Source organism: Triticum urartu, chromosome 5 (assembly GCF_003073215.2).
Source record: "Triticum urartu cultivar G1812 chromosome 5, Tu2.1, whole genome shotgun sequence".
In the NCBI taxonomy this organism is placed as follows: domain Eukaryota; kingdom Viridiplantae; phylum Streptophyta; class Magnoliopsida; order Poales; family Poaceae; genus Triticum; species Triticum urartu.
In genome coordinates this window covers 619,294,672-619,366,336 of record NC_053026.1, presented here as the reverse complement: position 1 = coordinate 619,366,336, position 71,665 = coordinate 619,294,672, and the positions used below count along the sequence as shown (strand labels likewise).

Here is a 71,665-nt window from a genome sequence, read left to right as displayed (position 1 = left end):
GGAGGACGACGCCACCCGCTACGGCCAAAAGGGGCCAGATTCAGCTGCCGCTCTACTAAAGATCTTGTCCACTTTATATAAGGGAGAAGAGGAGGAATTTCTCTGCGTCAACCCTCAGGGAGGATTCTCCATGCACAATCCCCCAAGCTGGGTAAGTGGCCGTATTTACTTGTCCATCCGTTTTGTATTCCCATTGTTAAATATTCAGTCTGACGACTTCAACGCAGGAACTATGCCGGGCTGTTAAGGAAATAAGCAGCCCTCCTCCACAACCCGAGGACCCAGGACGGTCCCTCGACCCGGCCTCCCAAGAGGATCCGGACATATCTGTGGAGCTGATTGATGGAGTGTTCCATCAACTGAGCAAGGACAACGCCTTGGTGGCCATTACGGCCGATTACCCAGGGCTAATCCTGACCCCCCAGGTACCTGAGATCAAAGTCCCAGTACCCCGAATAGGTGTCCGCCCACTCGTGCTCAGTTTCCTTATTGCAACCGAACTTTGCAGGGAAGGTATTTAAGGCGGAAGGCCGAACCTACGGCGACAAGCCAACGAGGGGCCGTAGGGCCCCGCAGGCAGAAAAGAAGTGCAGTCCGGACCGAGGCGTCAGCGCAAAGGTATGGCGCGCCCCCTTATCCCAGGTGTTATACCTTAGAGGCATATTGACACTCGCACTCTTTTCAGGACAAAGAGACCTCGCCGGACTACATCCGGAGAGGCTGCCAATCGCGCCTCCACCAGCCAGTCTCCAAAGCCTGGTCAGGAGGCGTAGGCGAACGCAAGGCGCGCGCCAGACGCTCCTCTGATGGAGGATGTGGACGGGTTGTCTGCCACCAACTCTGAGGTGGAGAGTGCCATGAACCACAGGCATCGCCGGACAGTTCTTCGCGACGCTTGTTTCTCCCAAGGGGCGTTAGATGCCTTCAACTCGGGAGATGCGTATCTCCGTGCCACTCAAAATGGTCTAGCCAGAGCCACGGAGCAGTATGTAAAAGACATACGGGTAAGAAAATTCTGGTAATTATATGTATATATCAGTAGCCCCCGAGACTTGAAACAGTTAGAATAACTGATTTAAGGATCATTTGTGATGCAGGTTCTTATGGAAAAGAATTCCCTACTGTCCAAGGAGCTGGAAGAGTGCAAAGCCCAACTTGAGGCCGCACTAGCCGTGGCAGGGGAGCCTAAGGAGACCCCCTCTGGTAATATTCACTTCAAAAGATAAGTATTTTGCAAAGCACGGCTTTGGTGCGAATCTGACAAATGAAATTGCAGATGGCGCCGGATTGAATCCAGAAAGGCAACACCTCCTACGCCAGCTAAAGGCTGGTGAGAGGGTGCTGATAAAGGTGATGGGGGAGAAGAACGATCTCCAAGATGCCAACACCAAGCTGGGCATCGAGCTGAAAGATGTTTGTGCCCAGCTGTCAGACTCCGTGAAGGAGAATCAGCGGCTTCGGCACGGCATATTTAGTAAGTGCTTGAACAAACCTTTTGAAAGAAAGTTCGGCGGGGAAGTCGACTAACAGAGCAATGTCTGTAGGTGTGCTAACAGGTCATCCTACAGAGGAGATGCCCGGTTCTACGGGCGACCTTCTTCCCGAGCTCTCGCAACTGCTCGATCGAGTTCGGCAGGCGATGCGAGGCGTCGCCCAGGCCCTGTGCCCATCTGTCTCCATGTCCGAAGGTCTCGGAGAGCTTGCAGAGAAGCTAAAGGGAGCACGGCGGCGCTTCCAATTGTGGAAGATATCAGCCTGCCGTCAAGGCGCTAGGGAGGCCTGGGCCATGGTGAAGACGCGGTACACAAAGGCTGACCCCAACCACATGGCCGAGGACGGTCCTGTAGGGCCCGATGGGAAGGAGATCCCTGTAAGCTTAGTATATGGCCAAGTAGAGTTGGCCGCAAAGTATTCCCAGCAGGACCGTAAATTAGACAGCCTGTTAGATGGTATTGAAGAGGAATACAACCAGTCAAAATGACTATGTAATTTAATTGACATTTATAATGCCTTCTAGCCGAATTGTAGATCATTTGTCATGGCCGACCTTTTCGCTTCAGCCTCGGGACCTGACGGTCCGGAGTGTGTCCGAATTCCCATGCGGTTATATAGGAACCGGGGAATGCATGGAGACCAGGCATAGGGGTCATTAGGGCGTGAACAGACAAGTGCCCGACTAGGTATGTTATATTACATGGTTAGTAAGAAACATCTTCCATGGAGAATAGTTCCGTTAGGGGTTCCTTTCCCTGGGAGGCATGCCCTAAGGTGCATGTCCATGCTGCGAAAAGAAACACAAGAAAAACATCTGGGGGCATATAGATAAAAATAAAAAAAGATCATCTTTAGTTCACCAACCGAATATTCCCTTAAGAACGCTAGCTTTCGGCTTCACCCAGTCTGAGGTACACGTCCGGCTGACCCGGCAGTAACAATCACAGAGGTGCTCCCTTTACCACCTAGCCGAACAATCGGGAATGTAGGGGTAAGCACAGGAGCCAGGCAACCCAGCTTGGCCAAAACTTAAGTCATATCGATGCATATAATGGTGAATAAAAGGTACATGCGGAAGTGTGACACATGTGTTGGGCATGAAGCCCGCATGAATAAGCTTCTGTTTAAAGAAGCCCCCAGGTTTAATGAGCGCGGATAGCGCGTCACTTTATGAGCCTTTAGAGGCTATAAGAGAGAGAGAGAGAAGAAGAGAAATGTAAGACAGAAAATATAAAAAATGGACAGAGGAAGGAGACGAACATAGAGTCCGACGCTAGGCATAGAATCTTCGGAGACGGGCCGCGTTCCATGGGTTTGGCTCAAGTCGGTTATCCGATGCATCCCGCAGGCGGTACGCTCCACCAGTCAGGACTTGGTCAATTATGAAGGGACCTTCCCACTTGGGCTTGAGTTTGTCCTTTTTCTTGTCCAGTAGTCGTAGAACTAATTCGCCAACGTTGTAATTTTTGGCCCGTACTTCTCTGTTTTGGTATCTTCGAGCCTGCTGTCGATAGAATGTGGAACGAGCTTTTGCCACGTCACGCTCCTCCTCCAATGCGTCCAAGCTGTCCTGCCGATCGAGCTCGGCTTCTCTTTCTTCGTACATGCGCACTCGAGGTGATTCATGAATTATGTCGCAAGGCAAAACTGCCTCTGCGCCGTACACCATAAAGAATGGTGTGTATCCGGTGGTGCGATTCGGCGTGGTCCGCAGCCCCCAGAGTACGGAGTCGAGCTCCTCTACCCAGTGCGTGTTAGATTCCTTGAGGGACCGCACTAATCTGGGTTTGATGCCGCTCATGATAAGACCATTTGCACGTTCGACCTGGCCGTTAGTTTGTGGGTGATAAACTGAAGCATAATCGAGCTTGATGCCCATGTTTTTGCACCAGAGTTTTACCTCGTCGGCCATGAAGTTCGTGCTGTTGTCAGTGATGATGCTGTGGGGGACGCCGTAACGGTTACAACCCCGGATATAAAGTCTATCACCGGTCCGGATTCGGCCGTCTTAACAGGCTTGGCTTCTATCCATTTGGTGAACTTATCCACCATGACCAGTAAGTATTTTTGCTTGTGGGTTCCGCCTTTAAGGGGTCCAACCATATCAAGCCCCCAGACCGCGAAGGGCCAAGTAATGGGGATAGTTTGGAGGGCGGTGGGTGGCATATGGCTTTGGTTTGCAAAGAGCTGGCAACCGGTGCATCGTTGGACTAAGTCATGAGCGTCTGCCCGGGCCGTCGGCCAATAAAAGCCTATACGGAAGGCCTTTCTTACAAGGGACCGGGCTGCAGCGTGATGACCGCCAAGTCCGGCATGAATTTCAGCCAGGAGGTTCCGCCCCTCCTCTTCGGAGATGCACCTTTGAAGGACTCCGGTAGTGCTTTTCTTATAAAGCTCTCCCTCGTGGACTCTGTAGGCTTTGGATCGCCGCACTATGCAGCGTGCCTCATTTTGGTCCTCGGGGAGTTCCTGCCTAGTAAGGTAGGCGAGGAATGGTTCTGTCCACGGGGCGATAACGGCCATTATTATGTGGGCTGAAGGTATAATTTCATTGGCAGAGCCTCCGATTGTGTCAGAATGTTCGGTGTCGGGCAGTGCGGTTGAGTCTGGGCTGTTATTGTTCGGCTCCCCTTCCCATACTACGGATGGCTTGAACAGCCTTTCCAAGAAGATGTTGGGGGGACTACATCGCGTTTTGCGCCGATGCGTGCCAGGACATCTGCCGCGTGATTATTTTCCCGGGCTATATGGTGAAATTCAAGCCCCTCGAACCGAGCTGACATTTTTAGGACAGCATTGCGGTAAGCTGCCATTTTTGGATCCTTGGCATCAAAGTCTCCATTTATTTGGGATATTGCGAGGTTCGAGTCCCCGTGCACCTCTAGGCGTTGGATGCCCATGGATACTGCCATCCGGAGACCATGTAAGAGGGCCTCATATTCGGCTGCGTTGTTGGAGTCCGTGTACATAATCTGTAGTACGTATTGAACTGTATCTCCTGTGGGGGACGTCAAAACGATGCCAGCCCCCAGTCCGTCCAACATCTTGGAGCCGTCGAAATGCATGATCCAATTTGAATATGTGCCGTACTCTTTAGGGAGTTCGGCCTCCGTCCATTCTGCGACGAAGTCGGCCAAGACTTGCGACTTGATGGCTCGTCGTGGCTTATAAGTTATGTCGAACGGGAGGAGCTCAATGGCCCATTTTGCAATCCGGCCCGTTGCGTCACGGTTGTTTATAATATCATTAAGTGGTACTTCCGAGGCTACTGTTATTGAACACTCTTGAAAGTAGTGCCGTAGCTTTCGGGATGCCATAAATACCGCGTACGCAATCTTTTGATAATGCGGGTACCATGATTTGCAGGGAGTGAGGACAGTGGACACATAATAGACCAGCTTTTGAAGGGGGAATTTGTGTCTGTCCGCTTCTCGTTCGACGACGAGCACTGCGCTTACAACCTGATGTGTTGCCGCAATGTATAATAGCATTGGTTCGCCGATATTTGGCGCGGCCAAGACTGGGTTTGTTGCCAGTATGGCTTTTATTTTGTCGAGTCCGGCCGTGGCTGCATCCGTCCATTTGAAGTGTTCGGTGCGCCGAAGGAGGCGGTAAAGGGGTAGGGCCTTTTCTCCCAAGCGGGAGATAAAGCGTCTTAGAGCCGCCACACATCCGGTTAACTTTTGTATTTGTTTGAGGTCCTTTGGGATATCCAGTTGTGACAGAGCTCGGATCTTAGCTGGATTTGCTTCAATTCCTCTACCGGATACAATGAAGCCCAAGAGATTTCCAGCTGGAACGCCGAAAACGCATTTTTCCGGGTTGAGCTTGATGTCGTATGTTCCGAGGTTATCAAATGTGAGCCTCAAGTCGTCTACTAGAGATTCAACATGTCTTGTTTTGACGACCACATCATCTACATATGCCTCCACTATTTTGCCGATCTGGCTTGCCAGACATGTCTGAATCATGCGCTGATATGTTGCGCCGGCGTTTTTGAGCCCGAAGGGCATCGTGTTGAAGCAGAATGGCCCGTATGGTGTGATAAATGCCGTTGCGGCTTGGTCTGGTTCTGCCATCTTGATTTGATGGCAGCCAGAATACGCGTCAAGGAAACACAACAAATCGTGTCCTGCGGTAGCGTCGATAATTTGATCGATGCGGGGGAGGGGGAAGGGATCCTTTGGGCAAGCCTTGTTAAGGTCTTTAAAATCGACACACAGGCGCCAGGATTTGTCCTTCTTTGGTACCATCACCAGGTTTGCTAGCCAGTCCGGATGTTTTATATCTCTAATGAATCCGGCCTCCAATAGCTTTGCTAGCTCCTCTCCCATGGCCTGTCTCTCCCATGGTTTGAATCCTGTTTGGATATTTAAGCTGTGCTCGGCCAGCCTGCGTGGGATTCCTGGCATGTCTGAAGGGTGCCAGGCGAAAATGTCCCAGTTCTCTCGTAGGAACTCTCGCAATGCAGCGTCGACATCAGGGTTTAACTGTGCCCCGATGGAAGCTGTTTTATTGGGGTCCGTTGGATGGACTTGGAATTTGACTATTTCGTCCGCCGGTTTAAAGGAGGTGGACTTGGATCTTTTGTTGAGTACCACATCGTCCCTATTCACCATAGAGCGCAGCGCAATCAGCTCCTCAGCCGCTAGGGCTTCGGGTAGTGCCTCGAGGGCCAGTGCGGCTGTCTTGTTTTCGGTGTGGAGTGCTATGTCCGGATCACTAGCAAGAGTGATGATCCCGTTAGGCCCGAGCATCTTGAGCTTCATGTACCCGTAATGGGGTATTGCTTGGAAGATTGTGAACGCTTCCCTCCCTAGCAGAGCGTGATAACCACTGCTGAACGGAGCCACCTGGAACGTGACCTCTTCGGACCTGTAATTATCCGGCGTGCCGAACACCACATCTAGTGTGATTTTTCCTGTACAGCGCGCTTCCTAACTGGGGATTATTCCTCTAAAGGTTGTGCTGCTTCGCTCAATGCGGTTCCAGTCTATTTCCATTTTTTGAAGGGTCTCCTCATAAATGAGGTTCAATCCGCTGCCGCCGTCCATGAGTACCTTGGTAAGACGAAAGCCATCCACTATTGGACTGAGGACCAATGCGGCTGGTGCTCGGGCTGTTCGGAATTTAGGTTCATCACTGGCGTTAAAGGTAATAGCCGTGTCACTCCATGGGTTTATTGTTGCTACTTGGTAGACTTCGGCAAGGCTGCGGAGTGTCCTTTTTCGCATATTATTTGATGCGAAAGTCTCGAAGACTGTTAATACCGTATTGGTGTCTCTAGGGTGGCTTTCTGTGGCCTCCGGAATTAGGAGATTTTCGCCAATTTTGGCCACCTGCCGGAGTATCCAACATGCTCTAAGGCTATGAGTTGGTGTGGCGTCCTCTGTACTATGAATTTTACAGGGTCCATTAAGCCATCCTTCCAGTACGGTTCCATGCCCTGTAGAGGGTTTTTGCTTTTTAGTGCTTGACCCGGGTGACTGGTGATGATGCACCCTTTCATTTCGGACTGGGTTTGTATTCAGGGCCGGATTGTCCCAAAATTTTATTTCGGTTTTCCAGGCGCTTTCCATCGCACAGTACTTTCGTACAATGGACGCCAAGTCAGCGAAGCATGTAATATCACGGCGACTTATGGCATTAAGTATTCCCTTGTCCGTGCAATTATCGCAGAAGATTGAGATTGCGTCTTCCTCACGGCAGTCCCTTAGCCTGTTCTTAACTAAGAGGAATCTGGCCCAGTAATGATGTACTGTTTCATCGAGTTCTTGCCTGATTTTGGATATATTGCTTATGTTGGGGTGGGTGGGTGGAATTAAATCCGAAGCCTCACCCCATCTAAGGCTCAGAGGTCGAGGAATTTCCGAACTCGAAAATTTGGATTCCTGGATGTTGTCTAATGAATCCAGCCCGTCGCCTGACTCTAAGTTCAGGTCTTGAGTGATATCCTCCCCTCCGCGGGTATCCGGCTTGGAGGGATCGGGAATCCGGACGTAGCGAGTCCTTAAGATAGATGACGGGTCGCCGCGCTGTCCCTCTACCACGGCAACGTGATGGGTGACTTGGGGAGAGTTAATCTCTCTCAGATCAGTTTTAGGCCCGATCTGGTCATAATCCGTAGAGACTCCCAGGGCGGCGAAGCGATCCAAGAGCTCGTTTATGGAGGAAAGCTCCATTGGATCTAACTGCTCGGCAAGTTCCGAGCTGACATGAAGATTGTTTTCGATGGCTCGAGAGGTCATCGTCGGCGCAGAAGCCGAACAGGCGGTCATAAGAAAACCACCTAGCCGGAGGGTTTGGCCGACAGCCAAAGCTCCCTTAGCAACGGTGCCGTCTTTAAAGACGGGGCGAGGCATCCTTCCTGATGGCGATGACATAGAGGAACTCTCAATGAAAGCACCAATGTCGGTGTCAAAACCGGCGGATCTTGGGTAGGGGGTCCCGAACTGTGCGTCTAGGCCGGATGGTAACAGGAGGCAAGGGACACGAAGTTTTACCCAGGTTCGGGCCCTCTCGATGGAGGTAAAACCCTACGTCCTGCTTGATTAATATTGATGATATGGGTAGTACAAGAGTAGATCTACCACGAGATCGAGGAGGCTAAACCCTAGAAGCTAGCCTGTGGTATGATTGTTGATGTGTACGTTGTCCTACGAACTAAAACCCTCCGGTTTATATAGACACCAGATAGGGTTAGGGTTACATAGAGTCGGTTACAATGGTAGGAGATCTTCATATCCGTATCGCCAAGCTTGCCTTCCACGCCAAGGAAAGTCCCTTCCGGACACGGGACGAAGTCTTCAATCTTGTATCTTCATAGTCCAGGAGTCCGGCTGAAGGTATAGTTCGGCTATCCGAACACCTCCTAATCTAGGACTCCCTCACTGATGTTCTCTGAGCTTTCCAAGAACCAAACACAAATGCTCCTTATGCTCCTCTTCATTCTTCGAGTAAACCAGGATATCATCAATGAACACTACGACAAACTTATCCAAGAACTCCATAAACACTTTGTTCATCATGTTCATAAAATATGCAGGTGCGTTAGTCAGACCAAATGACATAACGGTATACTCATACAGCCCATACCTGGTGGTAAAAGCCTTCTTGGGTATATCCTATTCCCGAATCTTCAACTGGTGGTATCCTGATCGCAGATCGATCTTGGAAAATACCTTAGCTCCTTGCAATCGATCAAACATATCATTGATCATCGGTAGTGGGTATTTGTTCTTGATGGTTACTTCATTCAATCCTCGATAATCGACAACCATCCTTAACGATCCATCCTTCTTTTCTACTAGAAGTACTGGCGATCCCCAAGGTGAAGAACTTGGGCGAATGTATCCTTTATCCAGTAACTCCTTAATTTGCTTCTTAATTTCCACCAAATCATTTGCGGGCATCCTATATGGTCTCTTTGATATTGGCCCTGTGCCTGGCAAAAGCTCAATCGGAAACTCAATATCTCTATCTGGTGGCATGCCTGGCAATTCTTCTGGAAATACATCAGGGAAATCCTTCACTACTGGTACTTCCTCCTGCACAACTCCTGTTAAACAATTTGCTTGAGTCCTCTTTGGCACATGTCGGGATACATACTTGATCCTTCTCCCTTCTGGGGTGGTAAGCAAAATTGACTTACTGGCACATTCAATATTCCCTTCATACTTTGACAACCAATCCATGCCTAATATCACATCCAGTCCTTGAGATTCCAACACTATTAGGTCTGATGGAAATACGTAGTTACCAATCCTTAATGGTAACCGATCACACCATAGACTATCCATATATTCTGCTCCAGGTGAGGTTACTAACATAGGTGGCCTAAGGGCTTGGGTTGGCAGTTTATACTTATCCACAAATCCCCTTGATATGTATGAATGCGATGCACCAGTATCAAAAGAACGAGTGCAGTAAATGACTTAACCAAAAACTTACCGATTACTGCATCCGGCTGCTCTTCAACCTCCTCCAGGTTAACGTGGTTCACCTGTCCCCTGTTGAAAGGGTTCGGCTTCTTCCCAGAGCTTCCATTGCCATTTCCATTCTGTGATTCAGGACATTCGTTGGCATTGAAAGTGCGTTATATCGACTAGAGGGGGGTGAATAGGCGATTTTTATGAAAGTCTTCAAAACGTGGAAGTTATGAAGACAAATGATAGAAATAAACCTATTACCCTGCAGCGGAAGGTAGACTACACTAGGCAAGCCATAGTCAAGTATTCAATAGAGTGAAAGCACAATGCAATGACTAATAGCAGCAATGTAGTAAGGATCGGGTAGGAAGATATTGTGAAGCCACACAGAACACGCAGTCACTCAGTGAAGACAAAAGATAGGAACATACAATGACTTCACAAGGAGTAACAGTAAGTAAAGGGAAGGGAAGATGAAACCAGTGACTCGCTGAAGACAATGATTTGTTGGACCAGTTCCAGTTGCTGTGACAACTGTACGTCTGGTTAGGGCGGCTAGGTATTTAAACCTTAGGACACACGTCCCGGACACCCAGTCCTGAACACGCAGCTCAGGACACCCAGTCCTCACCGTATTCCCTTGAGCTAAGGTCACACAGACCTCGCCCAATCACTCTGGTAAGTCTTCAAGGTAGACTCCCAAACCTTCACAGACTTCGTTCACCGGCATCCACAATGTCTCTTGGATGCTCAGAACGCGACGCCTAACCGGCTGGAGGATGCACAGTCCTCAAGTGTAATAAGTCTTCAGATCACACAGACAAGAAGACTTAAGTGATGCCTAATTCTCTTTGGCTCTGGGTGGTTAGGGCTTTATCCTCGCAAGGAATTATCTCTCAAAGGCTTCGAGGTGGGTTGCTCTCAAACGACAAAAGCCGTACTCTGAATCTGAGCAGCCAACCGTTTATGGTTGTAGGGGGTGGGCTATTTATAGCCACTTGGCAACCCGACCTGATTTGTCCGAAATGACCCTGGGTCACTAAGGAACTGACACGTGTTCCAACGGTCAGATTTCAAACTCACACGGCAACTTTACTTGGGCTTCAAAGCAAAGCTGACTTGCCCGACTCTGGACAAGATTCGCTCTCAAAGTCTTCACTCGAAGACATAGGTTTTGTTTAAGCATCACTTCAGTCATTCTGACTGGTTCTCTTGGACCCCACTTAACAGTACGGTGGTTCCTATGACTAACACAGAAGAAAGAGAACTACGAAAGATCTAAGTTTTCGAGCTCCATAGGCTTCATGTGGTGTCTTCTCTTGTCATAGTCTTCAATGTGAATATCTTCATATACCACCTTTGACTTCAATGTCTTCATACATTTTTAGGGGTCATCTCTGGTAGGAAAACCGAATCAATGAGGGACTTCTACCTGTGTTATCCTGCAATTCTCACAAACACATTAGTCCCTCAACTAGGTTTGTCGTCAATACTCCAAAACCAACTAGGGGTGGCACTAGATGCACTTACATTACAATCTCCCCCTTTTTGGTGATTGATGACAAACTAGTTGAAGTTTTCAACGGGGAATATAATCTGTGAAATTTGTAAAGGATAAGGAATTGTCTTCATAAGTTGCAAGGGCTCCCCCTGAAGATGTGCATATAAGTAATTTGCTTTTGGAATGCAAATGCACATGGTAGGTTGTACTTGTGGAGATCCACTTCAACTTATGATGACAATCCACTATGCATGTGAAAGTATATGAAGATAATGACATGCATAATGGAAAATGGACGTCTGCAGAATGATCTAAGTGTGGAATTTATCATCGCACATGCGGAATTTATCATCGCAACACAAGCTGGCAGATAAGTAGCAGACGACCATCGAGTTTAAGTGTTTTAACTCAAAGAACCAAATGTAGCAAAACGAGAGTTGTAAGCACGAAGCAAAATATAAAGCACCCGCCCATATGGACCCGCTTGAAGACTATCAACCTCATATGCTTCTCCCCCTTTTGTTAGTAAGGACAAAAAGGCTTGAAGACATAGAGCATCTACTCATTCCCATGAGGAGTAGGTGAAGCAGCAGGGTCGTTGGTGGTGTTTGGCGGTGCTGAAGAGCTTGGAGCAGAGTCGAAGCGTGCTGAAGGAGGTGGCGGTGAAGTAGCATCGTCTTCATCCTCGATCACTCTGGCATTCACAGTTGCAGCAGAGGAAGAGAACTCAGAGTCTTCAAGGGAGGGAGTTCGTCGCAGCACTGCCCTTCGAGGGGGTGTGGAGTCAAACTTGAAGCGCTCAGTGAAGCCATCCTCTTGAAGATCATCTTCAGAACACATCAGCGTTAGCCCTTTCCATGTGCGGCGAGAGGTTTCATGGGTAACAAAAGCATTCTTGGTGGCAAGATTGCGAATGCGATTAACATCCACCAAGAGGCTTTGCATCTGACGCTTCAGCCAGTCATGATGCCTATCCTGTTTCCGATGAAGAGCCACAAGAAGCTCTCGGTCATTGAGAACACGAGTGCGCTTCTTGGGTCGTGGAGCAGTTGTACTGTCAGTGGCTTCATTGAGAGCAAGATGCGGTGCACGTGTAGTGCCAGCCAAAGGATATACACGAGCGACTGCTTCAACTCCTTCAATGTTCTGAGAAAAACTCTGATGCTCTGCATTCTGAAGACTTAGGGGTTCCTTGGCAGGCTCAGGATAGATGGCTTCAATCGACATATCCACATCAGGCAGAAAAATCCGATGATTGCGAGCAGATGGCTGATATGAGATAGTGGAGTGAAGTTTGATCAGCCGCATGACCCAAGGGGCGTAGAACTTCAAACCAAACAGATCAGAGCCAGATGCAGCAAGTTGGCGAATGAAGAAATCCTGTGTATTGAAGCATTTTCCATGAAGAATGTAGAAGACCAAAGTCTTCATTGCACCTTCCAGCTTGGCATGGGGAGAATGTCCTTTGATTGGCCAGAGAGTTTGCCTTATGATGTGATAAATGGTTCTTGGCAGATACTCAAGGTCTTCAACGAAGAACTCCGTGGGATAAGCAGCATCTTGGGGCAATGGCTTCATCATACTGAGCATCTGACTCATATTAGGTTCAGTCTTCTGAAAGATGCTCTCAATAGCTTCACTATGAAGGTGACAGCCATGCTCGTAGAGATCGCCAGGAGTGGGCAAGCCAGTGAGCTCAATGATGTCAAAGACTTTGGCTTCGTGATGAATGTTTCCTGTCATCCACTCCAGGACCCAAGTCTTCGGATCTCTGCTATACCCGCGGATGTGAAGTGTGGCATAGAATTGGAGCAGCAACTCTTCATTCCAATGCTCTTGGTCAGTGACGAACGGCAACAGTCCAACTTCTTTGAAGCAATCCAGAGCTTCTTCCAGACAGGGCAGACCAGCTATAGCTTCAATGTCAAGGCGTTTGTGGGGGAAGATGCGACCTTGATTGTATAGAATGCAGGAGTAATAGCTTCGCTGCGGATAGCTCCAGAACCGATCAGATGATATCCTTTCCCTTGAGTAGGGGTTCCTAGAGCTATTGAAGAATGTGTTGTCTGCTCTGAAGCCATTGATATTGAAGGAGCCAGGTGCTGATGCAGGACCTGGGAACCTTGGCAATCTTGGGATTGGCTTCTGTACCTGAGGCCTGTGCTCAACATGATAGTCGAACTGGGGACCGGCAGCAGACTCAGGAATAGAAGTGGCGGGATCAGTGGCTTCGCTGACTTTTGGTGCTTTTGTTGGTGAGGGCTCCACATTAGCTTCAGCCATGACAGCGTCAGTGGCTTCACTGGTGTTGGTGGTGGCAGCCGGATTGTCTTCAGCAGAGACTTGAGGCCTTGGACCTTTGCGAAGCCTGCGCAATGCAGGTAACGCCTGTGGAGTTGCTGTTGGCTGGGCCTCAAAGTCTTCTTCCTCTTGTGGGCAATCCGCCCATGAAGCATCCTGTGCAATTGGCGTCAGTGGACGACCAATGCTGATGAGTTCGCTGTTCTCGAGCTGAGGAAGGACTGCACCATCTTCTACACGGTCATGGTCACCAATGTCTTCAGCAGTGATGGATCAGCTGCTGGAAAGTCTTCAGCTTCATGAGCCTCTGTGAAAGCAGGCTCATGGACAGTCAGTTGACGTTCTTGTGGATCGGCGTCGGGGTGAACCATGGAAATGGGTTCAACAATTAAGGGCTCTGTGTGAGCAGCCCGTTCCTTCTTGGTCTTTCTTTTCTTCTTGGCGGGGGCAGTAGCAGAGGCTTCAGGATGTTTTCTCTTCCTTGCTTCAGCCTCAGCAGTCCTGGTCTTCTTCAGTTCTGAAGCGGTTGACCTGGCATTTGGCTTCGAGCCAGTCATTCTAGTTGGGAAGACAATGGGATCTGCTTCCTGCCTTGGTGCGTCGGGTTCAGCCGTAGCGGGCTTCTTCTTCTTCTTTGCGGCCATCCTGGGGTCGATGCCAGGACGCCCAAGGGCCTTGCGCTTCTCAGCCTCATTGTAGGCATGCACACATTTGTCAGCCAGAACCTTCATGCGCTCACGCGAACCCTGAGCTTCTGCACGTTTCTTGAGAAAGGCTTCCTTGAGCTCGCAGCATAATCTTGAAGTTCTTCACTTCTTGCACGCTGAGCTTGGCCATATGCTTCTTGAACTGTGCCTTTTCAAAGTCAATCTTCTGCTTCAGTTCAACAATGCGCTGGGCGATAGCTAGTTCTGAAGCAATGGCGCCATGGAAGGCGACACTAAGGCCAATGGGTAGTTGCAGATCTTCGAAGCTGATGTTTGGCGTGTCAAACCACTCATCAATGAAGTTGTGGATGATTGTTATATCAAAGAGAGGCAGATCATTGAAGATTTCTGCTTCTTCTTTGCTCTTGATGAGTTGCTCAAGAGCGTCATCTGCAAGATCTTCATCACTTGACAGATCAATGGCATCATTGCGCAGAATGGCAGCAGCTGTTAGCTCTTGGCCGGTGTGTGGCAGAGGCATCTTGACCTTCTGGGGCTTGGAGATGCGTGATAAATCTTTGGATTTCACACTGTCTTCAGGAGGTGCAGTTGCCAGTGGCTTCGCCCGTGAGATTTTTGGTGAAGGGGCAGGCTTTGAAGCTTTAGGCTTCTTCAACTTCTTTGGCTTCAGCGCTGCAGGCGCTTCATCTGATTCAGCGTCAGCTGCAGGCTCATTCACTGCAGTCCCTTGAACCAAGATATGGGTGATGAGGCCTTCAAGGTTGTAGAAAGGATCGACGACATTGGGTTCTGCATCACGTGTGCCGTCAGCCCTTGGAGCTGAGGGACCAGGGTTGAAGTCTAGTCCCAATGTCTTCTTGTTTTGCTTCGCTGAGTTCTGGGCAAACTGGAAGTTGCGCTTGAACAGAATGTCGTCACGACACCATATTAGTGACGATGGGTGTGCATCAACAGGCTGTGGCCCACGGACCATGCAGGGATAGAAGCCTTGTTCCATGGCTTCATCTCTGGACCTGGGTTGAAGATTCTTGTATAGGATGTCTCCCCACGGTCTATTGATGGCATTTTTCTCAGCATATTCCTGGGTTACAAATCGGTATTTGAACCATTATTCTGCCCAATATCTTCGAATCCATTGGATTTGGGTCTTGCGCTGATTGTAATCCTCTTCAGGATCTGTCTTATACAGTTCTGAGAGGTCATCTAGCAGATCTCTAGATGTTTCTCCACGACGCTTTCTGCCACCCTTCCTTGCTGATTTCTCTGAAGCCATGAACTTTAAACTAAAAGGCTTCAACACGTTCAAAGGCTTCAAAGCTTTTCGCTTGCTGGACAAACAGGAACTTGCTTCAGGAGAATTTATATGATGCTGTAAGAATTCTGCAAATGAATGCAGACTATGAGAACCAAGGGATTCTCCCACGGACATGTACCTGTGACAGCAGTAAGGTGCGAGGGAAGGGGAAGAGGTCATATGCATTCTCAGAAGATTTTGAATATAAATCAGTTTAGAAGACATTGACCTCATTGTGCGAAGACATTCAGTCATAGATAAGGAGTTGGTTCCAGATTTGTATGAATCCAGAGATCAGTACAAGTGAGGAATCTAACTACTTTGTGAAGCATAAGTGAATATACTAGGCATGTTATGAGATGCAGTATGAGAGAGATCTAACTTGTGTGAATAGAAGTTGCTTGTGGTAGAAAGTGACAAAGCCATAGGATCAACAATGCCGTAAAAAGGAAGCTTTATTTACCATAATAAGAACTGCTAGACGGAGTGGAAGATGAGGCCGAGCAGTTCGATCTTCCGTGCCCTAACTTGGCGACGGAGGACACCTACGGCGACGGCGGAGAGGACGATGTCCGCGGTCGGCGTGAAGACGGCGCCGGAGAGGTTGCGGCAGCGAAGCGCTTCGTCACCGGCGTCGTCGAGGGCTAGCGGTGGCGCTAGGGTTCGTGCGAGAGTGGAAGAAGAGATAATGACTGCCGTGAAGTGTGTATTTATAGGTACAGGGGCGGCACTGCGTTATTACACAGATGCCCCTGGCGATTCGCATCTGAGGAACACGTGGCCATTATGCGGAATTTTGGGGTTTGTTCCACGTCCCACGCATGCCTGGATTGTCGGGTGGTCGTTCCCACTTCTCCGGGTTTCATGTGGAGGAATGAGCATTTAAAAACGGACTTAATGGTTGTCTCTGTATCTTCTGCTAACAAGGACGCAGAGAAGACATTCGACAGTTTCAATAGAATGCATATGATTTGGAGAGATAGACTTTGAGATAGAAAGCATAGAGAGGTTAGGGTCCGATCACATTCACTTAGTTCAAAAGATTCAACAAGAAGACATAGCTATAAGTGAATGCTGTAGAGGACAGAACACTAGTATATATATAATCAACATAGTGAAGATAATCATGAAGACATGTTGAGATTGAAGCCAAACCAAATGGGAAGACATAGCAAGGTAACGCCATGAGTGAAACACTTCAAAATAGAACATTTGGTGGTGGCGTTACCCACCGTATAGGAAGTATTAGACCCAGACACGGTGCACAATTATCGTGGCGCTCCGAAGTCAAATTCCACATTAATGTATTCACACTTAGAATGTATGTCTTCATTGATTGAAGATATACTTTACTTCGTGTGTTGCACATCTAAGTCATCAATATGCATAAGGGTTAGGATGTGTGCCTGATCACATGACATTTGAGGATTCCAGGATATTTAGCTCACGCCATAACTTGCAAAATCTCTTCTCATCCAAGGGCTTGGTGAAGATATCTGCCAATTGCTCTTCAGTGTTGACGTGTATGATATCAATATCTTCCTTCACAACATGATCTCTGAGAAAGTGATGACGAATTTCAATGTGCTTTGTCTTCGAGTGCTGAACTGGGTTGTTGGCAATCTTGATGGCGCTTTCGTTGTCGCAGTAGAGTGGCACTTGCTTCAGATGAATGCCATAGTCTTTGAGCGTTTGCTTCATCCACAGAAGCTGAACGCAACAAGATCCAGCAGCAATGTATTCAGATTCAGCAGTGGAGAGAGATACACAGTTCTGCTTCTTTGAAGACCAACATACAAGTGATCGTCCCAGAAAGTGACATGTGCCTGATGTAGACTTGCGATCAACTTTGTCACCAGCATAATCAGCATCCGAGAATCCAACCAGATCAAACTCTGAGCCCTTTGGATACCATAATCCTAGAGTTGGGGTGTGAGCCAAATATCGAAGAATTCGCTTCACAGCTAAGTGATGCGACTCCTTTGGTGCCGCTTGAAATCGAGCATACATGCAAACACTAAGCATAATATCTGGCCTAGATGCACATAGATAGAGTAAAGAACCAATCATGGAGCGGTATACCTTTTGATCAAACTCTTTACCATTGTCGTCAGGACCCAGATGATGCTTGGCTCGCATTGGCGTCGTGAAGCCTTTGCAGTCTTGCATACCGAACTTCTTCAGGCAATCTTTGAGATACTTCTCTTGAGATATGAAGATGCCGTTGCGTTGCTGTCGTATTTGAAGACCGAGAAAGAACTTCAGCTCTCCCATCATAGACATTTGATATTGCTCTTGCATCATATATCCAAACTCTTCACTGTACTTCTGATTGGTGCAGCCGAAGATAATGTCATCCACATATATTTGGCACACAAACAGTTCACCATCATATGTCTTCGTGAAGAGAGTGGGGTCGAAAGAACCAGGTATGAAGCCTTTGCTCTTCAGGAAGTATTTGAGTGTGTCATACCAGGCCCGAGGGGCTTGTTTGAGGCCATACAGTGCCTTGTTGAGCTTGTATACCATGTCAGGATGTTTTGGATCTTCAAAGCCAGGAGGTTGTGCAACATACACTTCTTCTTCAATCTTGCCATTGAGGAAGGCGCTCTTCACATCCATTTGATAAAGAAGTATGTTGTGATGATTTGCATAGGCCAGCAGTATGCGTATGGCTTCAAGTCTAGCCATAGGAGCAAATGTTTCATCGAAGTCAATGCCTTCCACTTGAGTATATCCTTGAGCAACGAGACGAGCTTTGTTTCTGACAACTTGACCATGCTCATCTTACTTGTTGCGGTATATCCATTTGGTGCCTATTATGTTGTGCTTCCGAGGATCGGGACGCTTGACCAGTTCCCATACATTATTCAGCTCAAACTGTTGAAGCTCGTCTTGCATAGCTTGAATCCATTTAGGTTCCATGAAGGCTTCTTCAACTTTCTTGGGCTCAGTTATTGAGATGAATGCGAAGTGCCCGCAGAAATTTGCCAGCTGAGTCGCCCTTGAACGAATGAGTGGACCGGGTGCATTGATGCTATCAATTATTCTTTCAATCTGCACTTCATTGGCAACGCGAGGATGTATAGGGCGAAGATTTTGCTCTTGCTGATCATTGTCGTTGTTAGAAGGAATGTCTTCAGGCTGAGCATTGTCTTCATGTTGATCAGGTGCTGAGATGATAAGTTCTTCTTCAGGATGAGCTTCAGAAGGTATAATTTCTCCAGTTCCCATTAGCTTGATTGATTCACTGGATGGAACTTCATCTAGCACATTTGGCAGTTGCTCTCTTTGTGAACCGTTGGTCTCATCGAACCGCACATCCACTGTTTCAACCACTTTGTAATGAAAGATATTGAAGACTCTGTAGGAGTGCGAATCCTTTCCATATCCAAGCATAAAACCCTCATGTGCTTTTGGTGCAAACTTTGAGGTGTGATGTGGGTCCTTGATCCAGCACCTGGCGCCAAATACTCTGAAGTAACTGACATTTGGCTTCTTGCCAGTAAGGAGCTCATAAGATGTCTTGTTCAGAAGCTTGTGAAGATAAACACGATTGATTGTATGGCATGCAGTATCAATGGCTTCAGGCCAGAATTTTCTTGGAGTCTTGTATTCATCTAGCATCGTTCTGGCCATCTCAATGAGTGTTCTGTTCTTGCGTTCGACGACCCCATTCTGCTGTGGCGTGTACGGGGCTGAGAATTCATGTGTGATGCCCAAGGTATCAAGATATGTATCAAGGCCAGTGTTCTTGAATTCAGTGCCATTGTCACTTCTGATGTGCTTTATCTTGGCGCCATAGTTGTTCATTGCTCGATTGGCGAAGCGTCTGAAGACATCCTGCACTTCAGTCTTGTAAAGGATTATGTGCACCCAAGTATATCTAGAATAATCATCAACAATGACAAAGCCATAGAGACAAGCAGTAGTAGTAAGAGTTGAGTAATGAGTGGGACCAAAAAGATCCATCTGAAGCAGTTCGAAGGGTCGAGTAGTGGTCATGATTGTCTTCGAGGGATGTTTGGCCCTCGTCATCTTTCCTGCCTCATAGGCACCGCATAAGTGATCTTTCTTGAACTTGACGCCCTCGATGCCTATGACATGCTTCTTCTTTGCCAGGGTGTGGAGGTTCCTCATGCCAGCATGCCTAAGCCTCTGATGCCAGAGCCAGCATTCTGAAGCTTTTGCTAGAAGACATACGGCAAGCTGTGGTCCTGCTGAGAAATCTACCACGTACAAATCATCTTTTCGATACCCTTCAAATACTAGAGACTTGTCAGATTCCATCAGAACAAGGCAACGATATTTTCCAAATATTACGATCATGTTTAAATCGCAAAGCATTGAGACAGACATTAAGTTGAAGCCAAGGGATTCAACAAGCATGACTTTATCCATGTGTTGATCCCTTGAGATTGCAACTCTACCTAGACCCAATACCTTACTTTTACCAGTGTCAGCAAATGTGATGTGGCTCTTGTCAGATGGACGTAAGGTTGAGTCCATAAGAAGGCTTCTTTTGCCAGTCATGTGATTTGTACACCCACTATCAATAATCCATTCTGAAGTTGCTGGTGTCGTACCCTACAGTGCAGTTAGGGGGATAGGCTTCACGAAGAGCATTGTGAAGCAAAAACATTTGACGAACCAGTGGATTATGAAAGCTTAGATCCAGATTAGGACTAATGGGGAGAGTGGCAAGCGATTCAGGAACGAAGTACATAGTAAGACCATTCGGGCATTTGATCTTGCGCCCTACAAGATGTTTAAGGTCCCCAGCAATAGCGTTAGACGATTTTGGTTTTCTGCTGGAGACCTTTCCCTGCAAAGGAGAGTTAAGCTTTCTTAGCCACCCACATCTTCAAGGGTGGCTTAGAAGCAATAAGTCTAAGTGCAGCATCTGAGAACTTTGGCTTTGGAGCCCTAGCAAACAGTCTTGCAGGCGGACAATAGTACTCATAAGAATAAGCAGGATAGTTCTTGGTCTTATGAACATGGCGGGTTGATGAACCGCTCTCATATTCATATGCCTGAGTATGGTTTCCCTGCAAAACATTTGCGTTAGTGCGACTCAGGTGAGTCCTCTGTCTGTATGAAGCCTTTGGACCGTATGAAGCCTTTGGTCTGAGGTTTGTCTTCTTCACGTGAGGTGTCATGATGACATTCACAGGAAGATTCTCCGGACACCTTTTCGGAACCCAGATCTTCTTCATAGGCGGTCCATTCCTGCAGTTAGTACCAATGTACCTGGCAAACACTTCACCATTCTGATTCTTAAACAGTTTATAGTTTGCATCAAGGGATTCATCAATGATAATGGGGTTAGCACAAGTGAAGCCAGATAGTTTGGATGGATCTGCTGAAGGTTCCTTTGCAGCAACCCACGTGGTTTTGGGGTACTGCTCAGGTTTCCAGTAAGAGCCATCAGCGTTCATTTTCCTTACGAACCCAACACCCTCTATCCTCGGGTTTCGATTCAGAATCTGCTTTTTGAGGACATCACATAGTGTCTGATGCCCTTTAAGACTTTTGTACATCCCTGTTTCAAGCAATGTCTTCAACCTAGCATTCTCATCAGCAATAGCAGTGGTATCCTCAGCAGAGGGGTTAGTTACCACATCAACAGTTGAAGATATTGCAACATTAGTAGCAGTAGAACATTCAGCAACAGAAGTAGCATTATCACGCTCAATGCATTTAATACATGGTGGTTCAAATCCTTCCTGAGCGGAACTGATTTGTTTGGCGCGAAGTGACTCGTTTTCCTTTTGAAGATCTTCATGAGCCGCTCTCAATTTCTCAAGATCTTGCTTCCTTTGAAGATAATCATAGGAAAGCTTTTCATGAGTTGTTGAGAGAGTTTCATGACGACTTTCAAGTCCTCATACTTAACGTGAAGATTTTTTATGTCTTCAATTAAGGATTCAGATCGAGTCATTTCAGCACCTAACAGATCATCGCTTCTGTCTAACAGTTTTTGAATATGTTCCATAGCTTTCTGTTGTTCAGTTGCAATTTTAGCAAGTGTTTTGTAGCTGGGTTTTGAACCACAATCAGAGTCATCGTCACTAGATGTTTGATAGTGAGTAGTGTGTGTGTTTACCTTGGCACCGCGTGCCATGAAGCAGTAGGTAGAAGCGGAGTTGTCCTTGTCATTTGCATCAGTGTCGGTGATGAAGTCATTGTCTTCAGTGTTGAAGATGGACTTGGCAACGTATGCTATAGCTAGACTTGCGACGCCTGAATCGGACTCCTCCTCAGACTCCACCTCCGCCTCCTCAGAAGCAGACTCCTCCTCTGAATCCATTTCCTTGCCAACAAACGCACGTGCCTTGCCAGATGAGCTATTCTTGTGTGATGAAGACTTTGAGGAAGACTTGGAAGAAGACTTTGAGTATTTCTTCTTCTTCTTGTCGTCAGAGTCATATTCCTTGCTCTTCTTCTTCTTTTTGTTCTCATTGTCCCACTATGGACACTCAGAGATGAAGTGGCCAGGTTTCTTGCAATTGTGACATGTTTTCTTCTTGTAGTCGTGAGCAGAAACTTCATCATTCCTTGAGCTTGATCGGGAAGACTTTCTGAAACCTTTCTTTTTGGTGAATTTTTGGAACTTCTTCACAAGCATAGCAAGTTCCCTTCCAATGTCTTCAGGATCATCCAAACTGCTGTCAGATTCTTCTTCAGATGAGGAGACAGCTTTTGCCTTCAAGGCACGAGTTCGCCCATAGTTTGGACCGTAGATATCTCTTTTCTCAGAAAGCTGAAACTCATGTGTGTTGAGCCTCTCAAGTATGTCAGACGGCTCGAGTGTCTTGAAATCAGGACGTTCTGGAATCATCAGGGCTAGGGTGTCAAACGAACTATCAAGTGATCTCAGTAGTGTCTTGACGACTTCATGTTTGGTGATCTCAGTAGCGCCGAGGGCTTGAAGCTCATTTGTGATGTCAGTGAGTCAGTCAAATGTGAGCTGGACATTCTCATTGTCATTTTGCTTGAAGCGGTTGAAGAGGTTGCGAAGGACACTGATTCTCTGATCTCTCTGGGTTGAGACACCTTCATTGACCTTGGAGAGCCAGTCCCAGACCAGCTTAGATGTTTCCAAAGCACTCACACGGCCATACTGTCCTTTGGTCAGATGACCACAGATGATATTCTTGGCAGTAGAGTCCAGTTGAATGAACTTCTTGACATCAGCAGCAGTGACACCTTCTCCAGCCTTGGGAACGCCGTTCTTGACGACATACCATAGGTCGACGTCAATGGCTTCAAGATGCATGCGCATCTTATTCTTCCAGTAGGGATATTCAGTTCCATCGAAGAGGGGCACGCAGCGGAGACTTTAATTATCCCTGCAGTCGACATAGCTAAAACTCCAGGTGGTTAAACCGAATCACACAGAACAAGGGAGCACCTTGCTCTGATACCAATTGAAAGTGCGCTATATCGACTAGAGGGGGGTGAATAGGCGATTTTTATGAAAGTCTTCAAAACGTGGAAGTTATGAAGACAAACGATAGAAATAAACCTATTACCCTGCAGCGGAAGGTAGACTACACTAGGCAAGCCATAGTCAAGTATTCAATAGAGTGAAAGCACAATGACTAATAGCAGCAATGTAGTAAGGATCAAGTAGGAAGATATTGTGAAGCCACACAGAACACGCAGTCACTCAGTGAAGACAAAAGATAGTTCGAACATACAATGACTTCACAAGGAGTAACAGTAAGTAAAGGGAAGGGAAGATGAAACCAGTGACTCGCTGAAGACAATGATTTGTTGGACCAGTTCCAGTTGCTGTGACAATTGTACGTCTGGTTAGGGCGGCTAGGTATTTAAACCTTAGGACACACAGTCCCGGACACCCAGTCCTGAACACGCAGCTCAGGACACCTAGTCCTCACCGTATTCCCCTTGAGCTAAGGTCACACAGACCTCGCCCAATCACTCTGGTAAGTCTTCAAGGTAGACTCCCAAACCTTCACAGACTTCGTTCACCGGCAATCCACAATGTCTCTTGGATGCTCAGAACGCGACGCCTAACCGGCTGGAGGATGCACAGTCCTCAAGTGTAATAAGTCTTCAGATCACACAGACAAGAAGACTTAAGTGATGCCTAATTCTCTTTGGCTCTGGTGGTTAGGGCTTTTATCCTCGCAAGGAATTCTCTCTCAAAGGCTTCGAGGTGGGTTGCTCTCAAACGACAAAAGCCGTACTCTCAATCTGAGCAGCCAACCGTTTATGGTTGTAGGGGGTGGGCTATTTATAGCCACTTGGCAACCCGACCTGATTTGTCCGAAATGACCCTGGGTCACTAAGGAACTGACACGTGTTCCAACGGTCAGATTTCAAACTCACGCGCCAGCTTTACTTGGGCTACAAGCAAAAGCTGACTTGTCCGACTCTGGACAAGATTCGCTCTCATAGTCTTCACTCGAAGACATAGGTTTTGTTTAAGCATCACTTCAGTCATTCTGACTGGTTCTCTTGGACCCCACTTAACAGTACGGTGGTTCCTATGACTCAACAAAGAAGAAAAAGAACTACGAAAGATCTAAGTCTTCGAGCTCCATAGGCTTCATGTGATGTCTTCTCTTGTCATAGTCTTCAATGTGAATATCTTCATATACCACCTTTGGCTTCAATGTCTTCATACATTTTTAGGGGTCATCTCTAGTAGGAAAACCGAATCAATGAGGGACTTCTACCTGTGTTATCCTGCAATTCTCACAAACACATTAGTCCCTCAACTAGGTTTGTCGTCAATACTCCAAAACCAACTAGGGGTGGCACTAGATGCACTTACAGGCATAATGTCCGGTCTTCTGGCACTTAAAGCAAGTGACTTGGCTCAGGTCCTTCTTGGCTGGGGTTGATGGGTTGGTGCGGTTTTGGCCGTTGCTTCCTCCATTCCCATTACCAGTCTTGGGGCCATTGTGATTGAGCGAGCTACCTCCTCCATGGGTATGCTGGAAATGTCCTCCCGATCTAGGGGTAAAACGTGGCTTCTGCTGAGCTCCAGAATTGTACTTTCCTTGTCCATACTTCCTCTTGCGATTCTCAATTTGCTGTTGCTTCCCTTCAATCATAAGAGCACGATCTACCAACTCCTGGTAGTTGTTGAAGGTTGCTACCATCAACTGCATGCTCAACTCATCATTCAGTCCTTCCAGAAACTTCTCCTGCTTCCTTGCATCCGTAGCAACGTCATCTGGGGCATAACATGGTAATTTACTAAAGTCCTTCACATACTGGCCAACTGTCCGTCCTCCTTGGCGCAAGTTGCGAAACTCTCGCTTCTTCATGGCCATAGCTCCTGCTGAAACATGGGCAGTTCGAAAAGCCTGCTGAAACTGGTCCCATGTGACAGTATCGACAGGGAAAGTGGTTGTGAAATTCTCCCACCATGATGCTGCGGGTCCTTCAAGCTGATGTGCGGCAAACTTCACCTTCTCCGCATCCGTGCATCCTGCTGTGGTCAACTCTCTAGCTGTCTTGCAGAGCCAATCATCTGCTACTATCGGCTCGGTGCTACTGGAAAACACCGGCGGATTCAGCCTAAGAAAACGGGCTAAGTGATCAACAGGTGGTGGTGGTGGTGGTTGTTGTTGTTCCCCTGATTCTGATTCTGGACTAACGACTGCATCAATGTGTTCTGCTGCTGGATCAACTAGGTGAGCTCCGGTGGAAAGGTAAATCCGGGGTCACGTCTCGGAGGCATCTGAGGGTTTAGAAAAGATGAGATTTAAGAATAGAGGGGGTCTAAAGAGAAAACACTACCCATATGCACATGAGGCAAAAGCAAACAATTCACTTCATTCAATCAAACAAGGGCATACAATCGATCTAACTATCGCAAAAGTGCTCGGACTATTATATTTACATGGTGGACTACTACTACTTATGAGGTGGTCTACTAGAAATATTCTTCGGTTGCAGACTCCATGATATCTGCTCCGGCTTCATCAACATAATCATCATCGCTGTCATCTGGGTCTGAGTCGGTGTCGTCGACGATGATGTAGTCTTCCGGGCGAATCTCCTTGGGTTCTTCGTCTTCATCTACCGGTGTAGGGCCTCCCATAAATATCCCGATCTTCTTGATCAGATCGTCATTCTTCTCCACCAATACTTCGATTTCCTCTTCATAATATTCACGTGTAGCCTTGAGTTCTTCCTCCAGTTCCTTGATTCTTGTCCTTGCCTTCTTCAGGTCTATCATGTCGGCGCACACTTGGTTCTCCTGTCATCAAATGTGCTGGTTTAACTCCTGGATAAAAGCTGCAACTGATCTATCCTTCCTGGTGCTGATCATCTCCCAGTGCTCATCTCGGCGCCCACAAATCTGGTAGATAGTATCCTTGAGATCATTGCGGTAGACTTCTCCAATGCGTCCCATGGCGATGTGAGCTGCCATGCTCTTTCCTAGACTCCAAGTTGGTGCATCAAAAGAAAACTCTATGGGCTCAGTGACTGGCATGAACGTCCTTCCTGGAACTTGAACTTGAATCATCCAGCGCTCTTCTTCAGGTAAAGTGGCATTGTAGGTGCCGGTGAAGCTTGGTACTCCTATGTTCAGATATCTAGTGACTTCCTTCAAATGACGTCCAAAGGGTGTATCTTCATCCGGTTGAGTGAACTTGTTCCTTGCATCCGCCATCCTAAAAGAGTAGAAAAGATGAGGAGTCAGAAAGATAAGAGAGTGAGTAGTGATCTAGGTCTTTAGCTTAGTGGTCGTGTCCTACAGTCAGCGTGTGCTCTGATACCATCTTGTAGCAACCAGACCTCAAACGGTCCAATCTCTGTGCTCCGGTGTCATCCCTGGATCAGTAATGCTGACACCACACAGTACTTGAAGGATTTATAACAGAGTAGCAATCACACACTTATTACATCGAGTGTCTCAATAGAGAACTTATTACAATAAATATGGCTTAAGGTCATCTAATAACGATAACAGCGGAAGGCTTGGAAGATAAGTGAGTCCATCAACTCCAAGGGCATCACTGAGTATAGAACCACGGCCTAAAACTCCTTAATTGTCGTCTGGAAAGTCTGCAACATTAACGTTGCAGCCCGAAACGGGTCAGCACATGGAATATGCTGGCAATGTAACACATAGAGAGTAATGGAATGAAACAGCTATTCTATATGCATATTTGGCTGGTGGAAAGCTCTATGGTTACAGTTTTGCGTAAAGCCAAATTTTCCCTACTACAAAGGAATAAATTTATTTAACTATCATGGTGGTTGTTAAACATTGAGAATGGTTGACAGCATTCTCAATCCCAATTAAGCATCATCATAAACAAACCCATCAAAATTAATTTTATAGTAACATGTTGAGATTCACATGATAATCCAGGTACTAGATACTCAAGATGTCCATAACCAGGGACACGGCTAACCATGATTAGTTTATACACTCTGCAGAGGTTTGCGCACTTTTCCCCACAAGAATCGATCTCCTCCGTTGGGTTTCTCGCACTACATGGTGTTTGAGAAACGGATGACCAAGACATAGTCTTTCAGAAGTGCTAGCACCTTACGATGGGTAGACCGTACCACCTACATCTCCTACATCTGCTAGTCAACCACTATAAGAGTTCGCACGACTTAGTCAACTATGCTAGAGCCCATAATAGCTTGTGGCTGCACACGGAAGTTTCTAGCATGAATAATCTCATGATCCCTTTGAGCCTGGGTGGCGGTCCATAAAGAAAAACAGGCAATCCTGGAATACCCAGGTACCTCAATCCACCCAGATGTGTGTTTAAGTTGCCACCTTAAATAAACCATTAATTAACAATCTCACATCTGTCATGGATACACTCACCCAATCCATGTCTACTAGCATAGCATGACATAATAAGCAAACATAGAAGTAACTCCCAAAGGTTTGATAATAAACAGGTAATAGGTACTACCTCAACTACTTCCCAAACCCACAATTTAATTAGATCCTAATCATGCAATGTGTAAGGATTGATCTAATGCAATAAAACTGGGTAGAGGGAAAAACATGATCAAAGTGTTACTTGCCTTGCTGATGATCCGGGAAACCTAGCGATTCAAAGTAGCAAGCGGCACACTCCGGGTACTCTATCACAAACAAACAAGTATACAATAAGTACTCAACTAATGCACAGGTAAAACTCGAATAAGAGATCTAACCAGAAAATTCAACGTAAGAACTCCGGTTGGCAAAAAGAACCAAATCGAACGAAGCAACGAAAGACAAACGGTAACAGAAACAAGCTCCGTTTACTAATCTGAATCTAGGTCAAATTTTACTGAGGCAAAAACTTGTTTAAGTTGGTTAAACGGAAAGAGGGTTTTGAAACGAAACTCCAAGCGCTTGAATCGCCTGATTCCGATAAACGAGCGAAAAGTTAGACTAAAACGAAAATCGGATCAGAAATCGCGATCAGAAAAATCGCGAATTTAATCCGAGAAAAAGAAAAATGATGAACAGTTTAACGAACGAACGTTCGTTAACTGAATCTAAACGAAGAACGCGTTCGTTAAAACGAACGAACGAGCGAACGCTCGCTAATTAGCCTAAACCGAAAAAACTGATCTAAAGAAAAATAAACGATACTAAAAAAACCGAACGAAAACCGGCGGGTCAACCTTGGTGACTCGGCGGCGAGACGGGCGGCGGCGGCTCCGGCGGGGTCCGGCGGGGCGGCGCGGGGCGGCGGCGAGGGCGCGGGCGGTGGCGGCGGCGAAAGGTGATGGCGAAAGGCGGCGGCGGCGAAAGGCGGCGGCGGCGCGCGGGGTTCAAGGCGGGCAGCAGCTTGGGTTTCGGCCCGGGGTGGGCCGGCGGCTTATAAAGGCTGAGGCCTAGAGGAGTCCGGGCCTAGCACGGCCCGTAGGTCGGTTTGGACTTTTATAAAAAAACTTATGCTCGGAAAAAAATAAAAGGACTACTAAACGGACTCCAAAAATCCCGAAATAAATTTTCCCCGACTTCTAAAATCAAGCTGCACAGGATGAACATTTTTTTGGGGCCTAAATGAAATTTTGGAAAACGCGCATTTTTTCCTAAATTCAAATAAAATAGCAAATAAAACCAAATAAAATCTTATTTGATTTTTTATTAAATCCTCAATATTTCTTTATTTTGGGAAAGTCATTTTATTCCCTCTCTCATATTTTTGTAATAGAAATAATTGAAGATAAAATAAATAAAATCAAAAGATCCTATTTTCAAAATTTGAGACAACTCAAATATGAAAATAACGAAATCCCCAACTCTCTCCGAGGGTCCTTGAGTTGCGAAAAATTTCTAGGATCAACCAAAATGCAATAAATATGATATGCAATGATGATCTAGTGTATAACATTCCAAATTGAAAATTTGGGATGTTACACCTCGCGAAGGAGAAAACATCGCTCAAGCTTTGGGGAGGCTTAAATCAATGTTATATTCATGCCCCAATCATGAGCTTCCAAGAGAAATAATTATTCAAAATTTATATGCTCGGCTTTCTGATAACAATCGCACCATGCTCGATACTTCTTGTGCTGGCTCTTTTATGATGAATACTATTGAATTCAAATGGGATTTATCGGTAAGAATTAAATGCAAATCTGAAGATTGGGACCTCAACGAAGGTAAGGAGTCAGGTATGCCACCTAAGTTTGATTGTGTTAAATCTTTTATGGATACCGGTGTTTTCCGTAAATTTAGCACTAAATATGGACTTGACTCTGAAATAGTAGCTTCTTTCTGTGAATCTTTTGCTACTCATGTTGATCTCCCTAGGGAGAAGTGGTTTAAATATCATCCTCCCATAGAAGTAAAAGTAGCTGCACCTACTAAAGTTGAAGAAAAGACTGTCACTTATAATGATCCTATTGTTCCTACTGCTTATGTTGAGAAACCACCTTTTCCTGTTAGGATAAAAGATCGTACTAAAGCTTCAACTGTGGTTCGTAAAAGCAATATTAGAACTTATTATGTGATATGGGTGCCAGTGCTAGTGCTATACCTATTGACTTATACAGAGAAATTATGCATGATATTGCACCTGCTGAGTTAGAAGATATTGATGTCACAATTAAACTTGCCAATAGAGATACTACTTCATCAATGGGAATTGTTAGAGATGTTGAAGTCATGTGTGGGAAAATTAAATATCCTGCTGATTTTCTTATTCTTGGTTCCCCACAAGATAGCTTTTGTCCCATTATATTTGGTAGACCCTTCTTGAACACAGTTAATGCCAAGATAGATTGCGAAAAGGATGTTGTTACTATTGGTTTAGGTGATATGTCTCATGAGTTTAATTTTTCTAAATTTCGTAGACAACACCGTGAAGAGGGATTGCCTAGTAAAGATGAAATTATTGGTCTTGCTTCTATTGCCGTGCCTCCTAGTGATCGTTTAGAACAATATTTGCTAGACCATCAAAATGACATGTTTATGAATGAAAGAAGGGAAATAGATGAAGTATTATTTAAACAGGAACCCATCCTGAAACACAATTTGCCTGCCGAAATCTTAGGGGATCCTCCTCCACCCAAGGGTGATCCCATGTTTGAGCTCAAACCGTTACCTGATACTCTTAAATATGCTTATCTTGATGAGAAAAAGATATATCCTGTTATTATTAGTGCTAACCTTTCAGAGCATGAAGAAGAGAGATTATTGAAAACTCTGAAGAAGCACAGTGCTGCTATTGGATATACTCTCGATGATCTTAAGGGCATTAGTCCCACACTATGTCAACACAAAATAAATTTGGAGAAAGATGCCAAACCATTTAGTGATCACCAACGACGGTTGAATCCTAAGATTAAAGAAGTGGTAAGAAAGGAAATACTAAAGCTCCTTGAGGCAGGTATAATTTATCCCGTTGCTGATAGTCAATGGGTAAGTCATGTCCATTGTGTCCCTAAAAAGGAGGTATTACTGTCGTTCCTAATGATAAAGATGAATTGATTCCGCAAAGAATTATTACAGGTTATAGGATGGTAATTGATTTCCGCAAATTAAATAAGGCTACTAAAAAAGATCATTACCCCTTACCTTTTATTGGTCAAATGCTAGAAAGATTATCCAAACATACACATTTTTGCTCTCTAGATGGTTATTCTGGTTTCTCTCAAATACCCGTGTCAGCTGATGATCAATCTAAGACCACTTTTACTTGCCCGTTTGGTACTTTTGCTTGTAGACATATGCCTTTTGGTTTATGTAATGCACCTGCTACCTTCCAAAGATGCATGATGGCTATATTCTCTGACTTTTGTGAAAAGATTTGTGAGGTTTTCATGGACGATTTCTCCGTCTATGGATCCTCTTTTGATGATTGCTTAAGCAACCTTGATCGAGTTTTGCAGAGATGTGAAGAAACTAACCTTGTCTTGAATTGGGAGAAGTGCCACTTTATGGTTAATGAAGGTATTGTCTTGGGGAATAAAGTTTCTGAAAGAGGTATTGAAGTTGATAAAGCTAAGGTTGATGCTATTGAAAAGATGCCATGTCCCAAGCACATCAAAGGTATAAGAAGTTTCCTTGGTCACGCCGGTTTTTATAGGAGGTTCATTAAGGACTTCTCAAAAATCTCGCGGCCTCTGACTAATTTATTACAAAAAGATATACCATTTGTTTTTGATGATGATTGTGTAGAAGCATTTGAAATACTTAAGAAAGCATTGATCTCTGCACCTATTGTTTAGGCAACTGATTGGAATTTACCCTTTGAAATTATGTGTGATGCTAGTGATTATGCTATAGGTGTTGTTCTAGGGCAAAGAGTTGATAAGAAATTAAATGTTATTCAATATGCTAGTAAAACTCTAGACAATGCTCAGAGAAATTATGCTACTACTGAAAATTAATTCTTAGCAATTGTATTTGCTTGTGATAAGTTCAGACCTTATATTGTTGATTCTAAAGTAACTATTCACATGGATCATACTGCTATTAAATATCTTATGGAAAAGAAAGATGCTAAACCTAGACTTATTAGATGGGTTCTCTTGCTACAAGAATTTGATTTGCATATTATTGATAGAAAGGGAGCTGAGAACCCCGTTGCAGACAATTTGTCTAGGCTAGAGAATGTTCTTGATGCCCACTACCTATTGATGATAGCTTTCCTGATGAACAATTAAATGTCATAAATGCTTCTCATACTGCTCCATGGTATGCTGATTATGCTAATTATATTGTTGCTAAATTTATACCACCCAGTTTCACATACCAGCAAAAGAAAAGGTTTTTCTATGATTTGAGACATTACTTCTAGGATGATCCACATCTTTATAAAGACGGAGTAGATGGTGTTATTAGACGTTGCGTACCTGAGCATGAACAGGAACAGATCCTACGCAAGTGTCACTCCGAAGCTTATGGAGGACACCACGGAGATAGAACTGCACATAAGGTATTGCAATCTGGTTTTTATTGGCCTACTCTCTTCAAGGATGCCCGTAAGTTTGTTGTATCTTGTGATGAATGTCAAAGAATTGGTAATATTAGTAGACGTCAAGAAATGCCTATGAATTATTCACTTGTTATTGAACCATTTGAAGTTTGGGGCTTTGACTATGGGACCTTTTCCTGCCTCTAATGGTTATACACATATTTTAGTTGTTGTTGATTATCTTACTAAGTGGGTAGAAGCTTTCCAACTAGTAGTGTTGATCATAACACCTCTATTAAGATGCTTAAAGAAGTTATTTTTCCAAGGTTTGGAGTCCCTAGATATTTAATGACTGATGGTGGTTCACATTTCATTCATGTTGCTTTCCGTAAAATGCTTGCTAAGTATGATGTTAATCATAGAATTGCATCTACTTATCACCCACAGTCTAGTGGTCAAGTAGAATTGAGTAATAGAGAACTCAGATTAATTTTGCAAAAGACTGTTAGTAGATCTAGAAAGAATTGGTCCAAGAAACTTGATGATGCATTATGGGCCTATAGAACTGCATATAAAAATCCTATGGGTATGTCTCCTTATAAAATGGTTTATGGAAAAGCATTTCACTTACCTCTCGAACTAGAACATAAGGCTTATTGGGCTATTAAAGAGCTCAATTATGATTTCAAACTTGCCGGTGAGAAAAGGTTATTTGACATTAGCTCACTTGATGAATGGAGAATCCAAGCCTATGAGAATGCCAAATTGTTTAAAGAAAAAGTTAAAAGATTGAAAGTGCGTTATATCGACTAGAGGGGGGTGAATAGGCGATTTTTATGAAAGTCTTCAGAGCATGGGAGTTTTGAAGACAAACGATAAAATTGAACCTATTACCATGCAGCGGAAGGTAGACTACACTAGGCAAATCATAGTCAAGTATTCAATGAAGTGAAAGCACAAAGACTAATAGCAGCTAGGTAGTAAGGATCAGGTAGGAAGATATTGTGAAGTCAAATAGAACATGCAGTCACTCAGTGAAGACAAATGATAGAGCAAACATACAATGACTTCACAAGGAGTAACAGTAAGTAACGTGAAGTGAAGATGAAACCAGTGACTCGTTGAAGACAATGATTTGTTGAACCAGTTCCAGTTGCTGTGACAACTGTACGTCTGGTTGGAGCGGCTAGGTATTTAAACCTTAGGACACACAGTCCCGGACACCCAGTCCTGAACACACAGCTCAGGACACCCAGTCCTCACCGTATTCTCCTTGAGATAAGGTCACATAGACCTCGCCCAATCACTCTGGTAAGTCTTCAAGGTAGACTCCCAAACCTTCACAGACTTCGTTCACTGGCAATCCACAATGTCTCTTGGAAGCTCAGAACGCGACGCCTAACCGGCTGGAGGATGCACAGTCCTCAAGTGTAATAAGTCTTCAGATCACACAGACAAGAAGACTTAAGTGATGCCCAATTCTCTTTGGCTCTAGTGGTTAGGGCTTTTATCCTCGCAAGGAATTCTCTCTCAAAGGCTTCGAGGTGGGTTGCTCTCAAACGACAAAAGCCATACTCTCAATCTGAGCAGCCAACCGTTTATGGTTGTAGGGGGTGGGCTATTTATAGCCACTTGGCAACCCGACCTGATTTGTCCGAAATGACCCTGGGTCACTAAGGAACTGATACGTGTTCCAACGGTCAGATTTCAAACTCACACGGCAACTTTACTTGGGCTACAAGCAAAGCTGACTTGTCCGACTCTGGACAAGATTCGCTCTCATAGTCTTCACTCGAAGACATAGGTTTTGTTTAAGCATCACTTCAGTCATTCTGACTGGTTCTCTTGGACCCCACTTAACAGTACGGTGGTTCCTATGACTCAACAAAGAAGAAAAAGAACTACGAAAGATCTAAGTCTTCGAGCTCCATAGGCTTCATGTGATGTCTTCTCTTGTCATAGTCTTCAATGTGAATATCTTCATATACCACCTTTGACTTCAATGTCTTCATACATTTTTAGGGGTCATCTCTGGTAGGAAAACCGAATCAATGAGGGACTTCTACCTGTGTTATCCTGCAATTCTCACAAACACATTAGTCCCTCAACTAGGTTTGTCGTCAATACTCCAAAACCAACTAGGGGTGGCACTAGATGCACTTACAAAGATGGCATGACAAAAGAATACAAAAGCGTGAGTTTAATGTAGGTGATTATGTATTGCTATACAACTCTCGTTTAAGATTTTTTGCAAGAAAACTTCTCTCTAAATGGGAAGGTCCTTACGTTATCGAGGAGGTCTATCGTTCCGGTGCCATAAAAATCAACAACTTCGAAGGCACAAATCCGAAGGTGGTGAACGGTCAAAGAATCAAACATTATATCTCAGGTAATCCTATAAATGTTGAAACCAATGTTATTGAAACCGTAACCCCGGAGGAATACATAAGGGACACTTTTCGGAACATTTTAGACTCTGAAAAAGAATAGGTATGTGGTACAGTAAGTAAACCGACTCCAAAACAATTCTAATGGCAATTTTCTTCCGTTTTGGAATATTTAGGAAAATAGAAAAATAAGAAGCGGTCCAGGAAGGACACGAGGGTGGAGGGCGCGCCCCCCTACCTCATGGGCACCTCGTGTGCTCTCCGGACTCCGTTTTCTTGCATGATACGTATTTTGGTCGGTAAAAATTCATTATATAATCCCCCAAAGTTTTTGACCACCGTATCACGCAAAAATCTCATGTTCTTGTTTCGAGCTGTTTTCTGCCAGGGTTGTCAGAGCCAAGCATCATGTCGTCTCCCTCCTCCTCCAACAATGAGGGCAACGATGCTTGGCTAATGAAGATAGAGCTGAAGAGAGAAGAACCCATGGAGATCAACAAGGATGAAGGTATCAAGAAGGCCACGGAGGACCAAGTTCTGACAACAGAAGACATCCTTCAACTTGATCACAATCTTCTTACCCCAACTGAGATCGAAGCTTTCAAGATGATTGAGCTAGCTCGTATACAAAACAAGTATCTCACACGTGAAATTTTTTTGTTGAAGGAGCATATCATCGCACTCAAGGGCATTATCCGCAAGTTGGAAGACCCCCTACGCTCGATGTGCGACTACCCATCATCACCACCATCCTCTTTACCAACAAAGGAGACATAATCACATGGGTACGGGCACTCCCCTTGGCAACTGCCAAGCTTGGGGGAGTGCCCCGGTATCGTATCACCATCAATTCTATTTTACCGTTTTTCTTAGTTCGATCCTTTTGGTAATATCTTGATCTAGTAGAATAAAGTTTTTAGTATGATCTAGTTGTGAGTTTTGCTTTATGATCCTTCTATGTAATCGAGTCTGTGAGCTATATATAATAAAGATTAGTGTTGAGTCAAGGGCTTGATTATTTTGCCATGATCTTGAGTGAATAAAATAAAAGAGAAAGAATAAAAAGAAATAAAAGAGATCGTATGGATCTTATGGAGAGTAATGAGCTCACATATAGAGAGTATGATGATTAAAAGTTGTTGAGAGTTGACAAACATAGTTTTGGTCATCGTTGCAATTAATAGGAAGTAATAAAGAAAGAGAGGTCTTCACATATAAGTATACTATCTTGGATATCTTTTATGATTGTGAGCACTCATTAAAATATGACATGCTAAAGAGTTGACGTTGGACAAGGAAGACAGCGTAATGGGTTATGTTTTCTTACATCTGAGATAAATTATATTGTCATGGATCATCCAACATGATTGAGCTTGCCTTTCCCCTCATGCTAGCCAAATTATTTGCACCAAGTAGAGATACTACTTGTGCTTCCAAACACCCTTAAACCAGTTTTGCCATGAGAGTCCACCATACCTACCTATGGATTGAGTAAGATCCTCCAAGTAAGTTGTCATCGGTGCAAGCAATAAAAATTGCTCTCTAAATATGTATGACTTATTAGTGTGGGAGAAAATAAGCTTTATAGGATCGTGTGATATGGAAGAAATAAAAACGACGAACTGCATAATAAAGGTCCATATCACAAGTGGCAATATAAAGTGACGTTCTTTCGCATTAAGATTTTGTGCATCCAACCATAAAAGCGCATGACAACCTCTGCTTCCCTCTGTGAAGGGCCTATCTTTCACTTTTATCTCCTACCTTACATAAGAGTCTTGGTGCTCCTCACCCTTCCCTTTTACATTTTATCCTTTGGCAAGCACAATATGTTGGAAAGATCCTGATATATATGGCTAATTGGATGTGAGTTTTCATGAACTATTATTATTGTTGACATTACCCTTGAGGTAAAACGTTGGGAGGCAAAACTATAAGCCCCTATCTTTCTCTGTGTCCGATTAAAACTCCATACCCATAAGTATTGCGTGAGTGTTAGCAATTGTGAAAGACTATATGATAGTTGAGTATGTGGACTTGCTGAAAAGCTCTTATATTGACTCTTTTCTATGTTATGATAAATTGTAATTACTCCAATGACTGAGATTATAGTTTGTTAGTTTTCAATGAAGTTTATGATTCATACTTGAAATTGTGATTTAATTGTTACTCTAGCATAATAGATCATATGATAAGAATTATATAAGTTGTTGTTCTAAGAATGATCATGATGCCCTCATGTCCACATTTTATTTTTATCGACACCTCTATCTCTAAACATGTGGACATATTTTTCGATTTCGGCTTTCGCTTGAGGACAAGCGAGGTCTAAGCTTGGGGGAGTTGATACGTACATTTTGCATCATGCTTTTATATCGATATTTATTGCATTATGGGCTGTTATTACACATTATGTAACAATACTTATGCCTATTCTCTCTTATTTTACAAGGTTTACATAAAGAGGGAGAATGCCGGCAGCTGGGATTCTGGGCCGAAAAAGGAGCAAATATTAGAGACTTATTCTGCACAGCTCCAAAACTCCTGAAACTTCACGGAAGTCATTTTCAGAATATATAAAAAATACTGAGCGTAAGAAGTTCCGGAGGGGGGCCACACCCTGCCCACGAGGGTGGGGGACGCGCCCTACCCCCCTGGGCGCGCCCCTGCCTCATGGGCCCCCTGGTGGCCCTCCGATGCCCATCTTCTGCTATATGGAGTCTTTCGATGAGGAAAAAGTCATAAGCCAGCTTTCGGGACGAGACTCCACCGCCACGAGGCGGAACCTTGGCGGAATCAATCTAGGGCTCCGGCGGAGCTGTTCTACCGGGGAAACTTCCCTTGAGGAGGGGGAAATCATCACCATCGTCATCACCAATGATCCTCTCATCGGGAGGGGCTCAATCTCCACCAACATCTTCACCAGCACCATCTCCTCTCAAACCCTAGTTCATCTCTTATATCCAATTCTTGTCTCCAAGTCTGGGATTGATACCTGTGGGTTGCTAGTAGTGTTAATTACTCCTTGTAGTTGATGCTAGTTGGTTTATTTAGTGGAAGATCATATGTTCAGATCCTATATGCATATTAATACCCCTCTGATTATGAACATGAATATGCTTTGTGAGTAGTTACGTTTGTTCCTGAGGACATGGGAGAGGTCTTGCTATTAGTAGTCATGTGAATTTGGTATTCGTTCGATATTTTGATGAGATGTATGTTGTCTCTCCTTTAGTGGTGTTATGTGAACATCGACTACATGGCACTTCACCATTATTTGGGCCTAGACGAAGGCATTGGGAAGTAATAAGTAGATGATGGGTTGCTAGAGTGACAGAAGTTTAAACCCTAGTTTATGCGTTGCTTCGTAAGGGGCTGATTTGGATACATATGTTTCATGCTATGGTTAGGTTTACCTTAATACTTTTGTTGTAGTTGTGGATGCTTGCAATAAAAGTTAATCATAAGTGGGATGCTTGTCCAAGTAAGGACAGTACCCAAGCACCGGTCCACCCACATACCAAATTATCAAAGTACCGAACGCGAATCATATGAACGTGATGAAAACTAGCTTGACGATAATTCCCATGTATCCTCCGGAGCGCTTTTCACTATATAAGAATTTGTCCGGGCTTGTCCTTTGCTATAAAAAGGATTGGGCCACCTTACTGCACTTTATTTACTTTTATTACTTGTTGCTCGTTACAAACTATTTTATCACAAAACTATCTGTTACCTATAATTTCAGTGCTTGCAGAGAATACCTTGCTGAAAACCGCTTGTCATTTCCTTCTGCTTCTCGCTGGGTTCGACACTCTTACTTATCGAAAGGACTATGATAGATCTCCTATACTTGTGGGTCATCAATAACATATTGGAATAAGGTATCTTTGGCCTCTTTCTACCCCGACGATGTCAGATTTGGCGTCAACAATTTGTGTCACCATATTTATTGGCTCTCTTTAAATCTTGGCAGTTGGTTTGTTTGTGAAGATAGAAATTGGCCTGCCATTGGTGTGGTGACTTCGACGTCTTCTTTAGTGATGCTAAGGGCATGCCCAACGGGTAGCCTCAGTACCGGTGCCCCGCGTGCCAGCTAGGTTCGGATGCCACCATGGCATTAAAGTGGTAGCTTGCAGACTAGAGGTGACTCCTGCAGAGGAGCCAACTTCCTCGAGTGAAAAAGCAAGAAAAGGTAGAAAAGTAGGAGAGCACAAGAGAGAGAGAGTGCATGCTATAAAGGAGATGCGTCAGCCCCTGCTTGGGAAGAGAGAGGGTGTGGGGCTCAGCCCTGGTGGCCTCACAATTTTGCGTTGGAAGATTAAAATGAAACCGATAGCCTCAACCTACTCAGTCTATGTGGCAAGTATGGGGCAGCACCATACGGGTGCTACCGTAGTTCATGCCCTAAGTGGCATGATCCGGTTTCTCTAGCCCTCTAGACCAGTGATGATGGATTGAAAACATATACTGCATGGCATAATGCTTCAACCGATGTTTCTTCTGTCATTTCTGGACCTCGTCTAAAGAGGCGAATGATTATTAAGTCGTTTATACTTGCTACCGTTTTCTTTAATAATGGTCAGATCTAAGATATCTTTCGTATCTTGAAAAAACTAACCCGATGAAAACCTGTTTTGTCCATAGGAAGGCGTACTACAATAAGCGGCGCCTTTTTCGTCGAGCATCCCTCGTGTGTGTGTGTGTCTCCACAGTCAAATCGGGATAAAGCAACGGCGACGTCATGGCCTCGCCGGCGACGCCGAGGCCGGCGCTGATCCGGCCGCGCGCCTCGCGCAGCCGCTCCCAGTTGGGCGCCGTCAGCCTCGCCTCCGACCACGCCGCCGCCACGGCCTCCTCCGGCCGCCGCCGCGACTTCGTCTTCGTCGTCAACCCCTCCGGTACGCCCCACCCGGAGCCTCCCCCTCCACCCCACCCCACCCCGGCCACGTATCTCCACTCTAAACGCCCTCCGCGTCGCGCGGATCCCGCTGTGCAGGCGCCAATGGCCGGACGGGCAAGCAGTGGAAGCAGCTGCTCCCCTTCCTCCACACCCGCCTCGCCGACCAATGCAACGTAAGCCTCTGAGACCTCCTAGATCCCCGCAGTCCGCAGACCACATCACTCCACAACCGCAAGCTCCGATTGCCGTGCGAGACCACGCTTGGGCTCAGATCCGGCGGTAAATAACTCGGTGATCTCACAGAATATTTTGCTTTGTGCCTTTGTGTTTGTGGGTATCGATCGGGTGATCAGATTTGCGAGTGCATCACTTCGGGCCCGTCGCACGCCATAGATGTCACGAGGGAGGTGTGTGCGCCTCGCTTCATATCAAATTCAATCATCACCTGTTAATTTTCCCACTATGGGGTTCCCACTGTTCTCTGAACACTGGTCCTCTTGTGCGTGCCTTAGGCTATAAAGGACGGTGCTGATGCTGTGATCGCCGTTGGCGGGGATGGGACGCTTCATGAGGTATTTGTGTGTCGCGTGTTGGCACGATATTGGTGCAAATTGTTGACATTTCCTGCATTTGATACCGGAAGCACATGTGTGCAGGTGGTGAATGGCTTCTTTTGGAAAGGAAGCCCGGTCCGTGCTCTCGATCGAGGGCCTGATCACTTGACGGCACTTGGTGTGAGTGGCATACCTTGTTGCTTTGCTGAAAGAAAAGGAGATTGCCCTTTTTGTCTTTTGAGACATAACTGTTAGGGTGTTCTGGAATGTTTACACGATGGAATTCGTTCAGTAGTGATGCACTTTGTTTTTCTTTTGCAGCTCATCCCACTTGGAACTGGCTCAGACTTTGCTAGGACATTTGGATGGTAATTTTGTTTGTCATTCTTGTATGTTCTATACATGCCCTTGTGGTTTGGTAACCTCCATTTTCATTGGAACGTGTTGTTATTGCTTGTTAAACCAGGTCAAATGATCCCCGTCAGGCGATTGATCGAATTGTGAGAGGTTTCTTCCTTGCTACTTTATCCTCATATAGCATCTATGTTGATTCTTCCTCTGTTAGCAAGTAAAGTACACGGATATATAGTAACCGGATTAAACTAATTTCGTATCTTCTGTCTCATCATTGCGGATAGCCATACCAGATGATAAAGTTCTAGCCACTCTAAACTCAACATTTCAGTGACAACTTCCCCAGTTTTGTGACAGTTATGAAACCAAGACCAACATGATCAAATACCTGTGTACTCAGACTCAGTGGAATTGTCTGCCCAACATCTCAGACTCACAGGTAAACCTTTTCTGCAGGAGTTAAATCAAAATTAGACATTGGCATGATGGAAGGTCCAAATGGAGACCCACATTTCTTTATAAATGTTGCTGACATCCATCTGTAAGTGGATATTGATAATTTGAAACATCAAATTCAATGTATATGTTGGAAATTTAAAAATTGCTATGCCTACAGGAGTGCCAAGGCAGGTTATTTTGCTTCTATGTACAAGAGGTTTGGCAACTTATGTTATGTTCTGGGAGCTTTAAGAGGCTTTTGGGGTCATACTAATCGAGATTTGAGAATAAAGGTGAGCTTTTATGTAGGTTTTGCTTCCAAGTGAGTTGCACTATACAGCTTTTTTTGCCCATGTAATTTTGAACCTTTGCAATTTGATAACACATATAATAGGTAAATGGAGGAGAATGGAGAACAGTTGATAAAGTCACTGCTCTATGCGTTGGAAATGCCAAGTACTTTGGTGGTGGCATGAAGATTACTCCAACAGTTGATCCTTTTAGCGGTGACCTTCAGGTGCCTAAGCCAGTCAAAATTAATTTTACAATTTAGAGTAAATGGCACGCTTGTAGAGTTGTAGTAATTTGTAAGGTGTTTTACAGGTTGTTATTATCCAAGATTTCAAGTGGTACAGTTTTCTTCTTAAGCTACATAGGCTGTATGGAGGCACACACTTAACGGTGAATGGCGTGTCATCAATAAGGTAAACAATACATCGGGTTTTGTTAAGGTTCTTGCACTTGAGAGTGAAAAGGATATTACTATCTAAAATGATTCTGTGAACTTGGATGATGTGCCTTTTGTAGAAAAAAAAACCCTGCATGGAAAACACACAGATACTGCAGAAAGCATATTGCTTTTTATGTTCCCAAGGAAGGTAGTTGGGCGCTTGGAATGTTTGAACATATAGGCCAACCTCTTAAAACATATTTATGTTGATCGATTACTCTAGTATTTGTTACCATTCTTCATTAGTACTGTTTGCTATAATATCTTAATGTCTGGCAAAGGTCCAAAAGTTTGGTGTGTGTTTTTTTTTGAACAATATCTGAGCCCTCTGACCGTTTATGTAAGAACTAGCCAAACACGAAATTGTTTTTTATGGAAGCGCGTGGGTAACGTGAAAATGCTTTGCTAAGCGCATTTGGTTAGTTTTCAAAACACTAGTTCGAGCAGTTGAAGTAGTAATCATTGTTCTGATTTCTGAAGGTGTTTCTGAAACACAGCAAGCACAGTTTAATTCAACAATCTTGATAGATGTCTTCATCTGACGAACAACATTGCTGTTGCAGAGTACAATCAGTTGAAGTGGCAGAAGTGGTGCCTAACGGCGACGTCTTTGTGCAATCTGACGGGGAGCATTTCGGTTTTCTTCCGACCAAATTCTCAGTTCTGCCTGGCGCAGTAGATTTCTTCAGCTAAACCGCTGTGCTGTTTCTTCCTGTCGGATTCCGACGGACAGAAGACGCGTGATTCTTGGTGTGAGTTGCCCTGTTCACCTGGTCAATTTCTTGTGCCATAGATCACGACGTTCTTCCTCCTGTTACACTAGCTTAAGATGACGTGGCAATCAGGTTGCTCCACTCACTTGATCTTCTGGTCTGATATGGTAGTACGCACGTGAAACAAATTACTGATGTGCAGCAGCCACCCGCCATGTAATTTCTCTGCCTGCATGCAGCATAGAATAGTCGGGTCGTTGGTGTTCATAGACAAGCTGTAGAGTCACAGCACAGGGGCCGAACTGGTATGAGTGTAAATTTCACTGTTGTTTCTTCAGTCTTGTAAGTACCGTGTGCAATAATACGCTGCTTGTTGCTCGAACAACTGAAGTGCCTGCAGATCCAGTGTCAAGATGATGCATTCCCGACCTCCAAGGTAGGTAAATGTTGTCGCGAAAGCTTTTTAGTACCACATTGCGCGGAACAGTGTCACACAAATCAGACACACTTTTACTCTGCCCCCTTGCTGAGTGTACTCCACAAATGTGATAAAAATATTCTAGTGGTTCTTTTGGAGTGCGTAGTGATTTGATTCCGGGACATTTATCTGTGAACCTGGGCCGAGAATCTCTTGTGTCTGTTCCTCACGTACTACGCAAGGAATATCGTGACCGTTGCTTGGAAATCCAACTGCCAATTGAAAATAATGGGTAGTAGTGAAAAGATAGTACTCCACTAGCGTGCCCCCTGATGGCATGGCAGCAGACTTTATGCTCCTTTAACCTTGGGCATGATGACTTGACTCCTTTATTCTCGTCACTGTCTGAGATGTGCTCTCGGTCTCAGGTGGGTTGCTGGACCATCAGCATCGCATCCCATACTGTACGTCGTCTGAGGTCTGACCTTGTGGGCGACTCGAGGCAATTCTGGTGTTGATTTTTGAAGAGCGAGAAGAAAGAAAGTTGTTGATGGCAAAAATCGTATGCACAGCAACACACTCAATTCCTGAAGTGATCAACAATCTAGCCGGTCTTCTCTTCTGCCGTCTTCTGCTGTATGAGGAACAGAACAGCCTTCTTCTTGCTGATCTCAAAGAAAACTTGATTCTTCTGGACGAATCTTCAACGGATCAACAGCAAACAGAACCTAAGCGACGTCTAGGTCCTGTTTTCCGGGTGCAGCGGCGTAGGGTTGGCCTACTGCCACGGCGATCTCTGAACTTGCAGGCAAGAACAGAGGAGTCGATGGGGAAAAACGAACGAAAAGAAAAGCTATGCGTGGAAATAAAGTAGATATGTTTTTGTCTATGTTGGGTGTCCCTCTACCGGCCTCCGACCCTACGTATATATAGGGCGATCTGGACTTTGATCCTTTGATCGATCAGGAGACCGATCTGGTTACAACTCTGTTTTACAAGATTTGGTCCTTATCTGTACATTCAAAATCTAAACAGGAACCTGGTTTCCTTGATAATAAAAATAGTATAACCAGCGACGTCCGCTCCTCTCTGTGCTCCAAAATAATCAAGCATATCTCAACCGTAGCCCCATCTTCATCTTATACCTGATGATGGTTGTACGTGAACAAAACTGGAGTCTAAATCTTCAACTTCCTGTACTCTTACCTCCCCAACTCCATCAGTGTGTGAATATCTTCAGTTAAAAAACAATCTTCAGCTTAGCACATTAGCATTATGATCCATATTTTTAATCTGCCAAATTTGACTATCAACAAAAGTGTGCTCTGCTTTGCACGTACGCCCTGCCTGACGATGGTAAATGACCACAGGAGCAAAGCGGGAAAGCTGGCGCGTAATTTCCCTCTGTATTTTTTGCGGTGGCAAGCAAAGCAAAGCTGTTCCGCATGCCCGCTTTGGTTCCCAGTTGACACGAGCCAGTGATCTGACTATCACCAGTAAAACCCATGTTAGAGCAACTCCAACGGGCCGATCCAAACAGACAGCGATTTCGTCCGTTTTTTGTCCGTTTGGGTCGACCGCCCGCCCTGTTTTTTATATGAGTCGGCAGCGCGCCCAACGCGTCGACCCATATATACAGGCGTGGCCGGCTGGCCGCCCAATTTTGCATTGCATTCAACATATGGTGAAATAAAAATTTAACAAACAAAATAGTCCGTCCAAATAAATAGTATAGTTTACAGACCAAATAAAAATAAAAATGTTTTATATAGTTTTGCAAACGAATAAAAAAAGATACATCTGTTGGTTGTCAACATGAGTCCACATATGCTCAACCAAATTATTTTGCAGTTGCACGTGAGTTTCCCAATCACGCATATCTTCACAAAACTGAGTGAACTGCTCAAATGTTGCCGCTACTCCATGCTCAGGCACAACATTCTCACCCTGAAACTGAAAGCCTTGATCGTACAGACGTTCCGGGCGCTCGTCTTCTACGATCATATTGTGCATGATCACACAAGCAGTCATCACCTCCCATAGTTTCTGCGTGCTCCAAGTATTAGCAGGATACCGGACGATGCCCCATCGAGATTGCAAAACACCAAAGGTACGCTCGACATCCTTTCTAGCACTCTCTTGCTCTTGGGCAAATCTTTTCCTTTTCTCTCCGACAGGGTTTGGTATTGTCTTGACAATAGTGATCCACTGAGGATAGATACCGTCACCAAGATAATACCCTTTGTCGTAGGTGTGGCTGTTGACAGTAAAGTTCACCGGTGGGCTGTTGCCTTCGGCAAGCCTAGCAAACCCCGGCGAGCGCTTAAGCACGTTGATATCATTGTGTGATCCAGCCATGCCAAAGAAAGAGTGCCAGATCCAGAAATCTTGAGACGCCACGGCCTCTAGTATGACAGTGCAAGCCCTGACATGTCCCTTATACTGCCCTTGCCAAGCAGAAGGGCAGTTCCACTCCCAGTGCATGCAGTATATGCTGCCAAGCATCCCCGGGAAGCCCCTGCTAGCATTCATCGCCAACAAATGGGCTGTATCTTCAGCTGTCGGCTCTCTCAAGTACTCAGGGCCAAACACAGCAATCACAGCCTTGCAGAACTTATACAGGGACTCTAGACATGTAGACTCGCTCATACGGACGTACTCGTCAATGAGATCACCGGGCACTCCGTATGCAAGCATTCGGATGGCGGCAGTGCATTTCTGATAAGAGGAGAAACCAATCTTGCCGACGGCATCCTCTTTGCACTCGAAGTAGTCATCATAGCCGACCACTCCCTCTCTATACGGTTGAAAGCATGCCTACTCATACGAAACCGGCGGCGGAATTTGTGATGTTTGAACAACGGGTTTGTTGTATCAAAGTAATCCTTCCAGAGAAGGAAATGCCCGCTCTCCCGGTTACGATTCAACGCCGGAGGGTGCCCCGGAATGGAGCCACGGAACAACGGCCGCTGGTTGTTGACGTGGTGATGGACCAACACGGCAGCCAATATCTCCTCCTCCTCGTCGGACGACGAATCGTCGGAGTCGCAAAGGAAATTGTGGAAAAAAAAACTCATCGGCGGAGTCCATTTTCGTACCTTGGCAAACTGTCGAACAGCTTGCGGGCGTCGAAGAAGGAGACGACCGGCGAGGGAAGACGCGGCGCCCACAGACCAGCTAGCTGCCCGGCCGGCGTCCGACGAGTGTGATGGCGTCCGACGAGCGTGCTAGTCGTCTATGGCTGGGGCGGCGACGCGTCTACTTGGTCGCGGGGCGGCTGGGCGGTGGGGTAAACAGCGGCGGGGAACCAGCTTGCTCCCCGGCGGCAAAACGGCGACGGCGGGCGACTGGGGGCAGGGGCAGCGTTGCTGGGCGGATGTGGAGGCGCGGCAGCTAGAAGAGTCGCCGGCAAAATGGGCGGCGACGTCGGTGACGGAGGAGGCGGGGGCGAGAGTTGCTTTTTGGCTGGGGGGAGAGAAGGCCAATGTGTCACAGACGAGCAGGCCCGGGGACAGGAGTAGGCGAGCGAGCGCGCGTCCGTCGCGTGTCCGCGCCGACGCAAATTAGGCTCAAAAATGGGCCGGAAATGGGTCGCCCGCGAACGAAAAACGGACGCGCGTTCGTTTAGGTCAGCGCGTTGGGCCGCCTTTTCTGTCTGCACCGATTCAAACGGACGGCTGTGGTTGGAGTTGCTCTTGTGTCCCCGGTGCAGAAGAAGAAATGCTTGGTGATGTTCATCTATCCCTTCATTGTCATCCGTTTGGCCCGAGCAAAGGCAAAGCTAGAGCTGAACGAAAAAAAAAAGGAACCTGTGCGTCGTACGGACGGACGGTGCACCTGGCTGGAACCAGGTCAGATAGAGAGCAGCCGCGGCGACCGTCGGCTCGCTCTCGCGTTCGTGGCTTTGTGTTCGCGCGTCCGGCGCCGACGTGCTGTGCTGATGTTGTTGTCTCTATGCCGACGGGCGCGGCGGGCGACGGCGATGGAGGCGAGTGAGAGAGTCAGTCGACCAAACGGGAAGCTGTCAAAGGGAAGAAGCAGCAGCTGGTGGCCGGTGGGCGAGCGGCTTGGATCGACGTCCGTGGCGTGGCCGGAGGCGGACGCGGACGGGATAGGAAAGATTGTGCACCCAACGATGGGACGGGATGCATGGGCCGACGGGGGTGCGAATGCATCCATCGCCCAACTGCTTGCTTGAGTAGTATTTAATTAACTAATATTAAAGGTCTGTTTGGTTTCAAATAAGTCATCAATTTATAAGTCAAAAAATAAAAAAATGACTTATTTTGCCAAACAGACCCGACTTATAAGTCACCCCAACTTATAAGTCATAAGTTGCTCCACCCCAACTTAAAACTTATAAGTCACCCCCTTTTGCGTGGGTCCCACCACCTGCATGATGTTGATTGATGTGGAAAAGTGTGTCAGGTGACTTATAAGTCAGGTGACAACCAAACATACGTGACTTATAAGTCACTAGTTTTAAGTCACCTGACTTATAAGTCGGGTGACTTATTGAAACCAAACAGGCTCTAATATACTCCCTCTATCAAATATATACATAAAGCCTAATGCGGCTTTTAAGGCTAACTATGATTGCATATATTATAAAACAATGATATTTTTTTTGAAGATCTAAAACAATGATATATGACATGTAAGTTACACAAAATACACTGTTAAATTCGTATGTGAAAAGAGCTTTTCAATGATATAATTTTGGACATTATATATGTCTCATATACTATTAATTGTACCAAAAATCAATGGATGTCTTAAGAAACGAATTAGGCTCTACATATATGAACAAGGGTACATATATACACTGGTTGATTCTCCGCCTCCGCGTGATTACATACTACAGTACTTTTTTCGTAAATTAATATAAGAGCATTTAGATCATTAAAAATAATAATATAAATACTCTTATATCACTAAGAGGGAGTATTATTCTCGGAGCCGCAAATTGATCGAGCCTTAACTTGCGTGTGGCTCGGGCAATTCGTTGGTTCATCGCCGCTGCTACCAAACATGACGACCGACAATACAGCAACTAACCACATCTTCAATAGCATGTGTATATTTGGATGTCTATATATTCATATAGACAATGGTTTAAAAAGATTTCCTCATATACACATCCAGTTTTGCATCAGAATGTCTATATACAGAGACCATGACAAGTAGGCCATCGCTAGGAAGAGGAAGAAATCATGACTGCAGCTGAGTTTAGACAACGCCTTCACATTGTCCAAGCATGGACATTGTCAGAGGCCAATTTAGAGGATGTGTATATTTGAACGATCATATAGGCAAGCTGTTGGACGCCTATTTTAAGCTCACGTCGTGAAAAACGAGTATAGATATCCATATAGACAAGCTATTGGAGATGCTCTAAGCGCCTACTCACACAGTCGCAGACAAAACAAACCACCGAGCTGTCGAGGCAAAAGGCGTTGGTAGCAACCATCCCGCGGTCGATCGCGAGGCGGCACCCCTGGCTGGCCTGAGCGAGAAAGCACGCCCGGCTTCCGCATCCTCCAAACGCCGGGACGGGACCGGCAGCGGAAACGCCAGATTTCGGAAGCCTCTCCTCGCCGTCGGTCGGTCACATGGGACGGGAAACGGATGGGACGAGCCGGCCAAACCAACCATGGGCTCGAATCGACGGCCTGTCTGGCTGGTGCCCGCTGTCCATCACACTCGTGAACTCTCTCTTTCTTGAGGCTGGGAGGGCCGTGCCGCAATCCCAGCCCGGCTGGCTGGCTGCATTCCCCGGCGCGTACGCCGAGCTGTCCGTGCGGTGCAAATCTTGGAGGAGCGCGTCACCTAACTGGCTAGCCCAAGTCCAAATCCCACGGGGTCTTTGGACTGGAGTCCATCCATCCATCGGTCCAGGCCAGGGGCGGGCCCCGGGGAGCAGCACTACTTGTTGGGACATACCAATTTTTTTAGAAAAGGAGAACGACTCCGGGCCTCTGCATCTGAAAAATGAGACATACCGATGTTGTACATACATACATATCCAGCCAGCATTTTTTTTTGAGCCGGGCGCCACCTCTTTCCATTACTCATCATAACGGAAATACAAAGTTCAAGTCGATCCACAATTAACGAAGACCACACGAACAGACGTAAAGACCTACAAACAACAATATGATTGATTCTTGATTTTCTTTTTTGCCGAGTGCTGCTATGTATATGATTGATTGGTTGCGGATGTGCACGCTGAATTAGTTAGGTGGTTTGTGGACATTCCAGGGCTGGCTAATTAGGTTCTTCATTCATGTGTCCTGCAAACCCATTACAACACGTCTCCGTTTTCCTCCGATTACATGCATGGTCCACACAATGACACACACGCAAGTGGCGAAAATGCGCATTGTCAGTATCGCGACTCCAAACTAATTAAACCTGTTCATGGGCAGCCCGGTCCAACAAGCCTGACATTCAGGCCAGGCTCGGCCTCGAGATCTTTGCCGCCAGAAGCCCGGCCCAAAATCCCAAACAAAGCTTGAGCTTGGCAAAAAAACATCGTTTTACTCAAATAAAAATAGACGTGTGTAATATAGCACTAGTACTATTTTTATGCCCTCAAAGTAATTATTTTAAATGCGAAAACATGATGTTCACATGTTTGTTTTGGGCTGGGCTTTGTCAAGTCTCGCCCGAGGTATGATCAGTTTTACAGCTCTAAGCCAAACCACGTGCTTCAACCAGTGGACATTCGAGATTTTAACTAATCGACACGCATAAATGAAAGATTTTCCATTTCGAATTAATGAGACCTCTACTGCTCACTAAATATTTGTAAATGCATATCTCCCCATCTTGGCGATTGTTTCTGGATCTATCAATATTTGTACCTACATCTACAACTATGTGATGCCTACACAGGTGACAGGTCTGTAGTAAATGCACGAGCTGTTTGTTTCTACATCAGATCAGACATATATAGCACGTATTCATGATGGGAAGATAACCATCAGATGAAGGGAGACGATCATCCTAGTCGTCTCATACGGTCACTAGCCATCGATTTTGATGTATCTCAATGTTCATCTGCATCCACATCTATATAGCACTAGTACGGAGTAAACAAGATACTCGCTCCTTTCCGGTTTATAAGGCTCAATTCAAAATTGTCACCAACCAACGTAGATGATGAGTGGTGAAATACTTTTTGTAGTTTGCAAAAGCACTTAATTAATGCTTTTGTTTTCTTTAAAAAAGTATGTTTACCAATGCATTAATTGCAATGCATGCATGCATAAATTACATGCATTGGTCAATTTTCTCTTAGTACTTGCATGCAATGATTTAATGCATCTTGGAATCTGAACATGTGATGGAAAAAAACCAAATTGAGCCTTATGAAATGGAAAAACTAAAATTTTGAGATAAGCCCTATAAACCGGAAAGGAGGGAGTAGTCAGTTAATTTCTATATCAACCATACCATGTCTTCATATAACAATCTCTATATGACATTCAGATCAAGAGACGTTCTAATCTCTCTCTTTTTATTCTCCGGGGAGAGAAGTTTTAATCATCTTGACTAAAGACTATTGAATTATTTACGGTTCCTGAAATATATTCGCCTACCTCACTAAATAGAACATACACTTGTTTTTCACTGGGTGCGTGTAAACATGTATAAGTCTCGCAATCTCAATAATCATTTCTCCATCTATAAGTATGTCTATGCCAGTCTTTCGTAGATGCAAATAGTTGTTGATTTCTATGTATGGATGACTTGCATTCATGAATGACCTATAACCGTCACATGAAACACTAGCACTAGTCATCAAAACGATTGTCTCATTCGATTATCATGAATTTTGGTTTATAAGTGCCTACCAATCACATGTTGGAATTGACTAAGGTTTGACCTAAATTAAGAACCTCACATTACTAAGGCTTTAATCCACACACCTCGTGTGTATAAATCTATGTATCTATGTCTATATTAATATCTACATCTACATCTATATCTATCTATGGCTATATTTATATCTATACCAATATATAAAAAGACACAAAGAGGCATGTCCGAATAATCTTGACCGTCAAACAAGGTCAATCCAACAACCTAGACTGCTCCAATGACGAGCGCTCAACATGTTTACCGTGCCATTAATATCATACCAAATAAAAATGTTAGAATTAATCACATAATTAACATGCAAGACGATATCTACTACCTGATATCCACACGCAGTTAATATACTGCCTAATATCAATATGCATTGCACGTACACATTTATTGATATGTATAGATCACACAGTCCCATTAATTGACACCCCTAGCAATATTCCTAGTGCCAAATTTAACATTTCATTACCAGTAAAAAATCAACGATGGCAACAATTTTGGAACGTATGGCATCCAACCACCAACCAACACAAATCCTATTTAGAACAAAAGATCCCACCACCATATTGATTCCAAGTGGTGATAAAGCACACTCTTTGATCTCACAAAGCAGAAGACACAGACAACTAGGCAAAAATGAAATGTTGCAAAAGGTGATTACATGCACGCATAACATACCACTAATGCAACTATCATTGACAAAAGTTGAACTAGGAGTAGCACATAATAGAAGCAGTAAATAAATCCAGCAAAAATGGCACCATGCATGGCTTGGCTTTCACACATTCTTTTCCCAAAAGAAAGATGAAATAAATCTCATTCTCATGGCTCCCACATTTTAAAGGCCGATCCCAAAACCATACCCGGCTTGCCTCTGGCCCCACCGCAGCGCCACAGTGACCTCACTGCCCCTGGGTCCACAGCCACCCGGGCCCACGTGTCATTGGGCGAAGGCAACGGGCTGACCAGTAACGGCAGAACCCTGCTGCGCCTCTACAAAATGCTAACCCCACACGGCAAAGCGTACCCACGCCGGACGCTCCCCTGCCCCCCAAACCAATCTCCCGTGGAGTCAGCCGCGCATGTAAGCGGCCGGAGAAGAATCCCAACCTCCCAAGCGACTCTGCCCCATCGTGGTCGTCAGCAGCAGCAGCAGCTAGAGCCGTGGCGATGGCGGCGGCGGCGGTGGGGAGGAGGCTGCTGCTGCAGTCGGAGACGCCGCGGCGCCAGCAGCAGCAGGCGGCGCCGTCGCCGTGGAGCGCGGGGTACCTCAACACGTGGCTGTCGCAGCGCACGCCCGTCTTCGGCCTCCGCCTCTGGGTGCTCATGGGCATCGCCGTCGGCGCCGCCATCGTGCTCGTGCTCCTGCTGCTCTTCCTCTGCCTCTCGCGCCGCCGCCGGGGCCGCCGCGCGGCCAATCTCTACCACCCCGCCGACGCCAAGCCCCTCAAGCAGCAGCAGCACCTGCAGCACCAGCACGCGCCCACGCCGGCCAAGGACATCCAGGAGATCGTGCGCCGGCAGCAGCACCAGCAGCCGGCGCCGACCCCGCTGCCGCAGCCCGCCGCGGCGCAGATGGCCAAGGCGGAGCCGCCGCCGCCGCAGACGCAGACGCTGCAGCAGCAGAGGGCGCAGCTCCCGGCGATGCCCGCGGGGTCCAAGCGCTCCACGGCGGCCAGCGGCCTGTCGGCCACCACGAGCGGCGGGAGCGAGCGGGACCTGGCCACGCCGAGGAGCGCCGGGAGCGGCGCGATGGGGCCGGAGGTGTCGCACCTCGGGTGGGGCCACTGGTTCACGCTCCGGGAGCTGGAGGAAGCCACCGACGGGCTCGCCGAGGAGAATGTGATCGGCGAGGGGGGCTACGGGATTGTCTACAGAGGCACGCTGCAAGATTCCACCATCATTGCCGTCAAGAATCTGCTCAATAATAGGTAACCTCGTGACCTCATATCCCGAAAGTTTCTGCGTGTTTATCTCCTTTGAGCTGTTCGATTTGAATTGAAACATAAATCCCCTACGCTTTGATGCTCAAATGAATCCCCTACAATTTCTGTGTTTTGGTCTCCCCTCATAAAAATGAATCCATCGGCCAGAGTGAATTCCTCTTGCTGCGTGATTTGATTTGGGGGAAAACAAATCTTTGAAGCAAATACCCATCCACTGTCTTTTGCCTTGATCTTGTTCCTGTTTTTTCATGAAATTGTTGTGCTTTACCGATGAACTGTTGGATTGTGGGGCTCAATAAAAATTTTCAAATCACCGGTCCGGCATCATTCACTCTCTTTCCGTGTGCCCATCCGCATTCGATTCTCCGCGGTTTCCGTGACGCATTTTAAACACTGCGCACATTTCTAGGATTCGAAGGCTGTTCCATTTCTCACCCCGTCCCATACTCTGATAAAAATATCCGTTTCTCCCCCCATACTCTGATGTCCACATCCCTGCTTTTGCATCAGGGGCCAGGCTGAAAAGGAGTTCAAGGTGGAGGTCGAAACGATCGGCCGTGTCCGGCACAAGAACCTCGTCAGGCTGCTCGGCTACTGCGTGGAGGGTGCCTACAGGTAAAATGCATTTGCAATCTCTTCCTCAATTTGTGAACCAGTTTCCGAATTTCTCTTCTAATGTGGTTGAACTTAACAGGATGCTTGTCTACGAGTATGTCGACAACGGCAATCTCGATCAGTGGCTTCATGGCGAGATTGGGGAAGAGAGCCCATTGACCTGGGATATGAGGATGAACATAATTATCGGAACCGCTAAAGGGTCATGCTTCTTCACTGTTATTTCACCTTACTAAATGGGTTTGCCAAGTGCTATTTCTTGGACTATAATCTTCCTCATCATTCTATAGTTTAGCTCCATCTGTATATACGGTGGTTACTGTGTGTTGCTAGGCTGTGACTGAAGAAATAAACCAAATATAGGTCATTAGCATTTTAGTTTCTTGGAAGACAAAGGTGCTAGCTGGCATGTTTAGGTCTGTTCTGTTACGAGACATGCGTCTCGGTTAGGATGATGGAGCCGAGTTCTGGTGAGATTCGCTGTCCCAAGGAATTCAGATGCTTCACTCACAAGTTTTGTTAGGACCTATTTCTTGACATGCACATATTCCCTTTTAAGAGTTTAGAGAAAGAGACAACTGATTGCAACCTATGTTTCACAGATATGTAAAAATTATGGTACTAGCGTTTCATTTTACTTCTGAAAACAATTTGAATTTCATACCCATTTAAATAGGAGAAAAAGGTCTTTAGCTTCTGAGACATGGCATGTGCTTATCTTGCATGCCTCCTTCCCTTTGCTTTCCCGCTGCCAGCTTTATTTTAGACAGGGCACCCGGTTTGAGATAGTTTGAGGTTCTCCCTCTAGCACTCTAATGTACTAGTATTTGTTAATATTTTGTTTAGCTTGCGTATGTTTGTAGAATAGAACATTGTGATTCTGTTTAGCGGTCAAAGCCTGAACTGAAGCATCATGTGCACTCGCAAGCACTCTAGCTGTTATATTCTTTGCCTGGAAGTAATATTGCCAGTGGTTTGCTTAAACAACCTCAACAGCTCTCTTCAATGCTGGATGTGATAGTTAAATTCGTTACCTCTGACACCCGATTTTGCTTGCCCAGGCTGGCCTATCTTCACGAAGGGCTGGAACCGAAGGTTGTCCACCGCGACGTCAAATCTAGCAATATTCTCATCGACAAGCAGTGGAATGCTAAAGTATCGGATTTTGGGCTTGCAAAATTGCTGTGCTCGGAGGAAAGCTATGTTACCACCCGTGTTATGGGAACCTTTGGGTTAGTGTCGATAGTCTTTTAGTGCTCGGTGATGCAGAAAAGGTTGTATATCTTGTTATGACTGAACCTTTTGCTTTATGTTGCAGCTATGTGGCGCCTGAATACGCCAGCACCGGAATGTTAACTGAGAGGAGCGATGTGTATAGCTTTGGCGTTCTTTTGATGGAGATCATAACTGGTAGATCTCCTGTAGATTATACTAGGTCAGCTGGAGAGGTAAGCTTTTTTTTTAGCCCATTTCTATTAGTTTCTTTTCAGAACTGTGGAGGCGGCCCGATGAAGCTAAATTCTTGTATTTTCCAGGTGAACTTGATCGAGTGGCTGAAGAACATGGTGGCTGAGAGGAAAGCAGAGGAAGTGGTCGACCCCAAGCTCCCCGAGAGGCCTTCCCCGAAAACCCTGAAGCGGGCTCTTCTGGTCGCCCTTCGCTGCGTCGACCCCGATGGCCATAAGCGGCCTAAAATGGGGCATGTGATCCACATGCTGGAGATGGAGGACCTAAACCCCCGCGACGTATGTTTCTTCCTACTATCTCGGCAACCTTGCTATAATCTTTCATTCGCTCAACATCAGTGCTCAGTTACTCGCATTGTCAACTGCAACGAATGAAATGTGCAGGACAGGAAGCCCCGAAGGGATGCGGCAACTGACAGATCCAGCTCGATGGAGGATGGGAGCCTGAGCAAGCGCGAGAACCAACGGTACAGATGATGATGGGAAGGACAGAAGAACGACGATGCCGAGCCGCCGGGACATGATCTGAGTTTGTCCGGATGGACTGCCTCTTGCTAGATATGTACGTACGTATGGTACCATTAATTAACCAAGCATGTGGTGATTGCATTATTTTTTGGCCCCTGATTGGATCTCATAGTACTTATGATACATAACCAACTCAACCCCCCTCCTTGCTCTTGATTGTATTATATGTGCGAGCATCGTTCTATGACAGTTCTTGATATACTCACTTGTTGAACCGCACAAGTGCAGGCTGATGGTGTTCTCCTCTGACTTGTGACTTGTGACTAACACCCCCAGCTGACGCTCATGGCAGTCTTAATGATAACCCACTAGCTAATTGCAAGTGTTGCTTTGTTTTTGTGCCCTCTGCTACTGCTGATCTAGCAGCACTTGGTCTTATGATTCCTGGCACTGGAAGATGAGGCAGTGATCATGCCTCCTTGTTCTTGCTGCTGGCTGCACGTGAGGTCACATGCCATTTGCACCATGCACACTCTCTGATGAAGATAGATGCTGACAAAGCCATTGTTGTTTATCATCATCGCCATTGGTTTGGCTGAATGCTCTTTTTGGCCGTCCACTGTACCGCATCTGGCGACTCAGTAAAAACAGCATCTGGGCCAGTCCTTGTCGGCTTCGTCCTGTCCTGATGACCTGATCGTGTACCGTGTTCATCTCTACTAGCAGGAGTACCTTTTTTCCATCCAGTTTATGGGATAGGAGTTCTATTTTCCTGCCGGTCAACAGCTTAGGTGTAGCTTGTTGCTTTGTAAGGACTGACTACATGTCAGTCGACTGAAAATAAATTAAATTTTGGTTCAGTCGATTGGCCCCTGGGCATGTGTTGGCTCCCTGCCACAGCTACGTACGACATACAGATTAGCAATTTGATTGAAATTAGGCAGCATGCAGGTGCACTAATCTACTCCCTCCGTTCCTAAATATAAGTCATTTTAGAGATTTCAATAGTCTACATATGAAGCAAAATGAATGAATCTACACTTTAAAATACGTTTATATTCATTCTTATGTAGTCCCTATTGAAATATCTAAACAGACTTATATTTAGGAACGAAGGAAGTAGCAGCCAACAACGCCCAGCAATGACATCGGGCCCAAACTGCAAGTAGAGAACATCCACGAAGCGCTAGAAATCGTCAAACGAGGCCATTGACTCAACCACAAAGAGACGTGTTGCCGCACTGCAATATCTAGTTGAGGCAGCGCCCAATGAGTAAGGACCAATGCATGTCAGACTTACACACAGGTTGTGCGTTTACATAATGACAACATAAAAAAATCTGTTTAGAAAAAAATATGCACTTTTCTACATATAACTTGCGCTTTCTTATAATGACATAATTAGCACACAATTTATATAGAACTTGCGGTTTTTTTAATAATATGCAATAATAATTGTGGAATTTTCACAACAAAGAAGTTTCCTAAGAAGAAATGAATCAGTGGCATTAGTATTACCCTTCAAGAAAAAAATTCCAAATAATGAAGTTTTCTAAGAAAGAAAGAATTAGTGGCATAGGTACCCTTTAAGAAGAAAAAATGATAACAAAATTTGCACAAGGTTTGCACAGAATTTGCACTATTTTATAATATACACAATGATGACAACAAGATGACCGATGAATAGCACTCTCACACATATTTGCATGCAATGGTTTGTGGCTATATGTACAATCTCACAGATGTATATTTATTTTTATACATGTGCGATCTCACCGATGAATAGCACTCTCACACATATTTATTGTTATACATACATATATATGGAAAACTTATTATTACTATGCAAAACTGAGCATATTATAGTGAGATTTCCACAAAAAAAAGTGATTTCTAAAAGTAACGGATTAGTGGCACCGATATTACCCATACACAAGAAAAGTAATGAAAAGTAAAGCAAAATCAAAAAATGAAAAAAAACTAAAAAAGAGTTTTCTATGGAAGAATTAATTCATGGCATTGGTATTACCATTTCACAAAAAAAAACTAAAACAAATCATAATAATGAAGTTCTCTAAGTAGTAATGAAACCCTTTATGAAGAAAGAAAACGAGAAAGAAAAAAACTTTCAAAACTTGCACACAATTTGCACTAAAGTTGCACTTTACGAAAATATGCAAAGAATAAGCATATAATAGTAATTTTTTTCATATTCTACTATAATTTACACATAGTGTAACTAAAATAATGTATTTCCTTTAAGAAGAAGACAAAAAACTTGCGCACAACTTGGCACGGAATTGCGGTTTTATCGTAATATGCAAAACAATCATATAATCATGCAAGTTTGGCACATATGATATGACATTTGTTTGTATATAATTACATTTAGCCAAAAATCGACAAAAAACAAAAACTACCACAAAATTGCCTAACTAGTAGTTCCTAGAAGCACATCTGGACATGAGCTAGCTTCGCATGTTGGCTGAAAAACTACCTGCATGCCCGTGCATATGGGACTACACATAAAACAAACAATGATAGAAAATTGCACACGGTTGGCACAGAAATTGCACTGTTTCATGATATGCAAAAATAAGCATACACTACTGGAATCAGCTTCTTTGCCGTCCGCCATGGCGGACGGCAAATGCATGGATCACGGACGGCAAACTTCTTTGCCGTCCGCCAACAGACGGCAAACTCTCCGTCTGAACACGTGCCAGCAAAGTCCTTCTTTGCCGTCCGCTTCCTGGAAACGGACGGCAAAGGGTTGTGCCGTCCGCCGTTGGTGGCCAGCAGACGGCAAAGACCGTTGAGGACAGTGAGGTGGGGTGAGATCCGTTAGGGGTTAACGGCGTGCTTTGCCATCAGCCAGCGGACGACAAAGTGCTCAAACATGCCAGTCCCAGGAATCACAGGTAGCTGCCACGTGGCATGTTTGCCGTCAGCTAGCGGAGGGCGGCGGTGGTGGCTGTGTTTGTCGGGGAGGAGAGAGGGAGAGAAACAGAGAGATGGAGGGCGGGGTGGGGATCGGCCGCTAGTTAGGTTAGTTCTTTGCCGTCCGCCCCACCTTTGCCGTCCGCTTTGTTTGTCTTTGCCATCCGCTAGCAGACGACAAAGAGGAGGGCCGTTAAGTTTTTTTAATCAGCTCGTTAGTGGGGACCACCTCTATCTTTGTCGTTTGCGAGCTGACGGCAAAGATTCGGACAACAAATAATTGGCTGATGGCAAAGACCTTCTTTGCCATCAGCCAGTTCTTACCGTCCGTTTTCTATAAGCAGACGGCAAAGACCTTCTTTACCGTCAGCCAGCGGACGGCAAAGAATTGGCTGACGACAAATAAGCTAATTCCAGTAGTGATATAAATAATGGAATTTTTAGACAATGGTATGAATCGCACACACATTACATTAAAATTGAGCGAGTGTTTATCCTTGTTATGAGGGCAATTATTTGATAGGTGCTTAGTTTTTTACAGCCTGGCTTGGACCCTAAAAACAAAAAACAAAATAAAAAATATACTAGTGGAATGAGAATGGTATTGCCTCTAAAGAAATAAAAGAAAAACATAATCAAAATCAAAACAATAAAGTTTTCTATGGAAGAATGAAACCCTTTAAGAAGAAAGAAAGTGAAAAAAACTAAAACAAAATAAAATAATAAAGTTTGCACTGAAATTGCACTTTTAGTAATATGGAAAGAACGAACATATAATATTGCAATTTTGCACTCTACTATAATTTACACACATGTTGTATGGTACTTGTGTGTATACTTATTTAAACACACACAAAATAACATTTTCTAAAAAAGAATGAAGTAGTGGCATTGGTACCACCCTTTAGGAAGAAATGAATGGAAATAATAAATCATGGTAAATTTGCACATAATTTACACATAAATTGCACTTTTTGTAGCTATGCAAGAACTAACATATACTAGTAGAATTTACATAAAAAATAGGTTTCAAAGAAGGAATGAATTAGTGTCATTGGTATTACCCTTAAATAAGAGAGGAAGTGAAATAATAACTTAAAACTAAAATTTTGTCAAGATCAGTACAAAAATTGCAGTTTTTATAATATGTAAGAAGAAACATATAGTAGTGAAATTTCCATACTCTAATATAATGTATACATGTAGTACTTGTGTGCATATATTTACACACACTCAACATCCAAAAAACGTATAAAGAAGAAAAACTAAAAAAAGCTAAAACACACAAAGATCTGGAATAAAAAATAAAGCAAAAATACCCACAAAAGAAAGAATGAATATATGGCATTGGTATTACCATTTAAGAACAAAGAAAATGGGAAAAAAATAATCTAAAACAAACACTGACAAAACTTGCGTGAAATATACATAAAAAATGTGCTTTTTAAAAATATACAAGAATAAGCATATAAAGGTGGAACTTTTGCAAAAACAAAATCTAAGAACAAATGAATAGTGGCACATAATAGTGCATCTTTCACAGAATTACAATTTACACACACATTATACATTACTTACGTGTATATATTTTATATTCGCCCAACATTCAAAATATACCCATAAAAACCGACAAAAAACAAAAGTAAAAACACACGCAAACAACCTAATAAGAAAACATGTAACAGACTTCAGCCTACCAAGAAATCGACTGACCCAAAATAGGGGTCAATCAAAAAACGTCCAGCCCAATACAGGACACAGCACACAGCAAGAAAAAAAACAACTAGCACGAATCTTGGAGCAGCAATCAACAGTCAAAAAAATCGACGGACCCAAAACTTGAAACTCAGTTAGCTGATATGTATCTAAAGTGTGCTTTGTAAGTGTAGATGATGGAAGAATGAATGGTGGCTGGGACCTTGCGTTTCCTTGTTAAATTAGGGACGGTTGATCGCTGACAGAGATGATAAGCTGGCAGCAGCAGCCGGTGATGATCGGCGTGGCCGGCCACGCGAGTGACTGAGCTGTTGCCGCACCGTTGCTGCCCTGTTATTGGGTTTCTTGAGTTTTGACGTCCCTTTGGTTGATCATCAACGGCTAGCTCTGTGCTGTGCTGTGTGTGAGCTGCCGAGCACTGCAGTCGTGCATTCACTCAGAGGAGTATGAGTATAAAATTATAGTGTGGTGTGTGCGGAAGCAAGCGTCCAAGAAAACGGCCTGGAGGGATATGAGTGACCTGGCCTGCCCTGACCGGGTCGAGAAGGGAAGAGACAAAAGAGATGGCTGGCAGAGACAGAACATGGAAGGGCAACACTGGGTCTGGGTGGACTGTCAGTCCCTAGCCATTTGGGTTTCCAATAATTTGGACACGACCCAACCCTGTTGGCATCGTCTTGCTGCTGAAACGACCACCTTGTGACGCCCGGGGAGGTGTTTAGTAAAATAAATTGAATTTTTTTATCACAAATATTTATTTTTACAGAAGGCATGCCTAATTAAGCGTTCATCCTATACAAATAAGTACTTCTTCCGTTCCAAATTACTCGTGGTGATTTTAGTTCAAAATATTTGAGTAATTTGAAACGGAGAGAGTATCAGAATAAAAGCCTAATTTATTTTTCTAAACATCTTTCCTAAACACCTTGCATTGTACTACAAAAGGCCTGAGCCGTCCTCTGCCTGCCGACACGATTACGCGTGCGCGTGTAAAACTGCAGGTGGCCGAGAGAGACCACCCGGAACCGTCAGTCAATCAGTCTCATGGATTGGCGCGAGCTGGATCCTCCTCCTCCGCCGGGGACTGACGGCGACGGCGGCAGCGCCACATGGAAGTGGAACCTGTCTGGGCTGGGCTGGCTGGAGGATGTGGATGCGGAGCCTCCTGGCAGCTAGCTATAAGCTACGCGTTCGCCCGGTCCTGCCTTAACCCGCGTCCGGCTCGCGGCTACATTCCACCACCACCACCACCACCACCACCACCCATGCCAGTCTGCCCGTCGCGTCGGCCGGGGCTCACGTTGGCGCTCGCTCCCCCGGGTGGCTTGACGGCCGGCTCCGGCGAGACGGCGACGGAGCGAGCGTCGGCAGACACGCACAGCAGCAGCAGCAGCAGCACGGTTCACGCGGCTGTCCGTCCGCCTAGCTGGAGCGCGCGCCCTGCATGTCCCTGTCCCACCCGACAGCGACCCCGCGCGCCCTCCCTCCCGGACCAACCGGTACCGCCATTCGCAACAGATAAATACGCGGGACAAAACGGCCGCGTCGCCGTCTCGTCTTCTCCTCACGGGAGAGAACGCGGGCGGCGGACACGGAAGCGCCATCACCAATGATTGACGACGATGCTGATGCAATCCGACACGCGAATGATGCTAGATGCATGGGATAATCACGATGACCACCGGAAAAGCTGGTTCAGCGACCGATAATCACATCACATCACATCAATTATTCATTCAGTCGCCAAAACAGGGAAATCATCCAATCCAAATATACAAACCACGAGCGAGTACAAGTTGGTGTGCTGGTGCGGCCAGGCCACATTATTATTACCTACACAAAGGAGAAAGAAGGCTGCGGCGGCAAACACACCTTTCCCAAGCTCAAACAAATGAGGACGGAGTTGTATGACCGGCCATCACCGGCAGAGATTCAGAGATGACTCAGCTTCTCGTGCTCGACTGGCTTCCGCCCTCAGCGGGGCTCCGCGCCTGCTTGCCGTTGCGCAGGGCAGCACTCTCCGGGGCGGCCCTCTTCGGCCTCGGCTGCACACACACATAAATAAACACGCGGTGTTAGCAACACTGGGTTGCCTTGTTGGTCTATCTCTTCTTCCTTCATCAGGGAGGCCCTGCTAGTGGTATAGCTCACCTTGTTCTCCGAGTTCTGGTAGAAATGCCTCAACAGGATGTTCCTGGGCTCCGTCGTGATCACTGCAGTTCCAGGGATCACCGGTCAGTAACAAAATTACCACAAAAAAGGTGATAGAAAAGTGGTTCGGTGCGAATGGATGCACCTCCATGGGAAATTAATTTGACTTTTCAACATGTTACATGTGTACGTATATATAAACTAATGTACGTACTCAACTAGATATGCACAACGCACAACTAGCAGTTAGTTTCATTAGCGATTCGTAACAAATCTATCTGCCAGAGGAATAATTTGCCACACAGGGAGTTCATACGAAATACGTATCGCAGAAGCTGGCAAAAAAGGAAGCGGCTCGATCCCTGTAATGAGCCAAATGAAGCAAGCCTTCAGTGCATTTCAGTCAACCAAAAGTTGTGGCACAACTCTGAAACTACCAAGTTCAGTGTTAAGGGTCTATTCAGATGATTTTTGTTCTTGTGTATTCCCCAATGTTAGTAGCTAATAACTTCTTCACATATATGCTCGCAGCGCCTAAAAAGGGCATGTAATATAGCAGGTGTTTGCTCGGTCATTGCATTCTGCGCTTAAAAACATCCTATTTTTGAATGGAGAACAATCATATATGCTTTTTTTTAATTTATATTAACCTTTCTTTGTAGAGTTCATTAGGAGTATGCAATAAAGTTTTCACTGACATGAGCCTCCATCACCATCGAATGACAAGCTGAGGACAAAACAGAGCATCTTGACTCCTGTCTCAACACTGGAGGTGAACTGCTGGTCGCCGCTACCGGAGGCAACGCCAACGGAGAAGGCCAGAACAGCTCCTGTTGCTGCGCGTCTGGTGGCACTCTGATCTTTGCATAGACCATGACCATCTCTCTCCGTTGCAGTGTTTATCTTTCAGTGTGTCCTTCATGCTAGAGTTTTACAACTTTTACTTTCTTCTTGTCTTTAGATTTTGGTAAAACCTTTCTGTGAGGATTTACACCTGGATGTCTGTTTTGAACAAGACTCTGTTTTACTCTGGTTTCAATCGATGAAATCATCTAAAAAAAGTTTTCACTCACCAGCTGGGCCGACATGTCAGGATTTTTGATAATTCAACCTCGCCTGGTAAATTTTTCATTAGGCACCAGACAAATGGCCCATAAGCCTATGAACCGAAAACCCACCTATTTTCTTGATTCATACTGCTTGCCCCTTTCACTCAACTCAAACAATTCCTCTCAAGGACCAAGCACTACAATATCTCCTTGTCGAAGGCACTCTTAATAGGAGTTCCCTAAGAATTAAACTTGAAGGGAACCTTAAAGAATCTACCTTGAGGGTGTAAAGAATGTAAGTCTGACATCACTGTTATGTCCTGGCCCTTTAAGCCCTTCTTAACTAAATATCGTCTTCCTGTTCCTCATGCTCCCAAGAGAAAAGCTAACTCGTAGACTAAGAATTCATATCAGTGCAACCTAAAGACCCGTATGAAATGCACGACATCCCTGGGACTATCTGATTTAGTTAAAGGGAGGTGCTCTGCCATTATAGATTGAAATTAAACCAAGTACTCCTTCTGTAAAGAAATATAATAAAGGGCAAAATGTAAAACCCAAACAAGCTAGGGTGTCCCTGCGACTGTGCCCAGGATCATGGGAGAAGGCATATGCCCATGGCCACTGCACTATCTCCTCTTGGATCATTATGGCCACATCCAAAGGCTGCACATTATTGGTGCTTGGCCTCTCATGGCTAAACATGATGCCCTCCTGAAAGAAAAGATATCCATCTGCCTACACAGCTTTTAGTTCAGATCAAAAAGTTGCTGAAACCTATTTTTCCATGGGGAGTAGTATTATACAGAGAATTTGACGCAGTGCGAAGGAGCATACATTCAATCACCCGCAAAAAGTAAAGGGGAAACCAGGCAGGTTAAATTTGCAGAACGGAGAAGCAGCAAAAAGGCATCGATTGAATGAATATGGGCAGAGATTACCTTGATCGGGAGGTGGATCTGTCCTATGTGCTGCAATGTATGTTGTTGGTGAGACATTCTGGTGAGAAACAAACACAAAGAGTGAGGATCAGCATTAGCGCCATGTCAACCAAATACTAATACACTTGCAACATTATAAGTGCCAGCATCATATTCTGTGTTTTTTCTTTTCTTTCGGTCTGCCTTTTCTCTTTCTGAATTCTACACCATTGTGACAAGAAGCACAGGAAAACTAGTATACCTAGCACCACATCAACTGAACATATGACCTGCAGTACACACAGCAACAACCACCATAACCATGACCAGAAGGGACCTAACCCAAAATGCTTGTTTCATTCTGCAAGATCCCTGTGAATATGATCCAATCGCTCGACAGTTGGGCTTGAATCAACAGACAGGTACAATCTTAGGCATCTGTACTACGATTCCAGTGGAGACGCACGCACGGTACGAGTAACTCCTGATTCCTGGCTCAGGCAGGTGCCCTCCGAATCGAGGCTCGAGCATACCTAGGATTCGCTAGCAGTGTGGTACGAGGCAGGACAGGACGAAGAGACAACTGAGCTGCCACGGAGAGGGAGGGGAGGGGAGGGGAGCTGACCGACCGTGGGCTGGGCGGAGGGATCGGCCGGGACGAGCTGGCTGAAGTTCTGCGGGTTGTGGCTCGGCCAGCTGCCCAGCGGGCTTCCCATCGCCGCTGCCGCCGTCCGCGACCGCGATGTCTGTGCCGTCGCTCGCTCCGGCCAGGCTCTCTTTGCCGACAGTTGGTAGCAGAGAGCAGACATGTTTTTTCTTTGAGGGGCGACAGCAAGACATGTGTCAGCAGCGTAATGGACCACGCCAAGAAAGAAGTCGTCGGGAGTCGAGACACGGAAACATGTCTTCACCGCTTCGGCCCACTCATCCCAGGCTTTATTATGGCCCACTCATCCCAGGCTTCATTATGAAGCCCAAAGATGGCCCAGCCCAGTTCGCGGCTGCTTCGTTTCTTTTGCTATTGTTTTTTCTTTTGTTCGTTCACTCAAAGTTGGGAGCAACTAATTAACGAGCACTTCTTCGGAAGCCTTGCAATGATCACCGCCACATGTCACGCTCTGGACGCTCCCTTCGAATTTTATTTTTTATTTTTTCGCATGCATTTTCGGCTTTTTAAACGTTTTTTTTCAACTTTTCGAGTTTTCATGGGTCTTCCTTAGCTTTTGGGAAAAAATGTTCCAAAAAATTTGCATGAAAAAAATGTTTTTTTCTTTCACGAAAGGCACGGTTTTGCTTCCACGAGAGGCACGGCCGTGCCTTTTGTTTTCTTCCGCGAGAGGCACGATTTTACTTCCGCGAGAGACATGATTTTGCTTTCACAAGAGGCACGGCCGTGCCTCTCAAAAATGAAAAAGAAATGTGTCTTTTGTTTTTTGTTTCTTTCACGAGAGGCACGGTTTTGTTTTCGCGAGAGGCACAATTTTATCTTCACGAAAGGCATAGCCGTGCCTCTCAGAGATGAAAAAAAATGTGATTTTTGTTTTTTTTTTCTTTCGTGAGAGACGCGGTTTTGCTTTCGCGAGAGGCACATTTGTACTTTTGCGGGAGGCATTGCTGTGGCTCTTTCGGAAAGAGAAAAAAACCATGCTCCCGGTTTCTGTTTTTTGTCCAGTTTTTTATGAAAAAAAAGTTCGTCAAAGCATATCAATATAGGATGTAGTTTTGAAGATCTCAACATGAGGAATCCAACAGTGAAAACAGTTCGAGATTTGGACGCACGGTTTAAGAGATAAAATGTTTTGAATAAACAGATCTATGAAAAAAGAGAAAACTTTCAGGTTACGACAAGTGACACACATGCAGCGCGTCACTTGTCACAACCTAAGAAGATGGGATGATACTTGCAAGGAGTATTCTTCAACTAGTGATTTCGCTGAAAAGTTGGATTTTTCTGGTTTTATTTTCTGTGTTTTTGTCTAACTTGACCTGGAAACAAGAGATCTTCTATTGGAAGCTCGTGGGTATCAAATAGAGAGGCTCCGCCTGAGGCGTGAGGACTATTTTTCTTGCATTCAGCGAGACCGAAGCTTCTCTCGTTGAAGCGTCACGCCTAATCAGGCCGGCCCACTGGCGCAAATATTTACAAATAAAAACGAGTAAGAAATGGAGCACGCGCCTAATCGGGCCAGCCCGCCAGCGCAAATATTTGCAAAATTTTGAGTAAAAAAAGGGGGGCACGCAAGGGATTGAACCTGGGATCTCATGATTGCTCGGTGGCAATGTTAGCCAGTGACCGTCCATAGAGTTTGTGTTCAATAAGTCAGGTGTATCCTTCCGGAAGTGGGAAAAGAGCCGTTTTTTTGTTTTCCTTTTTTCTTTTCTTTCTCCATTTCCTCTATTTCACTCGGTTTTCTTTGGCTTTTTTGTTTTTCTGCTGTTTCCTTTTCTTCCTTTTTGTTTTTTTAATTCCTTTTGAATCTTTTTTCATTGGTTTCTTTGGCTTAATTTTCCAGTTTCTTGTTTTGGTTTATTTTGTTTCTTTTCTGGTTTTCATTTTTTTGGTTTTCTTTGTTTCTTTTGGTTTGCATTCTAATTTTTTTTGTATATGTCAATAACATTTTTCTAATACAGGTTTAACATTTTTCAATACAAGTTTAACATTTTTGTAATACATAGTCAACATTTTTTATACACATTTTTAAAAATTTCAAATGCTTTATTAACAATTTTCAAATACAAGATTAACATTTTTTAATACATGTTCAACATTTTTCCTATACATACACAATTTAAATTTTTTCCAATGCTTGGTTAAATTTTTTCTAATACATGGTCAACATTTTATCTATGAACATTTAACATTTTTCAAATGCTTTTGTCAACATTTTTTTCCAAATGCAAGATCAACTTTGTTTTAATGCATGGTCAATATCTTTGTACATGATATTTTTTTATTGTTTTTTAATACTAGTAAGATGCCCGTGCTACGCTACGAGATCACACAAGATTTTGTCAATTTAAGTTATAGTCAGGAACCATGCGATGCTATGGACAATAAAAAGAATGCCAAGACATATTCAGGAACCGTATGGTGCTACGGACAACAAAAAATGTAACGAGACATTGGTCGAAGCGATGCTATATTGTTGATAGGTGCATATCGAGCACAATCAAACATATGATTTCCAATCAATAAACCTCGTCATCAAAGCCAAACATTTCTTATCCATCTTCATCTCACAAGAAGACTTCTTGTTCTCCATACCCACCTTTCTCAATGCTCCCATTATCCTATATCGAGGGGACATAGATCATGCATCAGAGAATATTACAAATAATAATAATAATAATAATAATAATAATAATAATAATAATAATAATTTGCGAAGTGTATTATGGTTACACAAACATATCACACCTAGAGAACTCACATGAAAAAACAAAACACAAAATAAAAACACTTGATATAGAACTTGCGTAGATAAGAGAGTATATAAAAGTACAAACAGAATGATCAAGGCTCACTAAGCTCGACTACTATGCAAAATTATGTGACATGCGTCAGCGTCCTTCCAACACTGGCTTCGTTAATTGCAAGGCGTGCAAGGGTCACAACTGATAACTTTGAATTGTGAAAGATGTGAAGAATGCACTCACATCGTATCTTCCAAATCACCAGCAGTCCAGCGCATCCAATGATCTCCAATACAAACATCATGTCCAGCCTTAGAACTGCTGCAACATAACTACTTCTTTCCTTGGAAAGGTTGTAAAAAGCAAACAAGCTATTCGGCTACAGCCCATCCAGGAAGTCAACATTGATCATTCCGTGCCAGTATATTAGGCACGCCAGACTTAAATGTGAAGAGAAATGGCAGACAATAATATATCCAAATAACATACATACTAGCCTGAGCGCACGCTTATATATGGTTTTAGGAGAAACAATAACAAAGTAGAAGTGTTTAACTGAATGCTCTACCAAATATGCACAACAAAAATGAATCAGTATACAACGCCACCATGAAGAGAAGAAAAATTCCAAATATAACTCACACAACTTTCCATTTAATTAGTTACATACCTTAGTCATCTATCAGGCCATGGAATCATTTGTCGAGCATAGTATACCCTTCTTTTAGTTGTCTGCTCAAAACATATGTGCCAACAATAATGATCTCGGGGTTTACGCTTCATCTATCTGCTCACCTAAAATTACATCAGGTCATACAACCACTACTGCATACATAATTGTCTCGTTTATACTCAGACAAAGGAAAAAAGAATGAGCCTGTTGAGGGTGGTAGTATATTTAAACAAAGCAAGTAAATGAACAACACTTGCAGTATATTTCCACCGAGTAAAGAAACAAAATCACAGTAAAACATGCTTTGAAATCATGTGAATATAGAAGGGCTGAGTGCACATGTACACACACACACACACAAATAGTACTGGACTTCTTGTAACTTGCTTACATTAACGATGTCACTGCAACAAAAAAAAGATACTGATAACAAACACTAAGGTCCTGTTTGGTTCGGCTGTGGATTTCTAAAAGCAGCTGTGAAAAATCTGTTGTGGGAAAACAGCTGTGGAAAATCTGATGTGAAAAAGATGTCGGTCATTTGGCAAACCAGCTGATACAGCCTTTTCAGATTTTGGCCCACAGCGGAATCAGATTTTGGAAAGCACGTCCTGGATTGCTTCCGCTTTTGGTTCAGATTTTGGCAGCGGATTTCTGGAATCGGATTCTGCTGGGTTCACCCTTTGGTTCAAATTCTACTGCGCGGCAGCGGAATCCGTCGATAAAAGCTGAACCAAACAAGGCCTAAGGAAATAATTATTTGGGACGTGAGCCGAAACAATGGATGTAGAGCAACCAAGCAAAGGAGGGGCATCAATGACAAAGAGACTTGTTGTAGGCATCATCCAAAAAATTTGAACAAAGGGGGTAACAAAGAGAACTACCAATAAATAATGCTAAACACATGTATGATGCTTTTACAAAAATATCATGAACACTAAAGCAAGTATCTAAGTTATTTTTCTAAAAGTTCTCCCTAAATACTTCAGAACCATACATGGGAAGTAATTTCATGGCTAAAAACTTTAGAACCATACAACCACGAAATTGCACTTGATTCATACCTTGTACTACACGCCAATAATTCTTTGTAGACCAATCCTCGGGAAGTGGCTCACTTGGATTGGTCAGGCGTGGAGCATTGATGGGGTGCAGGTGTGCGGCGGGGCTGCTGCATGAGAGGCGTCGTGGAATCGAGGGCGGGGGGTGGGGGGGAGGGGGGGGCGACACCGGTGGCATCCTTGCTGAAGTTGGTGTTAGAGAAGATGGGGTAGGGGAGAAATGGAGGTGGTGGGCGGAGGGTTTGGTGCATCAGAAAAGGGGGGAGAAGAGGTGTCGCGGACTTGGGGATAGAAGGCGTCGGCGTCGGCATCCCGTCGGAGGAGATGAGGTACAGGGTAAGAGACAATGGGGAGGAGAGGGATGGTGAGTTGGAGGTGGAGGTGGGTGTCGGTGTCAAAACCAGCCAATCTCGGGTAGGGGGTCCCGAACTGTGCGTCCGAGGATCGAAGGTAACAGGAGACAAAGGGGACACGATGTTTACCCAGGTTCGGGCCCTCTCGATAGAGGTAAAACCCTACTTCCTGCTTGATTGACTTTGACGAGTATAGGGGTTATAAGAGTTGATCTACCTCGAGATCGTAATGGCTAAACCCTAGATGTCTAGCCTATATGAATTCTCATTGCCCCTACGGACTAAACCCTCTGGTTTATATAGACACTGGAGGGGCCTAGGGTTGTATGGAGTCGGTTTACAGAAGAAGGAATCTATACATCCGGACGCCAATCTTGCCATCCACGCAAAGGAGAATCCCATCCGGACACGGGGGGAAAGCCTTTTACTCTTTATCTTCATGGCCTATCAGTCCGGCCCATAATACACGGGCCGGATACCTGAGGACCCCTTAATCCAGGACTCCCTCAGTAGCCCCCGAACTATCCTTCAATGCCGACGTAGTATCCAGATTCCGTCTTCGGCTTTGCAAGGTGGGTTCTTCATTATACTTCGGACCAATGATAGTCTGGCCGTGACCTTGACGCTCTTGCCTCTTATGCTTCCTCCCTGTTGTCGCTTTGATTTCCATGCGCCGTGCGAATATGAACGGTCCATGCTTTTTTGCAAAGAGGCCCCTCACCACGCTCGAATGGCATCTATATAAGGGGATGTAGATCCCCTTATGCCATTCCACATCACACAAAAAGGAAAACTGCCAAGTTTTAGCCACGAACAAACCCTTCCATCATGGCCAGTGCCCCAGGCTCCTCTTCGCGCCCCCATGGCCCTCAAGAGGGTGATTGGCAGAGTTGCTCCGTGCCTCATCTTCAGCTGAGCCGACTCCAGACGCAGGGTTACCTTCCCCTCGCGGATCTAGTCTCTGTTCGAGCGGTATTGTACTCAACCGGCAACGGTGCGATGGCTGAGAACTTCCCCAACCCCAATAAGGAGGAGAGGGTGTGCTTTGTCCCATTCTGGTTGCGGGAATTTCCGATCCATCCCTTCCTCAGGGGTCATTGAAATTTTACGGCATCCAACTACACAACCTCACCCCAGGTTCGATTCTACACATCCCAGGTTTCCTTGCCCTCTGCGAGCTATTCTTAGGCATCGAGGCTCATTTTGAATTATGGAGGAAGTTCTTTTGCCTTGTTCCCCGCCATCGAGGAGGTTCCATATTTTAAGTGGGCGGTGCCGAAGTATGGCGTATAGCCGGATCCGGATACCTCATAGGAACTCCCAAAGAGGTATACCCACAATGGTCTTCGGAATGGTTCTACATAGACGACGTTCCGCTGCCGGACCCAGTTCGGCACGGTCTCCCTGAATTTTCCAGTGCTCCTTTAAACAAGCGCCTCAACTGGCGTCCCCGAAGTCCCAAGGAAGAGGACAGCGCGAAGATAAAGAGGATGGTCAGCAAGGTCAGGTTGCTAGCCCATCCTGAACTCTCGACAGTTGAGGTCATGGCGATCGCAATAAAGAGGTGCGTTCAGCCTCTCCAATCCAGAGTAACTCCCTTATGGTGTTACAACAAAGAAGACGATGTGTCCCGTTACAAATGGAAGGGTCCAGATACCCCAGCCGAACTAGCCACAATGTTGGCCAAGCTGTATAAGGGCGAGAAAGAAGATTTTCTCCAGTTAAACTGCCGGGAGGGTTATTCCATGTACAACCCTTTTGAATGGGTAAGATCTCGATTATCTGTGTTTTACTTTATTATCGTTACAGACACTCATTGTTCGGGAACTCGGTAACTGGTAACTGCTCGGTCGACTACTGATTAGCGATTAATCGGTTAATCGTCCATTTAACTGAATTAATCGGTCAATCATTAATCGGCTGCACATGAGAATATATTGGCAACATGTAACTAGTTTTTCACGTATTGTACACCACATAATCCAATGCTCATAGCTACGCATTATACATTTATACTAAAATATAATGTCGTAGCTCGTAGGCCTATAAAAAGCATGGACAAGAGGTAGAATTGTTACCTGGATGGTTTGATCATGATGCATCCAAACAAGAAGGCAACAAACCTATAGAATTGATGATAGACATGCATTTGTATATGCTCTAAACTTGTCATTGTCAAGATAAATGATTAAATGACAGCAATACATGTGACAACAAGAAGCCACACATGAGACATGACAAGATAAATTAAAATGACAGCCACACAACTTGGCAATATGCAGCCACACATAACAAGATAAATAGGAGCCACACATGTGAACATGGAATAATTCACTACAAGGTTCAACACAAATAGCATAATAGGTAATAAGGTTCACTGACCACAAATACTCAAATAGTTATCACAACTCATAATGGCCTGGATTGTCGCTTCACTTACCCCCTCTTTTTATGGATGCCGCTTCAGTTACCTGACCCATCACCGATTAATCGGTTTGACAACCAGCTAATCGCCTGACAACCGATTAAATGCCAGTTAATCGGCTTGACCATTTAATGAAACGAGTAAGTGCTACTCGCCTCAGTTAGGCACCGAGTAGCGATTAAATGGGCATTTAAATGGTAACTCGGCCGAGTTCTTGAACAGTGCAGACACTAATCAAACTTGCCCTTTGTTGCCACAAACAGTCATGGAGGAAGATGACCGAGGACGTCCACTGTCCCGCTCCCCAACCAGAGGATCATAACCGTGATAAAGACCCTGGCTTTTGCGAGGACCCGGACATATATATAGAGTTTGACGACGGGGTATTTTATCAAGCGAGCCTTGACGGCTCAGAAGTGGCTATCACCGCCGACTACCCCGGCCTCTATCCCTTCTGTATCGTGAGTATTCGGAGGGTTCTTAAAAGGAAATCCTTATATGCATTTCTATCTGTTTATACTGATCTAGATT

The 71,665-nt window shown here is 45.0% G+C and overlaps 3 protein-coding genes across 3 annotated transcripts; 2 read left to right on the top strand and 1 right to left on the bottom strand.

The window, feature by feature from the left end:
* The first annotated feature begins 38,627 nt into the window (after window positions 1-38,627).
* Window positions 38,628-42,029, top strand: LOC125511310 (sphingoid long-chain bases kinase 2, mitochondrial). Its single transcript, XM_048676647.1, has 12 exons — window positions 38,628-38,853; window positions 38,952-39,028; window positions 39,209-39,262; window positions 39,368-39,427; window positions 39,512-39,589; window positions 39,731-39,777; window positions 39,876-39,916; window positions 40,220-40,304; window positions 40,380-40,494; window positions 40,596-40,718; window positions 40,805-40,905; window positions 41,495-42,029. The coding sequence occupies exons 1-12, from the start codon at window positions 38,697-38,699 to the stop codon at window positions 41,622-41,624; spliced, it is 1,068 nt and encodes a 355-aa protein (XP_048532604.1). The 5' UTR covers window positions 38,628-38,696; the 3' UTR covers window positions 41,625-42,029.
* An 8,920-nt stretch (window positions 42,030-50,949) lies between these two features.
* LOC125511308 (probable serine/threonine-protein kinase At1g01540) lies at window positions 50,950-54,714 on the top strand. Its single transcript, XM_048676645.1, has 7 exons — window positions 50,950-51,868; window positions 52,394-52,498; window positions 52,578-52,700; window positions 53,560-53,730; window positions 53,817-53,946; window positions 54,034-54,243; window positions 54,349-54,714. Exons 1-7 carry the CDS (start codon window positions 51,108-51,110, stop codon window positions 54,439-54,441), a joined length of 1,593 nt encoding a protein of 530 aa, XP_048532602.1. The 5' UTR covers window positions 50,950-51,107; the 3' UTR covers window positions 54,442-54,714.
* A 6,080-nt stretch (window positions 54,715-60,794) lies between these two features.
* Window positions 60,795-64,055, bottom strand: LOC125511309 (DET1- and DDB1-associated protein 1). Its single transcript, XM_048676646.1, has 4 exons — window positions 63,838-64,055; window positions 63,230-63,287; window positions 61,240-61,301; window positions 60,795-61,133 (listed from the first exon to the last, which is right to left on the bottom strand). The coding sequence occupies exons 1-4, from the start codon at window positions 64,015-64,017 to the stop codon at window positions 61,032-61,034; spliced, it is 402 nt and encodes a 133-aa protein (XP_048532603.1). The 5' UTR covers window positions 64,018-64,055; the 3' UTR covers window positions 60,795-61,031.
* Window positions 64,056-71,665: the final 7,610 nt, after the last annotated feature.

What these genes read in the sequence shown, in the direction of transcription:
- LOC125511310 (XM_048676647.1), top strand. Translation starts at nt 38,697, where the DNA reads ATGGCCTCGCCGGCGACGCCGAGGCCGGCGCTGATCCGGCCGCGCGCC. An exon ending in GGGATGGGACGCTTCATGAG is followed by an intron (nt 39,428 to 39,511) that starts GTATTTGTGTGT and finishes ACATGTGTGCAG; the next exon opens with GTGGTGAATGGCTTCTTTTG. An exon ending in ATCGAGATTTGAGAATAAAG is followed by an intron (nt 40,495 to 40,595) that starts GTGAGCTTTTAT and finishes CACATATAATAG; the next exon opens with GTAAATGGAGGAGAATGGAG.
- LOC125511308 (XM_048676645.1), top strand. Translation starts at nt 51,108, where the DNA reads ATGGCGGCGGCGGCGGTGGGGAGGAGGCTGCTGCTGCAGTCGGAGACG. An exon ending in ATACTAGGTCAGCTGGAGAG is followed by an intron (nt 53,947 to 54,033) that starts GTAAGCTTTTTT and finishes TGTATTTTCCAG; the next exon opens with GTGAACTTGATCGAGTGGCT. An exon ending in AGGACCTAAACCCCCGCGAC is followed by an intron (nt 54,244 to 54,348) that starts GTATGTTTCTTC and finishes TGAAATGTGCAG; the next exon opens with GACAGGAAGCCCCGAAGGGA.
- LOC125511309 (XM_048676646.1), bottom strand. Translation starts at nt 64,017, where the DNA reads ATGTCTGCTCTCTGCTACCAACTGTCGGCAAAGAGAGCCTGGCCGGAG. An exon ending in ATCCCTCCGCCCAGCCCACG is followed by an intron (nt 63,288 to 63,837) that starts GTCGGTCAGCTC and finishes GTTTCTCACCAG; the next exon opens with AATGTCTCACCAACAACATA. An exon ending in ACCAGAACTCGGAGAACAAG is followed by an intron (nt 61,134 to 61,239) that starts GTGAGCTATACC and finishes GTGTGTGTGCAG; the next exon opens with CCGAGGCCGAAGAGGGCCGC.